General features: G+C 46.3%; 3 protein-coding genes across 5 annotated transcripts in view; 1 reads left to right on the top strand and 2 right to left on the bottom strand.

Annotated features, from left to right (window-relative positions):
- Positions 1-11,343, bottom strand: part of DOK5 (docking protein 5) — a 22,687-nt gene extending 11,344 nt beyond the window's left edge. For 2 of the 3 annotated variants that reach the window (XM_059480804.1, XM_059480807.1), the window contains exon 1: positions 11,201-11,343. In XM_059480804.1, coding sequence (XP_059336787.1) covers positions 11,201-11,266 — 66 coding nt within the window. In that variant the 5' untranslated portion in view covers positions 11,267-11,343. The remainder of the gene's footprint in view (positions 1-11,200) is intronic. The other variant, XM_059480805.1, reaches the window with a different exon arrangement.
- Positions 11,344-40,830: 29,487 nt separating this feature from the next.
- PFDN4 (prefoldin subunit 4) lies at positions 40,831-43,233 on the bottom strand. Its single transcript, XM_059480849.1, has 4 exons — positions 43,090-43,233; positions 42,051-42,158; positions 41,492-41,635; positions 40,831-41,251 (listed from the first exon to the last, which is right to left on the bottom strand). The coding sequence occupies exons 1-4, from the start codon at positions 43,111-43,113 to the stop codon at positions 41,120-41,122; spliced, it is 408 nt and encodes a 135-aa protein (XP_059336832.1). The 5' UTR covers positions 43,114-43,233; the 3' UTR covers positions 40,831-41,119.
- Positions 43,234-49,508: 6,275 nt separating this feature from the next.
- Positions 49,509-61,786, top strand: LOC132078610 (1,25-dihydroxyvitamin D(3) 24-hydroxylase, mitochondrial). Its single transcript, XM_059480858.1, has 12 exons — positions 49,509-49,703; positions 49,815-50,005; positions 50,238-50,331; positions 50,981-51,077; positions 52,137-52,228; positions 53,525-53,636; positions 54,907-55,052; positions 56,658-56,824; positions 57,002-57,080; positions 58,031-58,225; positions 59,256-59,367; positions 60,713-61,786. Exons 1-12 carry the CDS (start codon positions 49,509-49,511, stop codon positions 60,724-60,726), a joined length of 1,494 nt encoding a protein of 497 aa, XP_059336841.1. The 3' UTR covers positions 60,727-61,786.
- The last annotated feature ends 9,403 nt before the right edge of the window (positions 61,787-71,189 follow it).

Raw genomic sequence — 71,189 nt, 5'->3', positions numbered from 1 at the left:
CCAAAAACAGTGGGATTTCGAGAGCAAAACAAAAAAATAACCAGACAGGCCCTCAGCAAGTGGCTCACAGCATAAATTCAGTGATCAGTGATGGCATCCCAGCCATCAAATACCATTTATTTTACTTTTTCAAGTCCAAAAATGCCGTTCTCAACCTATTTAGTCGGTTTACCAGTAAGCAATTAACCAATACCACAAAATATCTCCCCAAATCTCTCACAATTCATTATCAATCCCACTAAAACCCAGAATATCTAAACCAAATTTCTCCCCCTGAAACACCCTATGAACCTCAACATTTAGAAATCCCTAATCCTTATATAAATCCTTAATATGGCTGAATAAAGCAGAAAAAACTCTTCTGCTGCAGGCCATCAGAGAAGAGCCAAGAAGCATTTACAGCAGAAACCCTCCCTTGGCAGGGACAGCTGAGAAAAGGCAGCCAGGCTGGGGCTCAGCATCAGATCTGGCTCCTTGGACATCGGCCGAGCTTTGTGCAGGGCACGGTCACTGCTGGGCATGGGACTGGAGAGAGACCCAGCCTGGGGTGGGACTGGGCAGGAGAAACAGCAAAGGCTTCCCTGGGGCTAAACTGGGCTCTGGGCAGGCAGCTGGTGCTGCCAGCAGCTGGATCTGCAGCTGGACGTGCAGAATTTGCAGCTGGATCTGCAGCTGGACGTGCAGAATTTGCAGCTAGGTCTGCAGCTGGATGTGCAGAATTTGCAGCTAGGTCTGCAGCTGGACGTGCAGAATTTGCAGCTGGATCTGCAGCTGGACGTGCAGAATTTGCAGCTAGGTCTGCAGCTGGATGTGCAGAATTTGCAGCTAGGTCTGCAGCTGGACGTGCAGAATTTGCAGCTGGATCTGCAGCTGGACGTGCAGAATTTGCAGCTAGGTCTGCAGCTGGACGTGCAGAACTTGCAGCTGGATCTGCAGCTGGACGTGCAGAATTTGCAGCAGGATCTGCAGCTGGACGTGCAGAATTTGCAGCTGGATCTGCAGCGTGACGTGCAGAATTTGCAGCTGGATCTGCAGCTGGATCTGCAGCTGGACGTGCAGAATTTGCAGCTGGATCTGCAGCTGGATGTGCTGCCCAGTCGTGGCACAATCCTGGGAACAGCCCGGTGCGGGATCAGGGAGCTGCAGGGTTTGCAGTGATCCCTGTGTGCCAGAGCATCTGGCTCTCCAGCTCCGCAGGCCATGGGGCACTGCTGAGCTCATTAACACTCACAGAGCTCGCTAATTAGGGCATGGGATGCTCTGGGTGACGGCCACCCCAGCCCTGCCAAGGACACTCCAGCCACAGCAGGGCAGCAGGCACGGCTGGGAGCTGCCCCACGCCTGGGATCCTCACAAACTCAGCTTTCCATCCCTCACAGCGCACAAATATCTCTGCAGGAGCTGCACTTGCTGTATTTCAGAGCTGGACTCGTGATTTTAAGATGACACCTAAGAAGACCCCAAAAAAAAGGGGCAGAAGTTGCACAGGAACAAACCCTTTGTGCTAATAAAGCAACTTTTCCAGCCCTGAGCTGCCACATCCAAAGCCAGCCAGGGGAGAAGGGCTGCAGCTGCTCCATCCCTGAGCAGCCCAGCTGTGCCTGAAAACAGAATAAAAACCTACAAACCTGGGGTGATGATGATTGTGAGGAGCTGCCTGCAGAGCCCAGGTGACAAACACCCTGCCAGCATCCCTCAGCAGATGGGATAATGAGAATAATGGGAATAATGGGAATAATGGGAATAATGGGAATAATGGGAATAATGGGAATAATCTCCCACTCCCGGCCTGCTGGCACCCTCTGGCACCAGCCGTGGGCTGCAGGGAGCACCAGAGGGGTTTCTGTGATCAATTTTTCCACAGTTTCTGCCATCCCTGCAGACAGCTCCAGGTGTGCAGCGAGCCCTGGCTCAGCACAGGTGAAGTCACCCCATTGCTCCCCATTTCCCCAAAGCGCTGCAGGCAGAGCTCAGTGCCCGGGAGCAGCTGTGGAACCCCAGGGATGGGCAGGGAAGGGCAGAGGGAGCTGCCAGGGGGTGCCAGCAGGCTGGGCTGCACCAGGGTGGGCCTTGGCAGGGGAGAGAGGGACCCTGGCACATCTGGAGTGGTTCCTGCCCCTCTGCTGGGCACATCTGGAGTGGTCCTGCCCCTCTGGAGTGATCCTGTCCCTCTGTCCAGCACATCTGGAAGGGTCCTGTCCCTCTGCCCAGCCCCATGAGGCACATCTGCAGTGCTGTGTCCAACTGTGGGCTCCTCAGAACACAGAGCACCTTTTTCATTTGTTTTTGGGGGTTTTTTTTGGTTTTGGTTTTTGGTTTTTTGCGGTTGTTGTTGTTGATTTGCTTTGGTTTGGTTTTTTTGGGTTTTTTTTTTTTTTTTTTTTTTTTTTCTTTTGATTTAGATGAATGGAGCAATACTGAGTTAAAGAAGCACTGAATAAAAGGATGGCAGAGCCAGTATTTCCCTGCTAGAATTCCCCCTTCCACCCTCTTCCAGCCCTCCTGCCCTTCTCCAGGTTGCTCCATGCACAAACCCAGCTCGTATGAATTCCTCACGTCTCACCTGGGTAATTAAAGGCTGAGTTCAGGAGTTCATTCACGTTTAGGGAGATCCAAGCTGAAGAAAGCTGCATTAAAAAATGTCCATAAAAGCTCTGCACTCCTGCATTTACCAGGGAATGGCCACTTGTGTTTCAGCACAAGCACCGTGCCAGGAGCTGCCACTCATTCAGAACAGATCAATGCAGAACAGCAGCAAACATCCCCCCTCACCTTCCTGGACACATCACAGCAAATTTTCCTTTGCCAGACAGAGAATTCATTGAGAGCTCCCCAGACAAACATTACTTGGCAAGTAAAGGGACAATTTAACCTCTTACACTGGCATCACTGAGGGGAAATACCACTCTGTTGACCCTATTGATCTCCTGAACCGAAACAAGCGACATTATCAGTAAAACAACAACAACAAAAACCCCACCAATATCCATTCCAGCAGCTTGAACTCTCACTGGCATTTCTGACAGCACTTGATGAAGCCAGACAAAAAGATAATGGAGCAGTCCATCATCTTCCCCAGCGTTCCTGAAGCTACACAAACACCAAATTAAGATGTCAGGCTCAAATTAAGATGTCACTCTCAGGAGCAGCCCTTGCATCTGTTACTTTCTCTCAAGTGTTTCCACGGGCTCTGCAAAATGTCATTTATCCCTGATCTCACTGCAGGGCAATGCCCTGCACAGCAGAGGGAGAATTCCACACTGGGAAAGGAGCTGCTGATGAAAAGGCCCCAGAAGCACCACGAAGGAAATTTCACCTGTTTATAATCAGGATTCCTTTCTCTTCCACTGCCTGGGCAATCATCCCTGACACACCGTGCAGGCTGGGGCTGTCACCTGCAGAAATCACAGATTTTTCTACCAAAAAAGAGGAAATAAGGAAAAGAGCGCCAGGATCCACAACCAGCAGGCCAGGGAAGCGTTTGGGATAAAGGAAAAGGGTCAGATTTGCTTTAAACTTGTTACAATGCAATATATATCTTAAACAAGATGGCAAATGGGTAAGAGGCGCTTGTTTAGGAGTCAATTCAGCCCATGGAAACATTTGGAATTGATTGACTTCACAAGGTAAGCCCAACTTTCAAAGAGCACAGAAGGTGATTTATCTGAAAACAGGCTGGAAAGCATAAAAAAACCATTCCTCCTCCAAAGATGTGCCAACATCAAAGCAAGAGTTCCATATTCCAAATAATGATCTGTATAATCTTTTGGGGAAAATCAGGAATAGTTCTGAGGTTTGTCCTTTTTGGCTTTTGGTGGGGTTCTTTGGGAACAAATTAAGACCCTCATCATTCCGTGCTGTTCCCACGAGTCAAACACCAAAAGAAACAAAATGTGATTCCACCAGGGGAGCTGCAAAACTCCCTTGTACCCCCTCCAGAGGCAGGCTGAGCACCTGATCCCCCAGCACAGGGGTGACCCCATGAGGACACATGTCACTGTGATATTTCATGAAAAATCCCTTCTCCAGGATTTCCTCTCCTGGGGAGCTTCAGCTTCTCCATGTTTTGTTGCTTTGGAATGGGATTTGGAGAATTGTTTACCCAGCATGTGAATTGTTTTAATTTAATGGCCAATCCCAGCCAGCTGTGTTGGACTCTCTGAGTCTGTCATGGGTTTTTATATTCATTCCCTTCCAGCTTTCTGATGTATCCTCTCTCTTTCTTTACTATAGTTTTCAAATATAATATACAATATATATTATATACTATATATTATATACTACATATTATATATTATATACTACATATTATATATTATATATTATATATTATATATTATATGTTATATATTATATATTATATAGTATATAGTATATAGTATATAGTATATATTTAATTGTATTATACATTATATTTGTATATAATATACAAATGTATATAATGTATATATATACATTATATATATTTGTATTATACATGATATTTGTAATATATAATATATAATATATAATATATTATATATTATATATTATATATTATATATTATATATTATATATTATATATAACATATATTGTATATTATATTATATAATATATATTATATATATTATATATTATATAATGTAATATATAACAAATACAATGTAATATGATATTATCTAATATAATATCTAATATATAATAAAATATAATAAATGTAATATAGTAAACGTAATGTAATAAATGTAATGTAATAAATGTAATGTGATGTGATTAATATAATATAATATAATATAATATAATATAATATAATATAAAAGCCTTCTGAGAACCTGGAGTCAAATTCTCGTCTCTCACCTCATCCTGGGCACCCTCCCAACACCCCAACAGACCCAGACCTGGCCTCTGATCCCCCATCTCTGTGCCACACCAAACCCACAGGGTTTTCTGCCCCAGTGCCCAGAGGGAGCTGCTCTGGCCTTCGCTGGGATCCCTCCCCTCATCAGCTCGAGGAAAAGGCTCCAACCTCCCCAGGAATGTTCTGGACGCCATCCCTGCTGCCACTGACAGGCTCCAAGCAATAAGAAATCTTAATATCTGTGAATATATTCTAACACCTTATCTGGCAGCTCGGGAGAACTCTGAATTTCCAGGGAGATTAATATCCTGCAGGTTGCACTTGGTGCCTGAGAAATCTGTTCAGTTTTCCCTCTCTCCAACTTCCAGACTGAAAGGAGCTGCAGAGGTGAGCAGAGTTTTATTAATAAAGCTGCTTCAAACTGAGACACAGGAACTTTTTCCCTTCTCCTTCCCCCAGCCTTACATCATTCTCCTTTCCAGTTTTCACAGCCCAGGCTCTGAAATCCTCATGTTAACTCGCTGGCACAGGTACCCAGGCACCCGATCTCCCGCACCATATGGTTGCAGTCCTGCAGATTGTCTCTCCCCCGCTCTGCCTCTCCTGACAGCGGCTTTCGCAGCCCCCGAGCCGAGCGGAGCCTGGCACAGTGCTGGGCACAGGCATGAGCAGAGCCCGGCACAGTGCTGGGCACAGGCATGAGCAGAGCCCGGCACAGTGCTGGGCACAGGCATGTGCAGAGCGGGGCACAGTGCTGGGCACAGGCATGAGCAGAGCCCGGCACAGTGCTGGGCACAGGCATGTGCAGAGCCTGGCACAGTGCTGGGCACAGGCATGTGCAGAGCCCGGCACAGTGCTGGGCACAGGCATGAGCAGAGCCCGGCACAGTGATGGGCACAGGCATGAGCAGAGCCTGGCACAGTGCTGGGCACAGGCATGAGCAGAGCCCGGCACAGTGCTGGGCACAGGGATGTGCAGCGCCCGGCACAGTGCTGGGCACAGGGATGTGCAGCGCCCGACACAGTGCTGGGCACAGGCATGTGCAGAGCTGGGCACAGTGCAGGGCACAGGCATGTGCAGAGCTGGGCACAGTGCTGGGCACAGGGATGTGCAGAGCTGGGCACAGTGCAGGGCACAGGCATGTGCAGAGCTGGGCACAGTGCTGGGCACAGGGATGTGCAGCGTCCGACACAGTGCTGGGCACAGGCATGAGCAGAGCCCGGCACAGTGCTGGGCACAGGCATGAGCAGAGCCCGGCACAGTGCTGGGCACAGGCATGAGCAGAGCCCGGCACAGTGATGGGCACAGGCATGAGCAGAGCCCAGCACAGTGCTGGGCACAGGCATGAGCAGAGCCCGGCACAGTGATGGGCACAGGGATGTGCAGAGCTGGGCACAGTGCTGGGCACAGGCATGTGCAGAGCCCGGCACAGTGCAGGGCACAGGCATGAGCAGAGCCTGGCACAGTGCTGGGCACAGGCATGTGCAGCGCCAGGCTGCTCAACGGGGCTGCCCCAGCGCTCGCCACAACTCAAACCCAGCACAGCCGACCCTCAGAGCTCCAGCCCTTCCACAATCAAACCTTTCTGCTGGACTGGGCGAGCCCTGAGCTTCGGGCAGGAGTGTCCCTATGGGACACGAAAGAACACAAGCTCACACTGCGGCTCTCAAGGTAAGAAAAAGGGGAGTTTATTTTCTGACTCCAACATTTATAGATTTCCAAAAGTGACAGCGGATTGGAGGGTGACAGTGCCACCTCTCCAATGATGCTGGACAAACCATCAACTCTCTCTACTTCTATAAAGGAATGCAAAACAATGAGTTATTTACAGAAAGTGTGTGAGAAAGTTCACTACAAGAATGTCAACATCAAAAGGCTGAGAAAATCTTAAAAAACCAGGGTGACACAGGAGTTTCTCCAAATTTCTAGGCACAGGCAGAAGTTTTCCCATCTGAAATGAGGGTGTGCAGCCAGCGCTGGCGCTCTGTGGGAACAACCCTGGACAGAATTGCTGGGTGTTCCCAGCTCAGCCTTGGCCACTGTGCACAGGGAACTCCTCACCCACCACTCCAATAAACACAGCAAGGCTCCACACCCTCCTCATTGCAGGTGAAAGTTTAACATTGCCAGGAAACCACTAAGCAAAGCAAAGCAGGCAAGCCAGAAAATGAAGAACTAATTTTTGTGACGGTGTTCACGGGGGTTTTCAGGTGAGGGAAGAGACGAGAGTGTTGACTCCATGTTCAGAAGGCTTATTTATTATTTTATGATATATATTACATTAAAACTATACTAAAAAGAATAGAAGGAAAAGAATTATAACAAAGGCAGCTGCCTCAGACTCTCTGTCCGAGCCAGCTGACTGTGATTGGCCATTAATTACAAAAAACCACACGAGACCAGTCCCAGATGCACCTGTTGCATTCCACAGCAGCAGATAACCATTGCTTGCATTTTGCTCCTGAGACCTCTCAGCTCCTCAGGAGGAAAAAATCCCAAGGAAAGGATTTTCACAAAAAGATGTCTGGGACAATTTTTTTCCGCTGGGTTTTTCAATCAATGCAGCAGCACTCGAGCATTTCCCAGGAGCAAACAGCTGGCTGCAGAGCTGTGGCAGCCCCAGCTCCCTCCTGGCACAGGCTGAGGGCTCACTTACCACAAACCCTGCACGCAGGGCTGCCCACGAGTGCCCCAAGGCCGGAGGACACCCCCGACTCCACATTCCTTCCCCCTGATGTGATGGAGATGCTTTGGGCCAGGCAGGCTCCTCAAGCACAGAAACCTGAGCCCCACAGATCCCATTTCTGTCCTCAAGGAGGGTCACACTAAAGAGGGAACAGCTCCAGCACTCACATCTCCCACCAGGGCTCAGGATACTGAAGGGGAAGCTCGGCCTGGACAGGGAGTGCAAACCCAAAAAGTGAGCCTGGAACCAGCACACTTTTCCCTGGTGCAGCTCCTCATGCTCAGCAGTGCTGCAAACCCCTCCACTTCAAAGATCTGCTCCTGTTCTGATTTTAATTGGGATTTTTAATTGAGCCAGCCCAAGCTGAAGAGAAAGCTCAGGTGTGTTCACATCCCAAAAATGGAAAGCCAAGAACAGGTTTTCCACCAGGGAAACATCTCCACAATGCACTCCCCCCTCAGAAAGGTCACACCTGTACCCACAGAATAAGGCACGATCTGAAAATCATGAGCACAAAAACGACTTTTTAGACAGAGAGAAGCCATAAAGCAGCAGCCCTGCTTCATGCTCAGACATAAATCCATTTATCAGCTGCCAAAGCGCTGAGCGTCCCTCCCCAGACACAGGCACTGGTGGTCCCTGGCAGAACCCCTGCTCCCACAGCAAATCTGATTTTCCCCTGCTTTGGAGCACTCTGGAGGTGCTGCCTCTGCCCTGTCAGCATTTCCCAGCTCACAGCCTCCCGTGTGTCACTGCTAATAATGACACACCAGCCCCACACCACCGGCTCAGGCAATGATCCTCCTCCCTACAAGGGTGGAAAGAGCCAGGAGAAAGCTCACTCTTCCTGAATAAATCTGGCTCTGCAGAAGACACATGCGGCACAAATGTTGCTATGGAAACCATTCTATTAAATAATATTCAATTAAACTCACACGTCTGAGGCACGCAGGAAGGGTTCAGGTGCAGAGCTAATTAGCCTAAATTCAATTTTGGAATTACAGAGCAGGGCCTGGCAGAGCTGTCACGTTCCTTTCAGAGGAGGCTGGGCTTTGAGCAAGCTGCTTCTCTGCTCCCCTCTCATTCCAAAGGTGGCACCTGCACCCCAGGCGCTCAGGAAAGCCATTTCTGAGGCAATCTGTGGCTCCCGGTTCCCTTGGAGATGGAACTGCCACAGAGGCACAGGCAGGGGCTGCATCCAGCCCGGAGAGCAGTGCTGTGCCTGCAGCCGTGCCAGCAGCACGGGGGAGCGGCTGCAGCGACTCCCATCGCATCCTGCCACACAGGAGGGAGCTGAGATCCCCTCAGCCACCACAGCCCTGCAGGGTTTTCCTTCCTGATGGTTCCACGGCCTGGGGAGCTTGTCTGAAAGTTATTCTTCCACACTTGGAAGTATTTTCTTCCCTTTTCTCCCTTCCTTTTCTTCCCTTTCCAGCACCTGGGTGTCCCACAGCCCTCCCCAGCTGTGGGAAACAACCTGTTGGCTGTTTAAACAAAAACAAAATAACAAAAGAATTTGTTTAAAAAAAAACCCAAATAACAAAAAACAAAAGCAACCTGTTGAAATCCATTGCTCACCCTGTGAAGGAGGCAAGCTGACAGCAGCCACTGAGTGAGACTGAATTCAGGCTCAGCCAGCCCCAGGTGTCCCATCACACCTGCAGCAGCAGGAAGGGGCACCAAGGAGCAGGGACAGGCTCCAGCCCTGCCTCCAGAGACCTCAGACTGGTGATAATTCCCCATTGCCGCACATCAGGGCACTGGGCTGGGAGCAGCTCACAGAAAATGCCACAGGGAGAATCTGCAGCCACATCTGCTCTCGAGTCTTGGGCCAACCCTTCCCAAGCTGGAAACTAAGCAGCCCCAAATCATAACCTGTGTATGGTCCATAAAAAAACCCCAACAAGCCAGCATACCTACACTTTGTAGGCTGTAGGTCCATAAAAAAAGAGGAAGAATATTTCAGATAATGCTCTTTTTAATGATACCACATCCAACTCATCAGTTTTGCAGGGAGAGCAGGCTGGAGACCCAAGTCTTGCTTTTAATGCCTTTTAAAAAGGTTGATTTAAGAAGCACCTCCCAGGGTACTCTGAGTAGAGGGGGCAGAGAAATGACATTTTACAGCTGTCACATCTCCTAAGAGGGCATCCAGCCCTTCCTCAGCAGCAGCACCCTCAGAGTGGTCTGGAAATAAAGGAAAGGCACCAGCACTGACAGCATTCACAACTATTGTGTGGTTGGATAAAACCTTACTCACACCTTCACTGAGCTTTGCTGTTACAGCATGGGAAAACGCAGCACAGTTTAATCTTACTCATCCTTTACACCAGAGCAAACTGAACGCTGTAATGAGGCTGAATCAGGACACAATTGTGCCCAATTTACTACAATGGCATTCCCTCAAAATGTCACAGAATCTCGTGGTTTTACAGCATGAGCTGTGCCTGCCAGTGCAGGGCTGAGAAATGCAGCCCGACGGAAGAGTTCTCAATCTCTCCTGTTTCCAAAGCAGCCAGGGAGATGCAAGTTCCCAAAACTGTGGAGAAGTCATTGCCCACAACGGGCACAGCAAGAGAAGGGAGCTGTAACTGCACTGGCTTTCAGAGGACCACAGACACTCCCCCGAAATGAACAAATTCTGGAGTAATACAACAGTGTTTAACACAATAAATCTGTTTCTTTCCGGTCCTGCGAGGCAGATACACCAATTGAAATGTTCAATACACACACACAGCCTTCTTCCAGGTGCATCCCCTGGGCCAGGCTCCCTCAGGGACACGGAGCTCTCCAGTCCATCCCCTGCCGGGATATGGGGGAGCCCTGGGCTGGAGGAGCATCCCTGGAACTCCAGAGCTCACCCCAGAACCGGCATCACGCCACGGCCCCAGAACAGCCTGGAAATAACCCCAATATTACACCAGCACCCAAGGGGGGCTGCGGGAATTTTCATTTGGTGCAACTCAAGCGACTCTAAAAGCCCCGAAAACACCGCAAAGCTTCACCTGCCCCACGCAGGAGCCCAAACCCGGAGTGGCAGCAGGAACAGGAGCACCCGAGCGCTGCAGGGTCCGTGCAGTTATTAGGGCAGATAGTTCCTTCATGCAGTTATTAGGGCAGATAGTTCCTTCATGCAGTTATTAGGGCAGATAGCTTTAGGACTTTGCCTGTATTTAGGGTGACGAAAACGGCTGCGTATAGGTAGAAGTTGAGGAGGGTGAGTTTAGGGCTGTAGATAATAATGATTGCTATTCAGCCTAGGTAGGAGATAGGAAAAAAAAGCTAGGATTTTTCGAATTTGTGTTTGGTTGAGTCCTATTCATCTTCCTAGGGCCTGCCGGAGCTCCCGCACCCCCAGCTCTGCCCGGAGCTCCCGCACCTCAGCCCCGGGCACGGCCCCAGCCCCGGGTCCCTCCCGGAGCCAAGGGCAGGGACGGCGGCGGAGGCAGCGCAGCATCCCCGGCTGCCGACGGGAGAGATTGAGAAAATAAATATATCCATCCACACCTATATACAATGCACATTCAGGTGCCTTCATTGTTCTCTCCTCATCTTTTTGTTTCCTGCGGAAAAACCCACCCGGCTCAGTTTGCATAAAGAGGACAAAGGAGCGGCAGGGGAAAAGAAATAAATAGCAAAATGCCCAGCCCTGGGCAGGTTCCCCCGGGCACTCACCCCCAGCCGGCGGCTCCGGATGCGCACGTAGCCCTGCTTGACGATGTCGTTGAAATTGGAGGCCATCCTCGCCCGGGACAGGCGGCGGCGGCGCCGCTCAGCCCGCCCGCATGGCCGGGCAGCGCCGGCCGCACCCGGGAGAGCAGAGCGGAACAGAACAGAACAGAACGGCACCGCCCCGAGAGAACAGAACAGCACCGCCCCGGCTGGGACAGCACCGCCCCGAGAGAGCAGCACCGCCCCCGGAGCGCCGCCGGGAGCGATCCGCACCGCCCCCGAGTATCCCGCATCTCCCCGCCCCGCTCCACACCGCCCTCTGAGCGATCCGCCCCGCACCGCCCTGTGGAGCGATCCGCAGCACTCCTGGAGCGATCCGCACCGCCCCTGAGTTTCCCGCATATCTCCGCACGACCCCTGAGTGACCCGCATCTCCCTGCACCGCCCCTCTGAACATCCCGCATCGCCTCCGGAGCGATCCGCACCGCATCCGAGTATCCCGCACCGCCCCGCACCGCCCTCTGAACGATCCGCGCCACTCCCGGAGCGAGCCCGCAGCGCTCTGCAAAGCCCCGCACCGCCCCCGGAGCGCTCCGCTCCGTCCCGCCCTTCCCCGCATTTCCCCGGAGCGCTCCGCTCCGTCCCGCTCCTCCCCGCATTCCCCGGAGCGCTCCGCTCCGTCCCGCCCTTCCCCGCATTTCCCGGAGCGCTCCGCTCCGTCCCGCCCTTCCCCGCATTCCCCGGAGCGCTCCGCTCCGTCCCGCCCTTCCCCGCATTCCCCGGAGCGCTCCGCTCCGTCCCGCCCTTCCCCGCATTTCCCCGGAGCGCTCCGCTCCGTCCCGCCCTTCCCCGCATTCCCCGGAGCGCTCCGCTCCGTCCCGCCCTTCCCCGCATTTCCCCGGAGCGCTCCGCTCCGTCCCGCCCTTCCCCGCATTCCCCGGAGCGCTCCGCTCCGTCCCGCCCTTCCCCGCATTTCCCGGAGCGCTCCGCTCCGTCCCGCCCTTCCCCGCATTCCCCGGAGCGCTCCGCTCGTTCCCGCTCCTCCCCGCATTCCCCGGAGCGCTCCGCTCCGTCCCGCTCCTCCCCGCACCGCCCCTGGCCGGGGACAGAGCTGTCCCAGCTCCATCCCGCACTCCCCGTGCGACCCCCGCTGCCCCATGCCCGCACCCCCAGCCCATCCCGCACCGCCCCGCAGCCGCGGCCGGCCCAGCCGAGCCGAGTGCCTGTCCCTGAAAGTCTTTCGGGTGCCTGGAATTCAGGCGGGATTCTCCGGAATCGCCTCGCAAGGACGAGGGACGGTAACCCGAGCTGCTGCCCCGTGTCCCCGCAGCCTGAGCTGGGTTTTTACGGGCGCTGTGTGGCTGCAGTGAGGACAGACCTTGCGTGGGATTGCCCTCTGTGCCTCCAAGTTCTGCTTTTCCAAGAACGTGCAAACAGTGCCAAGCACTCCGGAGATGCAGAGGAGAGGGGCTCTGGTGGCTCCACACGAGTTACCTGGCTATAAATACCGTGGCCTGGAAAAGGGACTGCTCAGCCCTGCATAACTGCTTTTAATAGAGCCACAAATACAGCCCAAGGAGGTCAGCCAGACTCCAGGCCTTACTTTGGGAATTGTCCTGAGGTGGAAATCACAAATAGGACAGCAGAGGTGGCAGAGCAGGGACACAGCACAGAGCACACCAGGGAGAGCAGCCCAGCTGGGCTGAGCTCAGGGCTGTGGGGAAGAGCTGCCCGTATTTATTCGGGTCACAGAATCAAAGAATGATTTAGGTTGGGAAAGGTTATCGAGGGTAAATCACCTCTGATGGAAGTGGTCCTGTCTGGTTTGGATGTGTGGCTCCTTCATTTTGGGCAGCCAGGAGTGATGTGGGGGCAGCGTGGTGCTCACAGCCCTTGCTTTAAGAGGCAATTGTGCTTTGTGAAATATTCATTGATGGAGTGGATTTCAGAGGGCTCTCCAGCTGGAGGACTGATTCACTGGGGATACAGGAGGCGAGTCCGCACTCCTCACTTTGGGATTTTACACTTCCCGCTCCTTTTCACTGAGCTTTTCTTACAGAATGCATAAAATCAAAGAGCTCCAGCCAGAAACAGCAGGACCTTCCACCCCCATGCGCCAAAACACACCAGAAATTAGAGGAATATTCTGAGATGAGTCTGGAACACAACCTTGAGGCCACCAGGTTGATCAGAGGGATGGAGCATCCCTCCTATAAGGAAAGGCTGGGAAAGCTGCCATGGACACAAGATTTGGGGTGAGCTCAGTGTGGCCTCACAGGGTCTGGAGGAGCTGCAGGAGAGGTGGGGAGAGAGTTTGGACAAGGGATAGAGGGACAGCACACAGGGAATGGCTTCAAACTGACAGAGAGGAGGTTTAGGTGGGATACTGGGGAGGAATTCCAGCTGTGGCTGCCCCTGGATCCCTGGCACAGTGGCAGGGATGGAACAGGATGAGCTTTAGGATCCCTCCATCCCAAACCATCCCATGAAATCCCCACGCAGCAGCTGCACGAGGCAAAGCCCAGGCTGCAGAACCACCCCGAAACGCACTTTTGTACAGTACCAATGCTGGAAGCATCAAGTGACTTCTAAACCAGGATTAAAAAATTACAATAATAAACAAGCCCAGAGAGGCTTGGCTGGGTTTCAAAGACATTTGGAGCAGGGAAGAAATGACAGAGCCACTTTAGATGGTTTTTCAACAAGTTTAGACGTTCCTTTAATCCCTGGCAGGACCTGTAAACACTCTCTGCTGGTTTCATCAGTCACTGGCAAATTCCTGCAGGTAAACACATTCCTGAGAGCTCAGCTACGTCAAGGTGGATTTAAGCCTGTGCTTATTCTTTGATGAATGAGGATATTAGAGGCCACTTACATCGTCCCTTTGAACAGCATAAATCCCTCACACACGCCACGGTTCAAAGAGAAAATGCACTTTAATTCCCATGTGGGCAATGCATTCCAAGAATGTGCCAGAAAATCTCATTGTTCAGGTTTTCCACTCGGTGCTATCTCCAGAAAAAAAAAAAAAAAAAAACAAAACAAACAAACAAAAAAACCCAAACTTGTTTCCCACTTTTTAAAATGTAAGTGTGGTTTGACAGGAATCCTTTCCTTTGCCTGGGCTCTGCTGACCATTAGCCCTCACCACAAGGAAATGCAGCACTAAATTCATCTTCATCCACATTCCAAACTGTCAGAAACCTCTTTAATAAGCTGTCACTGAAACTCTTTTCCTTTTAATGCCAATATTTTTGCTATTATTTCTGGGGAAGATAAGAGCCAAGGGTCACTTTGAAGCACCAGCCTGTTGTTAATAATTTAAGTGGATTATTGTTATATCTTAATCTCATCAAAACTCTCATTGTGCTGCCCTACAATGAGCTTGTTGCTTTCAGCCCCCTGTAAACACAGATCACAAATTTTAACTCAGTTTTCCTCAAAATGCCATCCTGACATTTGAAAAGGAAGTTACATTTATCTCATTTATCTGCAGCATGAGACCCTTGGCTCTTCCAAAGAAATAACAGCAATAATATTGGCAATAAAAGGAAAATAATTTCAGGATATTATTTCATTACAGCTGAAGTCTGCCAAACATCTGTGGGACTGTATAAATTAAAGGATAAAAAACCACTTAATTTCAGGAAGCAATATTTACCATGAAGTTATTTCCTAGCACTAGTCAAGCATCTCCCGATTAAAAAAAAAAGAAAAAACAAAGTTTCTCATTTGATCACCCTGAAATGATTTTCTGCAAATCTATAACACACGTCAATATTTTCTTTATGAAATGCTCCCCTGCCATTTTGCCTCCATAAGGTGAAGATTCCAACATTTTTCTGCTTTTGTTTTGATTTTCCAGAGCAGTTTGGAGATGCTCACATCACAGTGAGGTGTGCTGCCTTTCCCCAGGGCTCAGAGGTTACTGGAATGCAATATTTCAACCACAGGATGTCCATGAAAAGCTTTTGGGCATTCCACTGTCTCGTTTTGTTGTGGTGTGAGGTACATTTTTGACATTTCCTCCTGATTTCTGCAGTGGGAATTGTGAATTTGGATGAGTTCTAGCCGTGAGGAAATACAACAGGTAATGAGTGAAATAAGAAACTCTAATTCTTTATAAAATGGATGGGTTCTCTCATGTTACTGCAGACTTATAAATCCCTTATTCTCCTTCTGCAAACTGCTGCCTTCAATCACTTAATTCTGGAGAAAGACATAAAAGAGGAGTTCATCCCAAATTTATTTCTTTCAGAACGCAGAGATTTGATTAATTTTGCCTCATGGCTGTGGCTTGTTCTCCTCTGGTGCAAACTCTGGATCCTCAGCATGAAACTGCTCAGAAATTCCTTCCCCACTTACGTGTCATGGTGCTAATTAATTTTGAGTGAATGAATTCTGCTGCAATGAAGATTTCTCAGGTACTTTTCCCTGCTGTTCCATCTTCTCCTCCTGTACATTTTTCTCTGTACATCATCCACAATCTGTTTCTGAGTGTTCCGTTTCAATGTCCAGCTCTGTCAGGCTGAGGAGCTTGTGCTGGGTCACAGAATTTAGGAAATTTCCATAAAACCGGGCATAAATTTGAGCATTCCCCAGTGGAGTGAGGGCAGGACCTTGGTTAAAACATCTTTATTCACGCTGGGGATTTTTAAATACACCAGGTAGAAATCTGCATTAGTGCAATGCACCCAGAATTACTATGCAGATATCAGTCAGTGCCAAAACATGAAAATTCATGAGGCTGAACATTGAACATTTAACTGATAAAAAATCCCATCCTAGCAGCAGCAAGGCACAGAGCTCGTTGTGCAGCAGCAACCCCTGATAATCAATATTTAATGGCAATAAATAATCAATTAACAGGGCTGCCGTGTCACTGTGCACAGAGCAGGATTCATCCCAAGAATTCTGCAAGGCAAATCCTTTATTTATTTATTTATTTATTGCTACAGGAAATTTGCACTCAGAATTTTTGGGTTTTTTTGATCTTTTTATCGCTGTTAAGCGAGTTTTGAAAAAGGGGATGTTCTAACTATAGTCCTTGCAGATGGCACTTGGAAAAGGCACCCAACAGTGCCAGTTTACCAGGCAGTTTGTTATCTTGTGCTGCCTTAGGAGCAGGAGATTTGGGGGCTGCATTTTGCCATTCCCTTGGGGCAGGGTTAAATTTGCACGAGCATTTGGGCTAAATAAAATAAATCAATCAAAGGGATGAATTGGAAGAGAGAGAGCATTCCCCAGGACTGCAGGGAGGAAAAGCCAAAGATGTCCCAACCCCTGGGGCTTGCGAAGGTGTGAAGGGTGGAATTTGTGTTCCTCCCTTTGCAGGAAACAGAATTTTGCCAGGGTGGGTTTCAATCCTGTGCCAAAAGCACAAAAGCAACGCACAAAAGGGGGATCAGGGGTTCTCCATGCCTTGGAAATCCTCTCTTTGCATCTTTCCTGCAGCTCCTTCAGGCCCTGCAAGGCCACTCTGAGCTCAGCCCTGGTCTCCTGTGCAGGTGAGCAATGCCAGCTCTGCTCCATCCCTCTGCCCACCCTGGGGCTCCTCTGGGCCCTCCCCAGCAGCTCCAGCTCCCCCCAGGGCTGGGTGCAGGACTCCAGCTGGGCTCTCACCACATGAATTCTCCTCCACACTCAGTCTTTCCCTGCAGGAATTTACTCACGCAGGATGGAAAACGTCCCTGCCAAAGGTGGGGACACCAATAATGACATCCAGGCTGCCAGGGCCAGCAGCAGGACTCCTGGATCTGGAGAGATGTCACCCTCTAACCACTGTCCTGGCAGCTTGCTCCCCCTTTTCTGGACATGCTGGATGGAGCAGCACACGAGCCAGCAGTGCAGTGACCCCTGGGTAAAAACAGGGTGGGTTATTACAGCGGCCTGTGTGGGCCGCTGGCTGGTGAGAGAGAGACGGTGAATCTTGTATCTTGATCAGAAGGCTGAATTTATTAATATATGATATAATACATTATAGTTATACTAAATAGAATATAGAGAGAGGTTTGCAGAGCTGCTAGCTAAGCTAAGAAGAGATAGAAAGGACCCACAACAAAGTTGTGGCCAAGGACTCAGTCCCCTGGCTTGCACTGGTGATTGGCTCTTAATTGTAAACATAGAAAATGAGCCAATCAAGGTGAATCCTATTGCATTCCACAGCAGCTGATAATAATTGTTTACCTTCTCTTTGGGGGCCCCTGGCCTCCCGAAGACACAGAAATGTGAAAGAAAGTATTTCTGTGGAGAAATGTCTGCGACAGTGGGTGACACCTCACGGCACACACGGAGCTGTTTGGGGGACACTCTGAGTCCCCATGGCACTGCCAGGCTGCTGTGAGGGGACCAAACAGCTCCTGGGCTAATTGGGATGGTTAATTAATTGGGGAGGGTTAATTGGGAGGGTCAATCTCACCCCAATGGATGCTCCCACCGTTGGATGGCTCAGCCAGGTTCCAGCTCCCAGCCGTGGCTCGGCTCAGGGACGCTCGGATGGAGCCCTGGCCATCAGGCAGGGATGAGGGTTTGTCCCCATGGCACTGGAGCTCTGCTGCCACCTCCTCCCACCCTGGGACACTCCATTTCCCAAACCTGAACAAATGTTATTCCCTTGGACAAATGTTACTCCCTCTGATGAGAACCGGCCCCTTCTGTCAGCCCTCCTTTGGGCAGCTTGGCTAAAAAGCATTTCTGGGGAATATTTAATGCTGCCGGCACATTTTCTGCTTTGTTTCAAACTGTTTGCCACTAAACAAAATGTATAATTGCAAATCTAATTATGCAGATTGTCTTTATAAATGTGCTTAGCAACTCGGTGTTTTAATGAGCCAAACACAAACCTATTATTGCTATTATTCAAGGATTTGTGACATTTCTTACTTTAAAAGCATAAACAATTGGTGATTTGGGTGGATAAAGTTCTTTAGTGGCTTTTCTCCTGAGCTTTTTTTCCTGTGTCCGACTTTAATTAAGGAATTTGACTCCACTGCATTGTGACAAACCCTTGAAACCACTGACAGGAAAGAATAAAATTTATATCCAGGGGAATCTCTAAGTGCATCTTAGACACATCCAGGTGTTGTTGCCACCTCTCAAAGCTGGATTGAAAAGGTGAAAATCTGATTTTTTAAAAGCCCTAGCCCATTTAACATCACCAGTTGATTTTTATTCATTTTATAGATTACATTTCAAGGCATTTTAATTTCAGAATAACAACAGGACCCTGAAGAACAGCTTGGTTTGAAGCATCTCTTAGTTACCAGAAACAGAATATGTGAGGGAGTTTTGATTTAAATCTGCCCATTCCTTCAAGGACATCTCAGCCCAGACCACCTCAGCAACCCCAGAAAACATTTTGCAATGGATTCACTTCCAGTTTTTGCCTGTCCCTTAATTTCTAGAAGAAAGCCAGGAAACCTCTTTTTATATAATTCTGTATATTTTTTTTCTCTCTAATTCTGTTGATTTTCTGACTCTTGCTGTGGTTAATGCTGGCAGCTCAGCAGGATGAAAAGCTGATCTGGGCTCAGTCACTTCCCTGATCTTCAGCAGAAGCACCACAATAAACTCCTCTCACTTCTTGCCCTAAAATTCCCAGCCTAATCCAAAAGGAAGATTATCCTTTCACTCAACAAGTGGCAGAGCAGAAGATAAGCAATCGTGGCAGCAGATTAGAAGGACTCCAAAATCTCCTTGTAAAATAAACTATTAAAGGCTTTGATGTGCCCTTATCTGGCAGGGAGAGATTGCCCAAACATTCCAGACAGAAACAATTGCACTGCAGGACTACAAGGCCAAGCAATAAACTCTGGGTGCACTTTAGGGGCTGAGTCAGTAAAAAACAGCTCAGCCTTTAAGGAAGCACAAACCACACATTAAACAGAAAAAAATAAAATCAATATTAAATAAAATATACCTTGCACATATGGGAACTAAATAGCTCCTTGTAGCTTAATGCAAAGGATTAATATTTTTATTGATAAATACTGATAAATAGAAAGGGGAAAAATACCTCCTAACAGCTCAATAATATAATTTAACATACACAAATATATATATATATATATATATATAAAAAATATATATTATATATTATATATAAAGTTATATAATATATATTATATATTATATATAAAATATATATGTTTGCATATAAATATATATTTTATATAATATATAAAAATATGTATATAAAGTTTTATATATAACATATATATAAAGTTATATAATATATAATATATATTATATATAAATATATATTTTTATATATAAAGCTATGTATATATAAATAATATCATTTATACCAAAAGTATACATGAAATCAGCCTATGTGAACTTTGCATTATTTTCAAGGATTTTTGGGCAAAAAGGTTGCTCAAAACTCATGTACCAGAAGCCAAGATTCATTGTGATAAAGGTAAAAGGCAGGCCCCGAAAATATAGAAAAGATCAAAAGGTTTGTTTTAAAATCTGCTAAATTGAAAGTGAGTGACTGCAAACGGCCACGCTGGCAGAGCATTTCATCCAGAGAAGGTTTCAGATGGTTAATGGTAATTATAAAATATGTGACAAATTAACTCAAAGCAAATGAAGACATACATGACAGATAAAAGCAAATATTACAGCTCTGCTGACAGCTCCTCAGTCTTTCAGTGACAAGAATTTCAGAATGGGTCAGAAAGTGCTTGAAAAGAGAAAAAAAGGCAGATAAAAGCAGTCATTTGGAAGATGAAGCCACTGCAAAGGAACCATCCAGTTTGATGTCCCCAGGCATCGAGGGGCTGATCAAACAGAAAGCTCCAGGAAGCATTAGGAATAAATAGGTGCCGTGTTGAGCTGCCACTCAAGATACCAGTAAAAGAATGGCTGTGTTGAGCAACTTCTACCAAAATCAGCCTTTAAATATAGGGCTTAAAACTTAGGGAGTTTTGGAGCTTGTAAGAAAACCACAGGCATCAGAGAATCGCTCATTCTTCTTTTAAACCAAGTCAGAAATTCTGAACTTCTCTGTCTGTCTCTGCACAGAAGCACAAGCACTGTTGTGTTACAGCAGAAGGAGGTGGCCCTACCACATGCATGAAAGTGAAGGGGTAGAGTAAAATCCAGCTGAAAAGGCAAGAACTATAGAAAAAAAAAAAATGTGGATAAAAGTTTGGGTGGAAGATTTCCTAAAGCCTTTCCTTGAGCATATGCATGGCCATGGGTGAGCACAGGGGCGCAGCCACCCTTGGTGACCTGCCAGCAGCACTTAGTGTCCAGCCCTGTTCCTGAGAAGGGCAGGGAAACAGCTCAGAGGGTCCTGAAGGGTTCTGGGGGGCTCTGCTGGGACAGAGCTCAGCCACCAGCCTCAGAAGAGCCCCGTTGTCCATGGGCATCCCGATCCTCCTCCAGTCGTGCAGAAGCGCAGAACTGATCCCAGGCAAAGCAGCAATGAATGGGAATCCTTCCGTGAGGAAGTAAGGAAGGTCAACAGCAGAGATGGTGGCCAGGGATGGAGAAATGCATCTGTGCTGTCCAGGAAAACAGCAGCTGTAAAATAATACAACGGCAGCTGTAAAATAATGCTCTGGCTTCTGCGGCTCCCGCAAAGGAGGTTCTTGCATGAGGTTTGTGGGATGGAGAAATGCATCTGTGCTGTCCAGGAAAACAGCAGCTGTAAAATAATGCTCTGGCTTCTGCGGCTCCCACAAAGGAGGTTCTTGCATGAGGTTTGTGGGCAGCTCAAAACAGACAAGTCCAAACCCGGGTGTCCAGGTCCTGGAGATGAGGAGCTCTGGGTGAATGGAGCAACCGCAATATCTTGTCCAAAACTTTGTTCCACAGAATGAGATTTTAGGGGTATTTTCAGCAGGGTAGGGAGGAAAAGGAAAGAGAGAGAGAAAATTCTTGTGAATCACAACATAACACAACACAAAGGACTGTGTTTTTTTTCTAAATGTGGGGATTTTTGCAATATTATCAGGCAATTTTTGGTATCCCCCATGCTCTGACACCCACGGAGGTGTTTTCAGCCACAGCAGCATTCTTGAAGAAATGAAATGGGAAAAAGCTGCCAGGGGAGGAGAACCAGTGGGATGATGGGGATGAGCCCATGGAGCAGTGACAGGGGGGCTGTCTGGGCACAGTGTGGCACCAGAGATTTGGGACATGTGCAGCAAAACAAAAAACACAAAATACAAACAAAAACCCCAAAACAACAACAACAAAAACAAAAAACAAACACAAACACAAAAACAAAACAAAAAAAAGACCCCAAAAAAACCAACCAACCAAAACCAAAACCAAACCAAACCAAAACCAAAAAAAACAGAAAAAATAAAGTTGGCATGTCAGCTCAGGACACATCTTGTTGGGATGTATTTCCAATAAATGCAAACTAATAAATAATGTATAATAAATACATTATTTATTTATAAGAATATATATATCTTATAAGAAATATATTTATTATAATATATTATCTATTATAATAAATAATATATATTTATTAAATATATTATATTGAATATTTATGTATTACTATAATTATTTATTCTATTATATATTTATATTTTATTATACATTATTAGTAATGAATATAAATATACATTACTAATATATACATATATTATATACTATATATAATTATATGCATATGTATACACATTATATATGTATACACATGTATACATATATAATGTATATGCACATATATACATTATATACATATATACACATTATATGCATATATGTACTATATATACATATATAATATAAATATACACATATATATGTATATAAATACACATATATATATATATAAATACACATATATATACATTATATGCATATATATATTATATGCATCTATATACTATATATACATATATAATAGAAATGTAAAAATACATTACTAATAAATAATGTATTTCTAATAAATGCAAATTAATAAATGCAAACCCAAAATGCCACTCAGTCAATAAAAGTCACCAGTGACCAAAGTTGTGGGGGGGAGAGCATTTGCTGTCATCCTGTTTGAAAGGATTGTCAGTGCTGTGCATTTGGAGCTGCAAAAGAGAGTTATCAAAATAGGAGCTAAAATCAGAAAGCGTGTTCAGGCACTGAGCTGTGCCATGGCAATGCGTGCTGCAATTACAGTTTGTTAAAAATACATCATTGCCTGTGGCTGAGCCATCTGCAGGGATTCACTCACCTTTGTGCACAGGCCAGGATGCCATCGACCTAAAAACCAGAGAAATTGCATCAAAAAACTGTGTGGGCAGCGGGAGCAGGGCAGGGATTGTCCCTCTGTCCCTCTGGGCTGGGCACTGGGAGGTGACAGTGTCCAGTGTCCAGTGTCCAGTGTCCAGTTACAGGAGGCAGGGAAAGGAGCTGGGAAGGGAATGGAGAATCCCTGAGGAGCTGGAAGGGAATGGAGAATTCCTGAGGGAGCTGAGAAGGGAATGGAGAATCCCTGAGGAGTGGGAAGGGAATGGAGAATTCCTGAGGAGCTGGGAAGGGAATGGAGAATTCCTGAGGAGCTGGGAAGGGAATGGAGAATTCCTGAGGAGTGGGAAGGGAATGGAGAATTCCTGAGGGGCTGGGAAGGGAATGGAGAATTCCTGAGGAGCTGGGAAGGGAATGGAGAATTCCTGAGGAGCTGGGAAGGGAATGGAGAATTCCTGAGGGAGCTGGAAGGGAATGGAGAATTCCTGAGGAGTGGGAAGGGGCTCACCTGGAGCACAGGAGGATCCCCAGGGATCTTTTCCCTCTCTGCAATTCCCTGCCAGGAGGGGACAGGGACAGGGACAGGGACAGGGACAGGGACAGGGACAGGAGCAGAGGGAATGGCCTCAGGGCAGCTCAGGGTGGGCACAGCAGGAATTTCCCCATGGAAAGGGGGTCAGACAATGGAAATGCCCAGGGAGGGTTCAGTGCCCATCCTGGAGGTGTCTCAGGAACTCCTGGAGGTGGCATTCAGGGCTGGGGACAAGGTGGGGATCAAGAAAAAGTCACAAGATTTTGTGATTTACAGAGGGAAGAAACCTCCAATCCCAAACTCAATCTAAAGAAACCAAACTATTCTTTTCCCACTCCCACTGTTATTGTAAAAGAACAATTATCGTGGCAAATAGATTTAACTGGAGTGCCTGCAATGAGCAATATTTGGTAAACACGTCTGTATTTCATGGGTTTGCCCTGCAAACAGCAGAGAACTCTGCAAGCCACACAACAATCAATCTTCTGCAGCATCACTTTGATTTTGGAGTGATCTGAAGTGAGGGTCTAAGAGCCAATAAAGCATTTCAGATCATCTGGGATCCCTTGCTGGAATTTTAAGTGTGCTCCTCAAAGAGGAGAGTGGTGCTCGTGAGCCTGGAGTTCAATTGGCTTTAGTGGTTTAAATGCAAAGGAAAGTTAATTAGTCATTTAAAAAAATGCTCCATGATAAACATGGCAGCCCAATTTGTATTCAAATATGACTTTTCTGGTCTAAAATAGAAAGCAAAGCAATTAGCCAGCAAAGGCATTAAGTGCTGGGGTTATTCAGTGGATAATGAGCAAATGCAGCCACTTCCCTCTGCAGTGCTGTTTGTCACTGCCTTTATGCATTCCCAGCATTAGGGTTTGTTTACCATGATGGTGATTAACAACAGGATCACACCCCGCTCTCAGCTGCCCTGCAAGACCAGGAAATTCATGGCAGGAGCAGCACTTGGCCCTCTGCAACCCCTGAATTTCCAGCACAGCTCGGTTTGAGCACTGAAAAGCCTCCTCAAAGTGCGCAGGAAGCGCTGTGAGCTTGACTTGGCGCCTTTTAAAATGTAAATAAGAAAATTATCAGAGATCCTGAGCTCAGGGAATGCGTGGAAATCACCCGGTGTGTTCATGAGGGAAATGCAGCAGTGATGGAAACAGCAGAGGGTGGCCCAGGAGAGAAGCACAGGGCAGAGCTGGGCAAGACAAGGACACCCAAATAACCCCTGAAGCCGCTCCCGGAGGGACAGACAGACAGACAGACAGACAGACAGAGTTCCACTGCAGCTGGACATGCCACGTGCACAGTGACACCCTCAGGAGGCACCTGAGGGCTCCAGAGGGAGCGATCCCAAATCTTCAGGGATTTAACCTCATTTGAATTGCATTGCTTTTCTTCTCCCTCTCGGAATATTAATTGGGATTTTTTGACAGATCAGTTTGCTGTCAGGGAGATGAAAGATATGCCTGTCAGGCAGTGTTTACAAGGCAGTCTTCAAGCTGGGAGAGAAAATTAAAACCATTACCATGCCACCAGTCTGAAGCCAAACTTGGTTTCACACTGAATATTTTGCAATTAATCTGAATTAGAAGAAATGAAGAGAAGAATCCTTCACCTTGGCTGGAGCTGGAGTTTTTACCTCAGCACATTGTCCAGTCACACTTAAATCACAGATTTGAGGAGAGGGAAAGTGAGCTCACCAAAACACTCGGTGTTGTAAAATCATGTTTTCAGTGTTCTTAATCCAAACCCTCCAGAAGTTCTGCTGGGATCAGCTGGAGAGGGAGCAGGGAGTGGAATCCTCATCCTCTGGAGATTCTGGATTGCTCCACTCAATAACCCCAGCAGTTAGTTTTGCAGGTTAATTGCTTTGCTTTCTATTTGAGACCATTCCAGGATTATCTGGAGCCACCCTTCCTGGTTTATTTTATTTGGAGCCACCTTTCCTGGTTTATTTGGAGCCACCATTCTTGGTTTATTTTATTTTAAGCCACCTTTCCTGGTTTATTTTATTTGGAGCCACCTTTCCTGGTTTATCTGGAGCCACCATTCCTGGTTTATTTTATTTGGAGCCACCATTCCTGGTTTATTTTATTTGCAGCCACCATTCCTGGTTTATCTGGAGCCACCATTCCTGGTTTATCTGGAGCCACCATTCCTGGTTTATTTGGAGCCACCATTCCAGGTTTATTTTATTTGGAACCACCACTCCTGGTTTATTTGGAGCCACCATTCCTGGTTTATTTTATTTGCAGCCACCATTCCAGGTTTATCTGGAGCCACCATTCCTGGTTTATTTGGAGCCACCACTCCTGGTTTATTTGGAGCCACCATTCCTGGTTTATTTGCAGCCACCATTCCAGGTTTATCTGGAGCCACCATTCCTGGTTTATTTGGAGCCACCATTCCAGGTTTATTTGGAGCCACCCTTCCTGGTTTATTTTATTTGGAGCCACCACTCCTGGTTTATTTGGAGCCACCATTCCAGGTTTATCTGGAGCCACCATTCCTGGTTTATTTGGAGCCACCACTCCTGGTTTATTTGGAGCCACCATTCCAGGTTTATCTGGAGCCACCATTCCTGGTTTATTTGGAGCCACCATTCCTGGTGCTGGGCAGTAACTGGATGAGACAGGAGGAGCCCCAGGCCCATGTGAAGCACTGAGGCAGACTAAAGGGGATTTTCAGGCCTGGTTTGTGTCTGCAGCAGTGCCCCTGGTTTGTCAGCAGTGAGTCAGGGCTCCTGACAGGCACAAAGGTCGATTTTCCCCTCCCTGAGCAGAGGAAACTGAGGCTGCTGACTCAAAATCACATTTCCAGTCACTGCCTTGGCTGATTCATCATCAGTTTTATCCCAGCTCGAGCATGAAAAGCTGGAGGTGTTGGGAAGAGTGAACTGGGGTTTCAAATGCTCTCAAAAATGAATATTTGGTGTCTGTTTGAGAGCATTCAGAGTAAATGGGAAGGGCAGGTAGGGAAGGACAACACCGAGGGAAGAAGGAGTGGGAAGAGAAATCTGGTGGGGTTTTAGCTCAGAAAAACTCCTGAAATCACAGAATAGTTTGGGTTGGAAGGGACCCCAAAGACCATCCAGTCCAACCCCTGCCATGGGCCTTCCACCAGCACATTTTGTATTTTTGGTTATTGGTTGGAATTGCATTCCAGTTTAACCAGCCCCAGCTCCTTTTTCTCCCACAGCCTCGCTAACATTTCCTGGGCTGTGTTGCCACAGATTTCAGCAGATTCACAGTTTGATTGCCACGAGACTTCCCAAAGTGAAAAACAAAGATAAAATCCCTCTTATGAGAGCTCCAGGCATTTAAAGTCTGCGTTGCAGCACTGAATACTGATAGAAAAATCCTCTGGAACACCTTGGAAATATGGGAGCAGAAAACAGAGTCAGTATCTTCTTACCTCAATTCTGGCAATTTTGTGACAAGAGCAGGGGGACGTTTTATGGGTTTTTAAGAGCTTAATTTAAAAAGGATTAGCTACCACTACCCAAAATATTGATTTAGAGGGAGGAATTCAGGGGTTTGAGTGCCTTCATGCCCCTCATTCTGGAGCTTCAGACCCAAATCAGACCCAAAGTGAGCTGACAAAGTGATTTTTGCTCTTGCTCATTCTGTGGCCTGAACAGAGCAGGTGAGTTCAGTTTGGCACAGAGCAGGATTCTGCTCACCCCTTGCAACCTGCTGGGATTTCAAACGGCAATATTTTATACAATATATATTTTATAGAATATGTATCTTATACAACCTGCTGGGATTTCAAATGGCAATATTTTATACAATATATATTTTATAAAGCATATATTTTATACAACCTGATCTTATTACATTCAGTAATATTTTAACAATATATAGTTTATAAAATATGTATTTTATACAACCTGCTCTTATTACATACAATATTTTATACAATATATATTTTATACAACCTGATCTTATTACATACAGAAATATTTTATACAATATATATTTTGTACAATATATATATTATACAATCTGCTGGGATTTAATACAACAATATTTTGCACAATATATATTTTATAAAATATGTATGTTATACAACCTGATCTTATTACATACAGCAATATTTTATACAATATATACTTTATACAATTTGCTTGTATTACATACAACAATATTTTACACAATATATATTTTATTAAATATGTATTTTATACAACCTGTTCTTATTACATACAGCAATATTTTATACAATATATGTTTTATAGAATGTATATTTTACACAATATGCTTGTATTACATACAACAATATTTTACACAATATATATTTTATACAATATATATTTTATACAACATCCTTGTATTACACACAACAATATTTTATACAATACATATTTTTACACAATATATATATTTTATACAACCTGCCGGGATTTAATACCACAATATTTTACACAATAAATATTTTATACAATATATATTTCCTGCACCCTGCTCAGATTTGCACACCCAAGGCAGCACATTCCTGCTCTTTGGGTGCCTCAGGAGCTCACAAGCCAGGCCAGACAATGCCAGTGCTGTAACAGGTGGTGATTTTCCTCTCCAACCTGTTCATTTTGAGCTCTTCCAGCCCGGATGTTTGCTGTGGGCATGCAGGGGGAAAAAGGGACAATCCAAGCTCCTTGTGCCAGGGGCTCATGCATTTTCAGCAGCCAGCAGAGGAATGAGTCCATTTGGAATTGAAATTAGCTCATTATAATTTCCTTTATTACTGGCTCCTGACCAAGCAAGAAATGCTTTCTAATATTCAGAACATGCTGTACAGTTCACTGCTTTACAAACAATTGGAGAAAAAAACAATATTGTGATCAGAAAATGAAACTCTGGTTTGGGTTCAGTTACATTAGGAACAGGAGCTGGAAAGCATAGAGAAAGTCACAGATTTTGGTGAAATTATTCCATGAGGTTTGTGCTCCCCGTGCTACCTGCAATATTTCAGTAGTAATTAATGCAGCAGTGCTTTATGAACCTCCTTGCTTTCCTCTCATTAACTACACTGGCATTGCCTGCAAAGAAGAAAAAAAAAAAAAAAAAAAAGAAAGAAAAAGAAAAGAGAGAGAAAAACTTTTCTGAGCATTTAAAAAACTCCAGAAAAAATAATTTCCACTGCAACATGGCCCAGGTGAGATTCTGACTGAAGAAAACAAAATTTGAATTTCTGGGGGGAATTTCAATGAAAAAATGGCCAAACCAGCCACCAAGGTGCTGGGCACTGCAGGGAGAGGATGGGAATAATGTCCTGTTTGTCCCAGGTGCATTCCCTGCCTCCCAATAAACCAACACCTGGAGATGTGGATGTGCTCAAACCAAAATCTTCCCATTTTTCTGCAGACTCAGAAATTCCTGATGTTCTGGAAACCCTGGCCCAGCTTGTGCCAGAACTGGGATTCTCCAGAGCTGTTTTATTGCCCCCAGAGGTTAAAAAACCCAAAATTCCTCCTGGCTGGAGCATCCCAGCGCTGAGATTAGGAGCTGAATTCTTCTGGGGGGCAGCTGAAAGGACACGTAATTAGATAAAAACAAATTAGGATTCTATTGAATTTTTTTAATGACACACTCATTTCAGCAGCCGGGAGTGTGCATTGAGGTGTCAGAAATGTAAATGGCTGAAAGCACAATGGGGCATTTGGGAAAAATGCACATTATCCTGGAGTTACATCATCCTGGTGTTCCATCATCCTGGCGAAGTGCAAACAACTCAAAGGGGAAAACAGATCCTTTCACAAAATTTACATTGGAAGTGTCAGAATTAAGAAGATCTCTGAAGGATAATGTACAATATCACCATTTTCTTAGTCAATATTTGACAAAAAGTCTTTTCCCCCCAGTTTCTCAGTGAAGTCAGACTCCTCCTTTCCCTGCTCTGTTGTGTGCTGTGGGAATTTGATGAATGGATGATAAATGGATGATAAACGGATGATAAATGGATAATAAACGGATGATAAATGGATGATAAATGGATGATAAACGGATGATAAATGGATGATAAACGGATGATAAATGCCCAGCCCTCCCTGCCTTTATTGGGATCTCACCTTGTGCATGTTTGATTATTGTCACAAAACCAGGCAAAGCCCACCCCACCTCACACAATAAATCTGTTTCCTCTCCATTTCTGATCCCCCCACTGCAGAAATGAATGTTCTCCTTCAGCACCTGCAGGGCTGGGATTTCTCAGCATCTCTGGCAGGGGCCACATGAGCAATCCTAGCCTGCTGAAATTAAAATCTGCCTCTTGCTCCCAAGGACCACAAGCAGTGAGAAAGAGCCTGGAATAAGAATTTAGCTGACAATCCAATGCATGAGCCTTTTTTCTGCCCCCAACAGCTCCTTTTGGATCCCAGCTGTGTTTACAGAAAGCATTCTTTGCCTTGTAAGCTGATTAAGTTTGACCCAGAAGTTAGAGAAAAATGAATGTAGCATTCTGTTAATCCAATTTATTTTTTGCTAACCATCCAGCATCTCATACACAGCAAGCTGGAGAAGTGGGAGCAGCTTAATAAAATATTACAGCTTGCATTTAGTCTGTGCCAAATTAGAGGAATGCCGTCAGAACTGCTGGTACACAGAGATCAAACCCAGAGCAGAGCAGAGCTGCCTCCCTGGATTTACAGACAGCACCAAAGGGAAACAGACTGAGGTGACAAATGACCTGTCTGGGGATGGAAGTGCCCCTGACCCTCACAAACAGGCATTTCCCCACTCCTTTATTGGGGTATTTCAGTGGGAAGGGCTGGGCTGTGCTCTGCCCTCTGGGGATGGGCAGGGTTTAGCTCTGCCTTGCCCGGCGGGGCTGGTTTTAAACAAAAAACAGTGATTTTAAACAAAAACCAGTGTTTTTAAACAAAACTCGGGAGCATCTGTGGGGCTGCAGAGGAGTTTTCAAACCAAGGGAGGCACTCAGGCTGGAAATTGCATTTTTGACAGCAACACCTGTAGTGACCCCTCTGCATCTGGAGGGATGGAGAAAGGCAGGTGTCCTGTATTAATTAATAATGTTAGTTATAACTAACAACTGGATTGTCAATGCACAAGGAAATGGGAAGCAGGGATTGATTAATAATCTGTTTAACAAACAACTGGATTGTCAATGCACGAGGAAATGGGAAGCAGGGATTGATTAATAATCTGTTTAACAAACAACTGGATTGTCAATGCACGAGGAAATGGGAAGCAGGGATTGATTAATAATCTGTTTAACTAACAACTGGATTGTCAATGCACGAGGAAATGGGAAGCAGGGATTGATTAATAATCTGTTTAACAAACAACTGGATTGTCAATGCACGAGGAAATGGGAAGCAGGGATTGATTAATAATCTGTTTAACTAACAACTGGATTGTCAATGCACGAGGAAATGGGAAGCAGGGATTGATTAATAATCTGTTTAACAAACAACTGGATTGTCAATGCACGAGGAAATGGGAAGCAGGGATTGATTAATAATCTGTTTAACTAACAACTGGATTGTCAATGCACAAGGCAATGGGAAGCAGGGAACTGCAGGCTCCATCCAGGGTGTTGTTCTGGGAGTCCATCTGAGCCTCAAGGTCTCACAACAAAACCAAGTTCCCAACACCCAAACTCTGTCTTTTCATTGCTTCCTTCGCCTGTTTTGAAGACCAAACCTCACAATATCCATCACTTGAGGCTGTGAGCACTCCAGCCTCAGGAAGCTGGAGGAAAAATCCCCTTTTTGAGGCTGGAATTCCTGCATGCCCTGAAGCCCTGAGGGATGCTGAAGGTGTCTAACACCTATTCCAATCCCCACCTCTGATTTTGCATTTATTGGCTCAGAGAATGAAACCAGCTGTTCTTTGGGAAATGAGGGCTGCTAAAAAGTCCTTTACCTTGGCAGTAAATTCATCCAGACTGCAGCTTGTCCTTCCTTTTTCTCCTCAACTCCAATATTCCACGTGCCAAAGCCATTCCTGATGGCTTTTAGAAGAGAGGGATAGCTCAGATCCAGATTGTGAGCCAGCTGAGTAATTCCTGTGCTGGCTTCTCAAGGGTCTGACAGTGTCAGACAAGCAGGAGGCAGAGAGGTTCATTAGTGTAATTATGTAATTTTGAGGATAAATGCAGGAAAATGGGAAATAGAAGGGTAGAACATGGAACAGAGCAATCCTCAGCATCACCTGTGCTTTATGTTCAGCGCTGAACATTAACCTCAGTCCCTCTGGAATTACTCAGTGCTTTAAATCAGTGTCATTGTCCTGTGCAAGTCACAGGGAATTTGCAAACTGTCACTGGTTCTTTGCCTGTCAGGGCTGTAGAGAACTTTTACCTGCTTCTGATTTTAAATACCTGGAGAATTTTACTTGCTTCTGATTTTAAATACTTCAACTGCACACCTGATTTCCAAGAGCCCAGCAGAGATATAAAGCTGGAAAATCACTTACAGGACCTGGTTCACTGCCTGTTTATCCCATTTGGTTGGAGTAGCTGAAATACTGTCAGGATAATTTAAAAATATCCCATATAAAAATACTTAAGATGATGATTAACTGTTAGAAATGAGATTGATAACACTTGATTGCTGTGTAACTTCAGATATTTAAAATTCCCCAGATTTGTGCATGCAAATGCTCAGCCCTGTAGCTCTATTAGGAGCAAACAGGATTTATTATGTGAGCTGTCAGCTCCTTTGATCTGTGCATTCACTCAAATGCTCTTTGCAGGCAAGTGCAATTACACATGCAAAGTGCAGAGGAAAATGGATTAAACAGGTTTGGAACCTCTCAGGAAAAAAAAATTACCCCCTGTACATTTTAAGCCACTCTTTTCACAGCAGCTGAAATAAATTCTATTTCTTTTAGAAGTGTAAAATTCTATTTCTTTTAGAAGTGAATTACAGTTGCCAAAATCCACTCCAAAATGATCAGGGGCAGGGATTATGATACACTGGTTTATATGTGATTTTGGGAGCTGAGGCATCTCTGAGTTCAAGGACAACACAACCAGGATCAGCCTCTAGAAAAAATAAATGAATAAAGGAGCAACTCCTTTATGAAAAATTAAATTTTTAGTGCTTAATTCTTTTTGCAAGGCCCTGCAAAGATGTCCTGTCCAGCTGCAGCAAAGTTAACGGAAAGTCAGGCCGGAGAATTGCAATGAAAGGCAATGTGCAGCAGCGCAGGGGTGAAGGCAGAGAGGGCTCAGCCCCTGACCCAGCACTGAATTGTTCATGGAAAGGATTTGAGCCTTTTCCCAGCCCAAAGAGCCCAAATCCATCAGTGGAGAGAGGCCGGGGATGGCTGAGCAGGGTGGTTGTGCAGGTAATGACCCGGAGATTGGGGGTAATTAAAGCTTCACTCGGCTCTTCAGGAACTCTGATCCACTCCCTGTCCCTTCAGTGATGCTCTGCTCATTAAACAGCACCGTCATTAGCTCATTAACAGCGCAGAATGCAAATGAGGGCAACCAGAGGCAAGTTAATGTCCCTGTGGCTGTGGGGAGTGCTCGGAGCTGGGCCGGTAATTTTTTACAACTGCTGTTATTAGAGTGGTTCTGTCAATGAAAGCAGCTGCAAAAAATGAAAATGAAAGCTAACAAGAATTAATATTGCCCTGTTAAATAGTTAACAAATTGCTGTTCTGAAAGGTACAGCTCACAGTGCTGGTGGCTCTAATTTCCTGAACCAAAAGGTGCCCCTTTTTTTCTGTTTTAATACAGAAATAAACTCCAGTGTCTCTCCCCCAAGGCTGTACCACTCTGAAACACATGGACAGAGCCTGGGCAGAAAAACCTGGGGAAAACCTGGAATGATTCTCAATAATGAAAGAAAAATTAATTACACAAATCAAAGCAGTTCCACACAAGGATGCGTGTCAGGGCATTTGTCCCCAGCTCTGCAGCCTGCTTGGGCCAGAAGGAGCAGGAAAGAGGAATCCTGATGGTGTCAATCTCATTTCTAACAGTTCATCATCATCTAAGTATTTTATATGGGGAGTGATGGGATATTTTTGAATTATCCTGACCGTATTTCAGCTATTTCAACCAAAGGGAATAAACCAGGTCCTGTAAGTGATTTTCCAGTTTTATTTCTCTGCTGGGCTCTTGGAAATCAGGTGTGCAATTGAAGTGAAGTATTTAAAACCAGAAGCAGGTAAAATTCTCCCCACACCCCCAGATCTGGGCAGTGCCCTTTTCCAGGCAGTTCAGCTACCTCTAAAAAATGGCTCCACTTTCACGAGTACCAGAGCAAAGGAGTTAATTAACAGGGCACTTAATCACATCTCCTGGCACCCATACATCAGCTACAGGTGTCATTTCCATTAACATCCTCAAATATTTATATTTTTCAGGGCTCTGTGAAAGTGCTGCTAATGGAGTTGAGAAGAAGAGAGAATTTTCTTGCTGCAGTGAGTCTGTGTGATTAAGTGCTCAGGCCCTGGTAACAAATGAATGCAACAACCTTTAAATCCTTTCCAAACGGACAAATTAATGCATTTCTCATAATAATATTGCTGGGAATGCAGACAGGCCAGTGCATCTTTGTGACTTTCTCTGCATGAGTCACATTTACACCGCTGCACTGGGGAGGAAAAATAAGAAAAGGGCTGGGATGACAAGTGGATAAACACGTTAAAATAACACCACTTGCACTGTGCCATTTGTGTGCTGTCAGCACACACATAATTCCAGAAATTACTGAGGATAAATCCATTCCAGGGCTCCTGGTGCTGCCTCCCCATTTGGTTTTTTTTGGAATTTTCATGGCAGAGCCACCCAGAGCAAAGTGGCAGTGCTGCCCCAGCCCTGCTGCTATCCCAGTTTGATGCCAGTGTTACAGTCCCATTGCCAAATCCCCCCTGCTAACAGTGCTTGAGCCTTAATTGCACATTTAATCATCAGCATTACAGCGTGGCTGGGGAAGCTGGATGGGAAATGCAGTGGGACAAGGCAGCAGAGCAAATCCAACAGCACAGGGAGGGAAAAGAAGGCATTTTCTGGTTTGCAGAAATGTTGAATGTGTTTTTCAGCCAATGGTGGAATGAGATCCCTGGAAATATCAGCTTTGTGCTGCTGGATGCTCTGTGCTTACTGGAACTAATTATCTACAAATTTATCTGTTTACCTACAATCTAAAGGGCACACGGCCATCCACTAAACTCGAGCACTAAAAATGAAAAAAATTGAGCTCTGGACTCGGATTTTTGTGTAGCTGGCTGAGTTCTTTTAAAGCTCTGCGTAGCAAATCTCTACCTCACACAAGAAACGTTCTGTGTTTGAAGAAGACAGATTTTTAACTTGATAATTACAACACTTGACTGCTAACAGCAAATCCATCCTATCCGCAGGCTCTCTGAAGCCAGCATTTCAAGAGTCTCAAAGAAGTTACTAAATCAGTCACCAAGGAAATGAAGGTGACACAGTTGGAGAAATAATGAACTGAAGCTGGGAGCTGGGATGTTGGTGCTGAGATGTCAGAACTGCAATTCCTGTCTCAGTGCCTGATCTCCTGCAGCACAATTATTTTGAGGAAAGTCAAAATCAGGTTTGAAAACAGTCCACAGACAATGGAATGATTCTCACTACGGGTTTGTTACTGACACTTCCTCCTCCAGTCTTTTGGTGGCCGTGTAACTTCTGAGAAATGAAACTCTGCCTTCATAACTGAGCTGCCAGCTCCAATCACTCGGTTAGACCTGGGTAAAAATACATCTCTCTTCTTCAGAAAAAGCTGTCTTTTTCTCTCTGGAAAGCAAATTGTTCAGCAAAACTCTAAAAGCTTTTTCTAAATAATCCAAAGGTACGAAGCCGGTCTGGAGGCTGCCCAAAGAGAGGATGAAGGACAGAATCCAACCTGTGTCTGACACTGGGAATGGGTTTGCTTTTGTACCCAGCTAAATTCTGCTCTCTACCCCCAGAAAATCAATTCCTGCTCTGGTTTAGCTGCCACCCAGCCCAAATTGATACTGCAGGGGAAACTGGAGTGATAAATGGAGGTGGGTTTGACCTTTTCTCTTGAAGCCCCAAAACGGATAGCCTTCAAGAAATAATGAGTTAAAACATAGAATGTGAAGCATTTGAAGAAGGTATAGTATTAGGAAACACATAGAGCAATTAATTAGCTAAAGCATGGAACAAAATGACAGGAAAGAGATAGGGATAAAAGAAGCGATGGGCTAAGCATGATCAGAGCCAACAATGTCAAACTGACCCTAAGAACTTTGCCAAGCCATAGAGACCAAGCCAAGTACACCGGGAATTGACCAAATTAGGGAAGAGGTTCAAAAGTTTAAAGAGGAAGACTCATCAGGAGACCCCCAGCCCATGATGAAGGCAACCAGAACGACCACCAAGATGATCCTCAAAAGAAATGCCCACGCCCACGCTCCACCTACACCACGCCCCGTATGAATATTCATGCAAAAGATATGATTACGTATATGATCTGATGTAATCCTATATCCAAAACTGTATAAAAGAGCTTGCTTTTGTTACGGGAAACTCGGAAATCCACTTTGTGATTTCCCCGACGCGTCGCAATAAAATACCTCCTGCTTATTAGACTTAAGCTGAGTCTCTTAGGCAGTTATTCTCGCCTTTTGGGGCAAAATTCAGCATCACTCTGCAATCTGGCATTTACAGAGATGAGCACCTCTGGATCACCCACAGGGCTGGCTGTGCTGCGTCCCCGAGCCCAGGTGGGAGCAGCACCCCTGCTTTTCCTGGGAGCCCTGGAACCTCCGTCCTGTGGGCTCTCGGAGCTTGGCTTTGCTGTCAGCCACAGCAAGCCAGCAGAAATTCCTGCTGGGAATTCCCAGCCCCGCTGACACCACCCTGCCTGAGGCTGTGCTTCTTTCTCCCTTCCCTTGAGGGTTTTCCTGCCTGACATTTCCCTCTTCCAGTTCACCAAATGCCATCAGATTTGGCAATCTGGACTTGTCCCACACCCAGCAGCCCAGGCAAGTGCTGGAATGCTCCTGGTGGCTCCAGCTCCCCGCAATCCTGATGTGCCTCACAATGGTTGAAAGGAAAGCTCCTTCCTCTCCAATGCACTGGGTGATGAGCAGATGTAATCCCTCCTGAGCCCTGTGAATTATCAGGAGCAAATCTGTGCCTTCTTGATAAATCACATAAAGCATCTATTTGCAACGTTTAATTTAATCTGCAGACTGATACCATATTGCTCCAAGCTTTATATCTTAAAAAAGCCCCATGGAAGATGGACAGGCTGTGCTAATGACATTTGACAGCTCTTTGTCCTCCAATAATGCATTTCCACAGAGCAGAGATTTCCTGGCTAACATTTGCTGGGGGTTCAGATGATTAATGACAGGCTGGGTTACAGAACGGCAGGGATAAAGGTCTCCTGTCCCAGGTTTATCAGCAGCCCAAGCCTCTCAAATCGAGCTCAGCAGCAGCTTTGTGGTTTATTGTGTGTGTATGTTCTTGTTTTGGTGGGGCACTTATCAGCAAATCAATGGAACAGACTGGCAGAGAGGAGGTTTGGATGGGATATTGGGAAGAAATTCCTCCCTCCCAGGGTGAGGAGGTTGTCCAGAGGAGCCTGTGGTGGTTTTTATTTCATTTACAGATATTTTATAGCTTTAACTGTTTGCTTGGCTTGGATTAGGGATGGAGCAGGTTGGATCTGGGTGTGTGAGCTGCTCAGAGCTGCCTCCAGAGCCTGATCCAGCCCAGCCCTTTTCTCTCACCCTATTGACATTTCCTCAATCAATGTGGGCTCAGAGCAGGAGATCGCTCAGGCAGCCAGGGCTCCTGTGCATTCCTGCTCACACAGCCCTGGTGGGAGAGAAAAACCCAGACAAAAACACAAAAACATGGCCTGAGCTCCCACACCCTGTGTGTCATCTCTGGGCCTTCCAGTCAGTACATGGAAATGCAAATTTGCATTTACTTAGAAATATATCTGAAACTGTACATCTGTCAAATTAACCAATAAATTGAGCAGTAAAATAAATTCTGCAGTCGATTTTCCTACTTGTGTAAAACCAAGTATTGTGACTACAATAAATGTGTCATTGGGACCAAAATTCTTCTACAATGAAGTCCATTTTGTTATTTTAGATAAAAATAGCCATTTTTAATATTTAGGTTTTAAGATAGTAATTTTTAATATTTAGATTTAACTGCACAAGTGTTGCAGCAGCATTTTCTGCAAAGGAAAAGTCAACTCTTATAAAAGCCGTCCTGACCATCTCCAGCTGTGATTCCACTCCAAAATGTGATTCCACAACTCCTCAGGAGCTGAAATGAGCGCAGTGATTTGTTTTAGGCAGCACACACACCACAACAAACACCTGAACACAAAACAGACCCCTACAAACAGAGACAAGCTTTAGGTTTAAACCTTTCCCAGGGGCTGTTTGATCCCTGATATGTTCAACATTGGAGCTGGGAGACATTTTTGGAAGCAAACCAAAGCTCTTCTGGCTGAACTTTTAACAGCAGGATTAAAAACTGGAGGGGAATGTGCTTTCACAGCAGCAATGGAACTGAATGTTTTATTATTTTCCCCCCAGTGTTAATAAAAAGCAATATTGGAGTTACCAGCAGGCCTTGGCCGTGTGTGCTGGGATTAATGATTTTCCTCTGAGTTGATTGTACCCAAAGGCAGCCAGTTTTATCTTATAAATAAATATATTTTGTGTACTGCAGGTTGTTGGTCAGAGGCCAGGCCTTACACAAGAGCTTGGTTAAATTCAGACAAACCCCAGATAGCCAAGAGACAGCAGAAATTTAAACAGAATTTTAAAATCCCCAAAGCAGTGTGGTGTAAGTCTGGTGTGCACAACCCTGTTTGTTACAGGAAAGGCAGGAAAAGCACCCAAGTTTGATGATTTGATGGAATTCTGGACTGTGCTCGAAGGGTAAAACTTGTCAGACACTAAAACTCCACTGAATGAGGTTTTTCCTCCCTTTGCTGGGTTGAGAAATCCACCAGGAATTTTTCCTTAAGGAATGGCTGGGAGCAGTCCTGGCCCAGCCTGGAGTCCAACACTGAGCACATCCTGATGTTCTCCTCATGTTTATAATTTTTTATTCCATTTTTTATTCCACCTTTTATCAGCTGGATGGAAGTCCCCTTAATGCAGACCTGCTGGGGGAATCCTCCTGGCTGTGTTCAGTGTTCTGTGCAGCCCCACCAGCAGCCAGAGCTTAATTAGAAAATAATTTGGTTTTCTGCATGACTCACACCATCTAAATAAAGACAAAGTTGGTTGTAAATAATTTCTGTCAGGCCTTATTATGCCTATATATATTCATATTTTTTTCTCTCTCATGAATCAGGCTATTAGAATAACATTAGAGAAATTATCTGAACCACTGACTCATGCAAACCAAACTGCTCAGTTCTGTTGTTCCTACAGAAATGTAGCTTCAGTATTCAGAATTCAGTCTCTTCTTGCCCTTGGATGTGATTTTATTACCACAAAATTATCAGTGCTTCAGATCCACACCATTTCCTGCAATTACTGAATAATTATCTACCACATTTGTATGGTGGAGTGTAAAGGGAGCTCAGGTCTGCTCTAAAAATGGGGATTAATAAAGGTTCCACTGGGGATCATCCTGTGGGAAACATTTCTGTATCAGAGGTACAGAATCACAAACCAGCCTTGCAAATCCCTGAAGTGCAGGAATTGATCCCATGGTGTTTGACAGAGGTTTTACCCAGCTCTAAAAATCTGGGAGCTCCTTGACAGCAGGCACCAAAAAGAGCAGAATTTCACCTGTATTTACTGCTTTAACTGCTGCAGCCAAGTGAAAACCAGCCGTGGGTGACTGTGGGACTTGCAAAACAAAGCCTGCATTGAAATTTTATTTTCAGATAAAATAAAGCTGAAAAGGTGATTCCATGAGTGAGGGATCCTCAGCCCAGTGCTCTGAGACGGAAGAACAGCACTTTGTGACACATTTCATCCCCAGGTGCCTACAAATGTCCCTCCCCTGGCAGCACAGGGAAGGACAATAAACTGTTGGCATTCTGACCAGGATATTTACACATTGATCCTGCCAAGTGCGCCTGGATGGTTCATCAGGGGTGAACAGAGCACCAGGGCTTGGCTCATGGGCTTCTATCACAGCTCTCTTGTTCAGGTAAAGGAAACATTATTAGAGATAACAGATTCTAATCCGCCAAAAATAAAAAGTCCTTAGAACAGAATGCTGAACAGAATAAGTGCCAACTCAGAAACAATTACAGATCTTCATGCCAGAAAGGTTATTAAAAAGCAAAACCAGGATGCTGTCAAATAATTCCAAGCAGCAGATGCACCATCTGCAAAGCCACTTGCACAATGACAACTCCAGAATAAAAAAAGTGTTTCCTGCATGTTCTGCTTTACATGTATAAAAATACCAAATGATAGCTTGGCACAGGAGCTCTGCAAATGACAAAAATTCAGAGGCTGAGCTGAAAAATGAGATGTAATGACTTGCAAAGACAATTGGCCGGAGCACAGGAGGAAATTGGACACCCCAGGTGCAAAAAAGCCCTCCTCTGATTTCTGTAGCAAGGACTAAGCCAACAGGAAAAATGTATCACACCCATAAAACCCTAAAAGGAGAGAAAATAAAGGGAAAATCAGATCTGTGGCACTGAACAATCTTCCCTGAACATCAGCGCTGTGTTTGTAGCCAATCCCAATTTCAGGACCAAAGAGCAGCAAGCTCTCCACACCCTGCCATGGCAGGAGGGTTGGAAATAAAATATCCTAAAATCATCTTTACGGTCCTTTCCAACCCAAATCCTTTTTTCCCCACAACGAAGCCACATCACGCTGTGGCCTGGCTGGAGGTGGCAACGATCTGAAATCCCCACAGAGCTGTGAAATGCCCAGCACAGCAGTGACCCTGGAACTGTCACCACCCAATTCAAGCTCCTTCACTGCCAGCAGCAGTGGCACTGCCAGCCTGGCACGGGCTGGGCATTGCCAGGTCTCTGATGCCATCTGCTGGGGGCTCCTCGTGTTGGGCCACACTGCAGCAGCTCCACCGGGGAAGAACACCCACCCCTGTCACGGACAAAAATGATTTTCACAGGATTTTCCTCCTGAGAAGCTGAGAGGCCTCAGAAATGAAATGTAAATAATTACCTGCTGCTGTGGAATGCAATAGATGAATCTGTGATTGGTCTTCTGTGGTTATTTGTAATTAATGGCCATTCACAGTCCACCTGTCTGGACTCTCTGGTCACTCACAAGATTTTATTATGATTCCTTTCCTTTCTTTGCTAGCTCTCTGATGAAATCCTCTTTCTTTAGTGTAGTTTTAATGTATCATTTTCTTTTAATATAATATATATCATAAAATAATAAATCAGCTTTCTGAAACACGGAGTCAAGATTCTCATCTCTTCCCTCAACCACCTACCCCTCTTTTGTGTTTTCTTTGGATATAAAGACAAATTCAGCCAATTAAGACATTTAAAAATTACATTCAGCTCCTACTAGTGATGGAGACACAGATTAGGGATTGATGCAACAAAACCTATGAACAATTGTGACATCAACTTGCTACATAAATATGGATTTAGGAACTGTTCAGGAAAATTAGAAATTAAGACTCAGAATTGTGACTTGCAGCAGTTTTTGGGATTCCCAAATACAAAGCAGTAAATGAGTGAATATGGGGGCCCCAAAAGCTTTTCCTCACTGCTAAAGTGAGCTTTAAAGTAAATTAGAGTAAGTTCCTGACCCCTGAGCTGAGGGTGAAACAGAGGATGAATTTAGGAGCTCCAGGAGGCCTCTTAAAACACCTGCACAGCATCACTCCCTCATCATATCCTCTGTATCACACAGCTTTTATCCAACAGCCACTCCCAAATTCCCTCTTTCCATTTGTTTTAAGCCTTTTCATGAGTGGAAAACAAAACCCAGGAAAGTCCAATACATGCCTGGCTTTATTGCCTTAATAAACAATGCAGATATTCCAATCTTGATGCTTTACCAGCAATGTGAAGTCAGTGTTTTCCTGAATAAATAAATAACTGCAATAACCAAAATAAGAAAGTTCTTATTAAATATACAGAACTTTACAGGAAGTAAAAAAAAAAAAAAAACAAACCAACAAAAAGAAAGGGATGGATTTTCTGTTCTCAAATGTAATTACAGCAATGTTATCAAAACATTTAATAACCTAAGGAAAGGTTGGGTGTTGTGTTTAGAAAAGCTTTAACTGTCCTCAGCCTCCAGGTTTATGTTATTCCCAAACTTTGCATAGAGCTGGACTTTGAGGTCAGACAGCACGCTCTGGATGGACTCCACTCGGGATTCCAGTGCTTCAATTTCCTCCTGCAAACTCCTCTGAAAAAGAAAAATAAACAAAAATCAGTTCTGTACAACAAACCGAGCCAGGTTTGTCAGCACACAGAACCAACAAAGAGCTGCCTCTCTTCCAACTCATCCCAGGTCTGGCTGCAGGATTTATTGCTGGGGTGACCAAATCCTAAATCCAACACGGATTCAGCCTGTGAAAGCTGCAGAGGATGCACAGATGCCACCCCAGTGCCCAGCACACAGCACAGCCCAGCAGCTCACACAAACCTTGGCCTCCTCCAGCATCTCCTGAGTCTCCTCCAGGGAGTGACTGATGAAGACATCCCCGATCTGGTAGGGAATCAGGTGGGAGTCAGCATCATCCAGCAACATGATGTCATCACAGGCATCCTCCAGGTTCTGCAGCTGCTTCTGTTTGCCAGGACACAGAAAGAAAATCCCTGTGTAAAACCTTTCAGTGGACACTGCACAGCTGGGTAAGGAACCCAGACAGGCTGGATTTTGGGAACAAATCCCACCCACAACCAGGACATCCAGGAGATCAATGTCAGAGCTGGAATTCAGCAATTCAACCCAGCAGACACTCCTAGTCAGCCCTCATTATCTGTCATTAACAGAATAATTAACTGTCTGGGCAACAGCAATATAGCAGATTTAAATGTCACTAATATCTGATATACTTTTACCATTCTCTATTTCCAAAGTATCAGAAACCTCCTATCAGAACCCAAGCATTACTTAAACTCACAGTAACTCACTGCTGCTAATTTTCTATGTTCCAGCTGAAAACCCAATGAAGAGTTCACGAGATCTGAAGCAAATATACCTTTTTCACTTCTATTTCTTCTTTCAGCTCTGTGATCCTGCTGGTGTTTCTTGCAAACTTGTTTATTTTCTGTTGATCTTCAAAGGTGACATTGACATCTTCTGCAGCCTGCGAGGACGAGAGGTCAAAATCATTATTTCAGTTCTTACATTAACTTGAGTCTCCCTGCAAGGATACTCCTACAAAGTGATAGAAAACAATGTGAGAGCCACCACATTCTGCTTATGCTCAAAGTGCCTCTTCAAGGACACCACAAATACCCTCATTTAGCTGGGTACATCCAATTAAAACATTGGCCAGCCACGGCATCCTAAAGGAAAGGTTTCTTTGATGCTGATGGCTGAACTGGACACCCTGCTCTGAGTTTTCTCTGCAGAGGCACCATGAGCAGGAGCAGTTAGTGACATGCAGAGCAGAATGGCTTCACACTGACAGGGAGGAGGATGAATTGGGATACTGGGCAGGAATTGTGCCCTGGGAGGGTGGGGAGAGGTGCCCAGGGCCAGGCTGGACACTGGGGCTGGGAGCAGCCGGGGACAGTGAGGTGTCCCTGCCACGGCAGGGATGGCATGATGGAACGAGACGAATTTTAAGCTTCTTTCCAACCCAAGCCATGATGATGACTCCATGATTAACAACTCTCTCACAGAATACATTTCTCCTCACATCCACCCTGATCCTGTCCTTGTTTACAACGAGCCGCACCAGCACGGGCTCCGCAAGGCCACCGACCCCGGGGGACAAGCGCTGGGCCAGGGCCCGATCCCACAGCCCGATCCCGATATTGGGATATCCCGATATCCCAATTCCCGTTATCCCACCATCCCACTCCAAGGATCTTATCCCATCCCAGGGCCCTCAGCTCCCGAGCGGCGGCCGCGCCGTTCCGGGCAGAGCTTGACCCGGCCGCCTCCGGGGCACAGCGGCCCAGGGAGCAGCGGAGGAGCCGAAAGCTCCTCGGGAGGGATGGAACCCCGCCGGGAAGGGACCAAACCCTGCTCCAAAGGACCGAATCGCCCCGGGCCCGCTCCCTGCTCACCGCCTTCTTCATGGTGGCGGCCATGTTGGCGCTGCACCATCCATGAGGGGCTGAACCATCCGCCCGCCGCGCAGAGGAGGGGCACGGGTTTGGGAAAAGGGAGAAAAACGTGGAAAAACTCCAGAAAACGGCCAAGACTCTGTGAAAATCGGGGATTATCGCTATCTGAAGTGCGGCAGGATGCCTCGAGCGGCCTCGGGGCACGGAGTAATGTGAAGGCGCCTCCGCGGTGCTTGGTACGGCCCGGTGGGAGGGGCGGGGGCGGTTTCGGGGCGCTGGTCCGCCAGGGGGCGCCATGAGACGGGAATGGCGGGACCCGTGGGGTAACGGGATATCGGGATATTTATTGGGATATTTATTTACTGGGATATTTATTGGGATATTTACTGGGATATTTATTGGGATATTTATTTACTGGGATATTTGTTGGGATATAGGGATACTGGGATATTTATTGGGATATCGGGATAGTGGGATATTTATTGGGATATTTATTGGGATATCGGGATAGTGGGATATTTATTGGGATAGTGGGATAATGGGATATCGGGATGTTGGGATCTATGGGGTGGGATGGTGGGATAACAGGATATTGGGCTATTTATTGGGATAATGTATAATGGGATATTGGGATACTGAGATCCATGGGATGGGATATTGGGATAATGGGATATTGGGATAATGGGATAATTGGATGGGATTTTGGGATGGGATATTGGGATGGGATCCATGGGGTGGGATGGGATCCATGGGGTGGGATGGGATGGGATGGGATGGGATAACAGGATGGGATGGGATAATTGGATGGGATTTTGGGATGAGATTTTGGGATGGGATATTGGGATGGGATACATGGGGTGGGATGGGATGGGATAACGGGATAGGATGGGATATTAGGATGAGATATTTGAATACATGGGATGGGATAGTGGCATAATGGGATGGGATCAGATAATGGGATGGGATAATGGGATGGAATAGTAGGCTGGGATAACGGGATATAATAACAGGATGGAAGGGGATAAAGGGATGGGATGGGATATTCATTTCTATAATATTGCCTGAAATAAATTTATTTTTGGGTTTGGGGATTTTTTTTTCCAGTTCCAAATAGCTGCTCATTTCAAAACTCCTGTTCCAAAGCAGTAGGAAAGACAGAATAATAAAAGATATTTTGAGTAGCCCTCAGGCTGATGTTACATTTTATTTTGGTGCATCATCATCCTCACAGTGCCTTGTTTCCCACTGAGGGAAGAAGTTCATCACCAAATTTCTCCCCAGAGAACCGCATTATTATTAACTTCTATAAAAACATAATCCCAGCTCTAAACCTCTCTTTTCCTCAGAAAAGAAACTCTCATCCCCCTGGCCATCCTCGTGCTCCTCCCGAAGGATCCTGCTAGGAAAGGGCACAGCCTGAGCCGTGGTTATTTCCCTGGCTGCACTAACTGCACAGTACCCAGAGCCAGGGCGATTTCCCTCAAGAGAAAAGGAGCGGATTTCACAAGAATTCGATGACTCCAAGGCTTTGAAAAGCAATCCTTTTTTCCCCCACATGCTCGGGCAAGCTGTGTGGGGTGAGCCCTGCCAAGAGTAACTCACTGCAGCGCTCTCTTATGTAAATAAAAGTGAAAACAGCTCAGGAGAGCAGGCAGCACGGAGCAGAGGAACCCGCTGAACCCAGCGCCCTCGCTCCTCTCCCGCTCGCACAAAGGACTTGCTCCTTCTTGCTCTGCTCCCCGGGCTCCTGCTTGGCTTCCCTTGCTGGGATCCCTTCCACGCCCTGCCCTCGTCTCACGGCTCCTCTGGGGCTCTTGGCAATTTTCTCCTTCCCTGCTGGAGCCTTCTGCAGCCCAGCTCAGTGGGGAAGAGCATTGCCATGCTTTGCTGCCTTGGGGAGACCTCTGGATTCCCAAACTCTTCTCCCCTTTCCCTAGAGGTCCACAGGTTTTTGGATTCCCAAACTCTTCTCCCCTTTCCCTAGAGTTCCACAGGTTTTTGGATTCCCAAACTCTTCTCCCCTTTCCCTAGAGTTCCACAGGTTTTTGGATTCCCAAACTCTTCTCCCCTTTCCCTAGAGTTCCACAGGCTTTTGGATTCCCAAACTCTTCTCCCCTTTCCCTAGAGGTCCACAGGTTTTTGGATTCCCAAACTCTTCTCCCCTTTCCCTGGATCCCCAAACTCTGGATTCCCAAACTCTTCTCCCCTTTCCATGAAGCTCCACAGATCTCTGGATTCCCAAACTCTTCCCTCCCCCTGAAGATCCACAGACCTTTGGATTCCCAAACTCTTCTCCCCTTTCCCTGGATCCCCACAGACCTTTGGAATCTCAAACTCTTCTCCCATTTCCCTGGATCCCCACAGACCTCTGGATCCCCAAACTCTGGATTCCCAAACTCTTCTCCCCTCTCCCTGGATCCCCAAACTCTGGATTCCCAAACTCTTCTCCCGTTCCCCTGGAGCTCCACAGATCTCTGGAGTTCCCAAACTCTTCTCCCTTTTCCCTGGATCCCCCCAGACCTTTGGATTCCCAAACTCCTCTCCCCTTTCCATGAAGCCCCACAGACCTTTGGAGTTCCCAAACTCTTCTGTCTTTGAGTTTTCTGTCATCTAATCATCCAGAAGGCGAAATAAGAGGAGTTTGGTGTTAAAAGCCAGTATTTGAGTGAAAATAGAATAAAGGCTGCTTTTGCTTTCATTTCACGGTGAACGTGGATAACTTGGAGATCTCAGTTTTCAAAGCCATATCAGTTTCTCTTCTGGAGAATGGGAATTACTGTACTTTCCTGTCAATATTTACAAAGCTCAAAGATGCTCCGCTGGAAAGAGAATTAAAAGAATTATCAGGGAATTAAAAGTGTATAAACAAACACAAACGAACGCTGCAATAATAACCAGAGCTTGCAAGTTGCAATGCATTTGCCTTCCCCACATTGTGAAATACCTTCCTGTGACACTCTCCCTGTTAACCTCCTCCTGTGGCACTTCAGCTCTTTGTATTAATTTAGAAAACTCAGAGATTTCACAAAAATTTTAAGGCAAATTTACCAAAAAGCTTTTCCCACCCAGGAGAAAGAGCAGAGGCCAGGAGACAGGAATTGTGTAATATGTCACAGAGCAAACCCCCTGGAAATACAGGCATTAAGAGTGAAAATCCACTCCCAGCATAAAACTCTTCCCACTGAGGAGTTATTTTTGTGATATTTGATGTGTTTGAAGGGAACTACAGGAAAATCACTCAGGTTATTTTCCATGAGCTCCAAGGGTTTGATCTGGGAGTTCAGGAGTTGTTTTTAATGAGCTTCCCAAGCACACCTCAGCCCCTTAAATCCAGGGCAGGAGCTCTGAGTTTGATGGGATTTCCAACATTTATTCAAATATGTTACAATTATTTCCCAAAAACTATGACCAGAAATTGACTCAGCTCAGAAAGCACCTCTAAAACTTGGACTAATTAAATATTTAGTGGTGAAAAAATCTGAGCCAGCTGTGTGTACCTGCTCAGCAGATCTCCCACAGAAGCATCCCACTGGCACATGGTTTTTCAAGGAATATTCTCTCCTGACATGCAAGGGAGCAGAAATCAAACCAGGAGCAAAAGAGAAGCACAGAAAAATCAGCTCTTTAGTTCTGATATTCTGCTGTTTCTTGGTCCTTGAGACTTTGAACCAAAAATCCTCCTTGCCATAGTGGAGAAGTGAAGAGAGATTTCATTTGCTGCTGTCATCTGCTGCTATATTGGAAAATATTGGGAAGTCTTGTGGATGGACACCTGTGGGATGGTGGTGACACCTTCACCGTTCAGGTGCCTCAGTGGAAGGATACACCCAAAATTCAGCTCAAGAGCACTGAGCTGGTCCAGCTTTTCTCCAGGAGCTGATGCCTTGAGAGGCTGAGCTGGAACTGAGACTGGATGGAGCTACAGAATAAAGCAGGGATTTATTCACAGGATCCCCTCCATGGACCCACCTTGGGCAGCACCAGAGCCCAGCCAGGGCTGCACCCAAGATGAACCAAAAAACCCCAAAATGCACAGCCGGGCACGGGCTCTGTCCCTGGGATCAGCTCTGCTCCATTTGCACTTTGCAGTTCATTGTCCCATTCCAGCTTTAGCCCAGGCAGTCCCATCCTTGTTTTTCTCTCTCCAGCCCACGGGGTTTGTGCTCCTGGGCTGAGATTTGGCTCATTTGTCCTTGGTGCCCAGCTGGAGCAGGAATTGTTTTGTCTCCCTGCTCTGTGCACACAGCTCAGCAATGCTGAATGTGAAGCTCAGAACAGAATCTGAAAAATATAAAAGCTGAAACCTGAGGCATCAATATAACCCCTGATGTGTTCTAAATGTCACAACTGAAAATTAAAGCTTGGGTTTGAGTCTTAAAAATGAGGGAAGAAGGGGAACTGCAAACAGCCCTGGACTGGCACTTGAGCAGGAACTGAGGAATTATTTTCTGTCCCAGCTCCAGCACACCAATTCCCCTGCCAAGGACTTACAGAGCCACGGGAGTGAGACACAACCCTTTCCATTCTGTCATTCAAAAACAGCTTCAGAGAGAGACGATTTCACATTAACAGGGTGGTTTCCTCCCCGTAGCTGTGAAGAACATGGAAAAATTGACCTGTGCCCAGTTTAGTCTTGACTTGCCTGTTTCAGACTCTTCAAAGGCATCGTTTCACAGGCACGAAGCTGTGACCCTTCAAATGAGTTCATTCTCATTCCTTAAATAGGCAGAGGGCACAAATTGTCCCTTCTCGTCTGGTTTCTCAGAACTCATCATGAATGGAGCCTGAGCTGCCTCCAAGGACAGGGAGATGTGTTTCAGGAGCACTGCTTCAAAGCAAACAAATCACAGAATGTGATTGTGGTGTCTCCCCCAAAAATTACAAACCTTTGAACCAACTTTAACTTTAAAGCCTGCCTGGGAAGTGCTCTGACCCCGTGGCCCACAGAGGATGATCCCATTGCAGAAAACCACTTGGGAAGGATGTGCAGAACTCCCAGAAAGATTCTGCAGTGTATTTCCTTTCCTTTTGTACATTTTCTCTCTGCTGATCTCTGCTGCCTTGGTCTTTGCATTGTTATTAATTTGACTTTGAGACGTGTTTATTTATGTGTCAAATCCATCTCCTGATCATGCTCTGTCCAACACACCCAGGGTGTCTGCACACTCTGCTTCTGCCAAACCCTCACATGAAGGGGATCAGAGCTGAGTCACAAAAGGCATTGGGAAAGAAGGGAAAGGTAGCGTGGGGTGCAAGAAAATCAAATCCCCATTGCAGCCAAGCTGTCTTTCCTGGAAATCCTCTGGATTGCAGGTAGCTCTGTCTTGCAGCAGGATCCAACTCTTCTCTTCTCTTCTCTTCTCTTCTCTTCTCTTCTCTTCTCTTCTCTTCTCTTCTCTTCTCTTCTCTTCTCTTCTCTTCTCTTCTCTTCTCTTCTCGCTCCTCTCAGCCTCAAATTTTTCGAGCTTTTCTGTGCAGTTTCTGATTAAAAGACTGGGATTCACTCATTTTTGTCAGGATTTAATGGCTAACAACGCCCACAGTGAAGGGAATTTTGCCTTCCCCAGTGATGCCCGCATGACCTTTTCTGGTTACTCAACCAGAGAGGCGTAAGGGCAGTTCACACCCCACAACTTCTCGTTCCTCAGTTCCCTGCACTTTCTTATGCCGTCTCTTTAAAGTGAAAATGCTGTGGGAAAACCGAACTGCTCTGCGCTCTGCAGGATGAACAGCACAGCCCTTTGCGCTCACGCGGGTGCTCGGACAAAAATACTAATTAATATTAAAAAAAAAAAAAAAAAAAAAAAAAAAAAACGAAAAAATAAAGGAAAAAGAGAGAGAGAGCGCTACGACACCGCTCACACGAACGCCAGGCGAGGAGCGGAGCCGCTGCCAGCGGCTGCGTCCCCTCCTGCGGGGACCGACCCGCGCACCCCCGCGCTCCAAGCCGGTCCCATCCGCTCATCCCCGCATCCCGGCGGTTCCGACCCGCGCATCCCTGGATCCAAGCCGGTCCCATCCGCTCATCCCCGCATCTCGGCGGGACAGACCCGCGCATCCCTGGATCCAAGCCGGTCCCATCCGCTCATCCCCGCATCCCGGCGGGTCCGATCCGCGCATAACCCCCGATCCCAGTGGGTCCGACCCGCTCATCCCCGGATTCCTGTGGGTCCCACCCGCGCATCCCCGGATCGCAGCAGGTCCGACCCCGCGCTGCCAGCGGGCGGAGGCGCTGGCGCGGTGCCCTCCCTGCCTCCCTGAACCCTTTCATGACCCGCCTGCCCCGAGGGCTCCGCGGGCAGGGCCGGGCAGCCGCCCCACCTCACCCCACCCTTGGCTCCCATTGGCGCGGATGAAAGTCCAGCACCTCGGGCTGCTATAAATGCACCTATGCGCGCCCGGGGGCCGGCACCGCGGCCATGGGCGGCTGCAGCATCCTCCTCCTCCTCCTGGCCCGCCGGCCGCTCCGTGCCCGCACCTGCGGCCGCGCCGCGTCCTCGCTGAGCGCGCTGCGGCCGGCGGAGACGCTGCCCGGGCCGCCCAGCTGGCCCCTGATGGGCAGCCTGCCCGACGTGCTCTGGAAAGGGGGGCTCAAGAGGCAGCACGAGACCCTGGTGAGGCTGGGGATGGCAGGAAGATAAGGATGGTGATGAGATGAGGATGAGGATGGCGATGGGGATGGGATGAAGATGCCGCACTCAGCGCGGGTTTCTGGCTCTCCCCAGGCTCAGTACCACCGGCGCTTCGGGAAGATTTTCCGCATGAAGCTGGGCGCCTTCGACTCGGTGCACATCGCGGCGCCGTGCCTGCTGGAGGCTCTGTACCGCCGCGAGAGCGCCTGCCCGCAGCGCCTCGAGATCAAGCCCTGGAAAGCCTATCGCGACTATCGCGGCGAAGCCTACGGGCTGCTCATCCTGTGAGTGCTGCCCGGAGCGGCTGCGGGGCTGCCGGGGACCGGGGGATGCTCGGAGCGGGTCCGGGGGTCCCGGGCTGCTCCCCGAGAGTGGCCGGGGCTCATCCCGACCCCGAGCATCCCCCGGTTGTGCCGTCGGGGCGGTGGAGCATCAGCAGTGCGGGTTTGGGGTTTTCCGTTTTCATTCTTTTCATCTCTTTTCCCTCTCCAACTCGCTGTTTTTGTTTCGATGCAGGGAGGGAAAGGACTGGCAGAGGGTCAGAAGCGCCTTTCAGAAGAAGCTGATGAAGCCCCGGGAGGTTGTGAAGCTGGACACGGCGATCAATGAGGTACCTGCTCTGAGAAATCCCTTCTCTCTCTGCTCCCCTGCAAGCCTGGGGAGCTGGAGCAGATCTGGTTTATCCGGGCAGCTTTATTTACCCCACAGTGATAAACCACGAGCTCAGACCCAGAACATTCAGGGAATAATGAGTACAAACTGATTGCCAGGGTCTGAGACCACATAGAAACCTGGAGCTGGGGGTGAACCCACAGAAAACCAGGATTATTCCATAAGGATCCAGGCTCCAGCAAAGAGCTTTTCCCTGCTTCTCCTGCATGCTGTAATTTTTGCCTTTACCCCTTCATTCCTCTGCTCCTCCCCTCAGGAACACCTCTGTCCTTAACCTCTGTGCTCCTGGGGAGGCTGAGGAGCATCAGTGACAAACACCTTAATCCCAGTTGTGAAACCCCAGCTGGTGAGGATTGCATCCCTGCGAGGGCAGCACGGTTCATGGGAGCACCGGAGCCTGACAAATCCAAACACTTGTTCACACAGGGGGAAGTTGAATCTTGTTCAAAGAACAGGGAACAAAAGGATTCCTCTCATGCAAGATTGTTATCTGCTCAAAAGGCAGCTGAAATGCTGAATTACACCGGATTTTTATTAGTTGATGTCATTTTATTCCCTTCTTTTCTCTCTCTTCTCTCACCATTTAGGTCCTGGAGGATTTTATGTACAGAATAGATGAAATTTGTGACCACAATGGCCAGATGGAAGATATCTATTCAGAATTCAACAAATGGTCTTTTGAAAGTGAGTGTGGTGCACCTGCCAGGGCATTGCAGTACAAATATGATCAAGGATGAATATGTTGGCTGATTATTTCTAAACTTTCAGCTATAATATCATGCAAAGAGAGTTGCAGAACAGCCAGGGACTGTCAGTGCAAAATTCATCAGCACAAGTATAAATTTCTGCCTAGCTGCCTGCATGGCTTCCAAAAATTCAAACATTCCAATGATTTATAAATCAAAAATTGGGGAGGTTATGGTTCGTTTATCTAGAGTGGGATCAGATAACATTTTTTGTTATTTTTTGCCCACGTGATATTTGTTAGCTATCAGCAGGATCAGTGATATATTCCAATAACAGAGTGCTGGCTGTAGGCAAAGTCTGCAAAATCCCAGTTCCAGTGTTTACACTGGGATTGAGAAGGGCTGGAATGAGTTACCAAGGCAGAGCCTCATCCTCAGGAGCCCTTCAGAGCTCACCGAGGAATGTGCCAGGGATGACACAGGGCACAGAGTGGCTCAGGGAGGGTTGGGTGCAGTGACTGACCCAGCCCTGCCAGACCCAGCTGCCCTTGGCTGCCTCCTCGGGGCTGAGCTCCTCAAAGTGGAGCTTTGTTTCCACTGTCAGTGGTGATGGCTGCTTTGGGAAAGGGAGAAATAGGAAGTGACAGTTTGAAAAGAAGTGGGGAAAAAGGACAAGTGGAAAAGGTGCAGAGTGGGATGCTGCCAGTCCTTGCAAGGAGGGGGAATGCTGTGGGAGATGCTCCTCGAGCCCTGCTCTCCTGCCACTCAGTTTTCTTCAGTAAATTCACCAAATATGAGCCAAAACTGCAGCTCTGCTCTCATGAGGGGATCAGTGGCACTCCTCATTGTGCAGAAATGCTGCTGCCAGGGCCCCAAGCTGGAAACCCTCACTGGGGCCAGGGCAAACAAGCAGGAGGTGTTTTCCAAGTGCTGCTCTGCCAGGTCTGCACCAAGGAACACCTTCAGAAGGCTCACCCAAGCCATTCCTTGATGATAAATTATGCATCCCACACGGCCTTTTGTTTATTAATTTAATTATAATATTGCCTAACAACAGGTATCTGCCTGGTGCTGTATGGAAAGCGGTTTGGCCTCCTGCAGCAGGACGTGGAAGAAGAAAGTCTGAACTTCATCAAGGCTGTAAAAACGGTATGGGAGGGTCTCTCCTGGGGCTGGGGTGGTTTTTTACCGCTGCTGTTAATGAGAGGCAGCAATTTAAAGGAGTCAGCTGGGAAAAGCAGCTCAGGCTTCTGTACCCAACTGGTGCCCAGCTAATCCTGAACTTCTGCCTCCTTTATGCAATGCCTCAGTCTGTTGTAATAAAGCAGGCAGGACTCAGGTTCTCCATGCAGGAAAAACCCCTTTTTATTCCCATTTTTGTACAGTTTTCACAGACCTTGTGTACAACTTCAATTGGTTAGTAGCTTTCTTGCCAATTACTGTATTGGCTAGTAAAAGGTATTTTGCTTGTCCATCAAGTCTCTCTATTCTTGAGAGCCTGTATCCTTATGGAATATATATATTATATTATATTATATGTGACATATTATATGTGACATATTATATGTGACATATTATATGTGACATATTATATATATGACATATTATATATATGACATATTATATATATGACATATTATATATATGACATATTATATATATTTTATATGTTATATATATAGTATATATATAATATATATATTATATATTATATATATTATATCTGTGAAGAATATATTTTCTTCACTGATTCTCATGAGAGAGATCCCTGGTTATCACAGGTGAACTTTTTCTCCCCAAAATTGTTAATTTTTGTGTTAATGAGCTCTCCTTTTTCAAGCTGTTTTCACATAGGTACTTGGAAGCTGTTGTTAGCTGAGGTAGCTAAGCTAATCCATATTTTATAAGATATTTTTATGACAATTTTTACCATTAGTGGGACAGGGGAAATGCTGAGTGGGCATCAGGGCAGCCCTGGAGGGAATTGTCAGCTCGGCTGGTGACTCTGCTCCTCTCTGGGGACCCTGCAGGCTGGGACTGTGCCTGCCTGTGGGGTTTGCTGTGGGGTTTGGGGTCAGAGCTGCCTTTGTGCTCTGGGGTCCAAACCTGCCCCACTTCAGCCACCACACACAGGCAGCCAGCCCTGCCTGGGATTTCAGCTCATCCTTTGTCAAGGGAGAGGGAGGCACTGCCAAAAATGCCTTGTCCCACTCCCAACAGGGGCCAAAAATCAATAGGGTGCATTCCTTACTGAGGAGGCTCCTGGCTGCCCCTGATTTTTACCTGGACATGCCCTCAGTAGACTCAGACCCATCCTCTCTGTCCAGGATGGAAAATCCACCAGAATTTTGCCTTCCTGGCAATCTCCCTCTGCTCCCCAGCCCGTGCTGTTCAGGGGCTGCAGGCAGAGGGTGGAAAGGGGTTAAAGGGAGATTTCCCCCACAGATGATGGCCACGTTCGGGATGATGATGGTGACCCCTGTGGAGCTGCACAAGGGGCTCAACACCAAGGTCTGGCAAGCTCACACCAAAGCATGGGATGATATATTCAAAACAGGTCATTATTTAACCCAAATTTATCTCCTTTCCCTCTATCTCTGTCCTCTCCTTGCTGGGATTGATTTTTCCATGCTTGCTGCTGTTAATCCCTGCCTTCAGCACGGATTAAAGCACATTTGCTGTACCCAAACAGGGATTATTCAATGTGGGAGCAGTTTTTAGTGACTAACACCCAGGCTGTGGGGCAATACCCAATTCCCAGGGAAATCCCAGGATTCTGGGAGCCAGCAGTGTCATGGCACCATTTTAATTGTCCTAAAAGGAAATTAAAAATTATAATCTCTATAAAGGCAAGGGTATAAATGAAAAGGGACTTCCCTCAATGACTTGTTTTATTGGGAAACAAGAATTGTGCACCTGTTTGCTAAAAAAAAAAAAAAAGAAATTATATCTTTTCTGGACAACCTGTAGCATAGTTGTAAATATTAAACCCAGAAGTAATTTAAATAATAAAGTTCAGTTTGGCTTTTTGACTATTTAAAGTGATTTTGCCTTCCAAATTTAAAAATTACTCAAACTCCAGATATGAAATTAAGTTTTTATTTTTAATATTTTAAAATTTCATTGATTTAAACAATGAGAGACATAACTAAAGGCTGAGAAAGCTTTTGGAAGGTTGTAACACTGAGATATTTCCCTTGGGTATTTGAGTCCCAAGGCTTTTTATCCTGCCAGCCACACACTCTCTTATTTTATTGCTTCTTGGTTTATGGGCTTTAGGAAAGACACTTTAAACCAGTTTTGCTCAGAAAAACCAGTCTGACACCTTCACTTAAAGTGAATAATTCTTCACAGGAGCTGGTTTTAACAGCTGGGATACTCCTGAGCAAAACCTGTTTCTTTTTATTTAAAAAAACCCCCAGCATGTCAAAATTTGGCATCTCTTTGTGCCTTCCCCTGGTAAATCCCAGGTTTACATTTCCCCTCGGGGGTTCTGGGTGCTAAATCCCTTTGATTTTCTAACACCTTGATCCCCTTTGAAAACCCCAGGTAATAAATTTTACACACTCCTGTTTCTGTTTGCTGAGTATTTCCCTCAATGTGCCACTGATTTCCTCCCCTAATTTAAGAGAGCAGAATTCCTAAGAGCTGAAAAGCGATTTTTGGGACTGAGTTGGTTTGAGAAGTGACAACACCATTCTTTATTCACTCTGAATACCCTCATTACTGACCCAGAGCTTGCAAGCAGAGCCCAGCTTGGCGCTGCTGTGGGTTTGCAGGGGTTCTATGGGGCTGTGGGTGATTTTCCCTCTCGCTGCCCTCCCCAGCCAAGCACTCCATCGACAGCCGGCTGCAGAAGCACTCTGCCGACCCGCAGGGGGATTTTCTGTGTGACATCTACTCGGGGGGACAGCTGTCCAGGAAGGAGCTGTACGCTGCCATCGCTGAGCTGCAGATCGCCGGCGTCGAGACGGTAACCGCAGGGTGAACAGGGTTTAATTCCCCCAGTTCCCTTCTTAGAGTTTAAACCCTCCCAATTACCTCCTTAGGGTTTAAATTCCCCCGGTTCCCTCATCAGGGTTTACATCCCCCCAGTTCCCTCCTTAGCTGCAGATCGCCGGCGTCGAGACAGTAACCGCGGGGTGAACAGGGTTTAATTCCCCCAGTTCCCTTCTTAGAGTTTAAACCCTCCCGATTACCTCCTTAGGGTTTAAATTCCCCCAGTTCCCTTCTTAGAGTTTAAACCCTCCCAATTACCTCCTTAGGGTTTAATTCCCCCAGTTCCCTTCTTAGAGTTTAAACCCTCCCGATTACCTCCTTAGGGTTTAAATTCCCCCAGTTCCCACATCAGGGTTCACATCCCCCCAGTTCCCTCCTTAGCTGCAGATCAACAGTGTGGAGATGGTAACTGGGATGTGTCCAGAGTCTAAATCCCCCCAGTTCCATCCTTGGGGCTCAATTCACCCCAATTCCCTCTTTAGCTGCAGATCGCCGGTGTTGAGATGGTAACCACGATGTGAACAGGGTTTATATCCTCCCAGTTCCCTCCTTGGGGTTCAATTCACCCCAATTCCCTCCTTAGCTGCAGACCCCCAGCACGGTGATGGTACCTGGGATGTGCCAAGGGTTTAAATCCCCCCAGTTCCCTTCTTGGAGTTTAAATCCTCCCAGTTCCCTCCTTAGGGCTCAAATTACCCCAACTCCCTCCTTAGCTGCAGATCCCCAGCACGGAGATGGTACCCATGATGTGCCCAGGGTTTGAATTCCCTCCAATTCTCTCCTTGGGGCTCAAATCCTCCCAGTTTTCTCCCTGGGGTCCAAATCCTTCTGCTTCCCTCCTTAGAGTCCAAATTCCTCCCAGTTCCCTCCTTGGGGTTTAAATTCCCTCCAGTTCCCTCCTTAGCTGCAGATCCCAAGCATGGAGACAGTGCCCAGGATGTGCTCAGGGTTTAAATCCTCCCAGTTTCCCTCCTTAGGGTTTAAATTCCCTCCTTAGGGTTCAAAACCCCTCCAATTCCCTCCCTGGGGTCCAAATTTCCCCCTGTTCCCTCCTTAGGGCTCAGATTACCCCAATTCCCTCTTTAGCTGCAGATTGCTGGCATGGAAATGGTACCAGGGATGTGCCCAGGGTTTAAATTCCCGCCAGTTCCCTCCTTAGGGTTCAAATCCCCCCAGTTCCCTCCTTAGGCTTTAAATTCCTCCAATTCCCTCCTTAGGTGCAGGTCCTCCAGCATGGAGATGGTAAAGCTGATTTTCCAAGGGTTCAAATCATCCCTGTTCCCCCCTTCCTTCCCCTACCTGAGCACCAGCACACCTGGGAGTGAGCTCATCCTGAAGCTGCCTCAGTGGCCCAAGTGCAGATGGATTTTTACATTAAATCCCTGGATTTTGACCTGAAATCCCCAGATTTTTTAATTCTGGGATTAATTCACGACAACTGGGACGGCTCATAACCCCTCAGGCTGTCATAACTCCATAAAGCTGTGCCCAGCCAGAAACGTTGCTTTGAATTTTGGGCAAATTCTTCCTTCTATGCCTACAAAAGGACAGCTTCACCTTTCCTTCTGCTCTGTTCCAGACAGCCAACAGTTTGCTGTGGGCTCTGTACAACCTCTCCCGCAATCCTCACGTCCAGCAGAAGCTTTTCCAGGAAATCCAGAGAGTTTTGGGTGCCCAGCAGAGCCCGAGTGCTGAGAGCCTGAGGAACATGCCCTACCTGAAAGCCTGTCTGAAAGAGTCCATGAGGTAAAATCCCCAAATCCTTCAAAACCATCCCCAAGTGTTTCACCAGCTTCTTTGTACAAGGGAGAAATTAATTTTCAGCACACAGAATTTTGTTCATCTTGCTGTTTGAGGGAAAATATGAGAGATAGAAGAAGGGAAATTTCTGGGAATTTAACCCATGGTTCTCTTTCCCTGCAGATTAACCCCATCAGTGCCTTTCACCACCCGCACCATCGACACAGAAATGGTTCTGGGAAATTACATGCTGCCCAAAGGGGTAAGGCAATTAATTCTGTTTATTTGGATATTTTTAATTGCCCTTTAAACCACAGAAGTTGCTCATATATCAGTTTCAAACTGGCTCTGCCAAAGTACCAGCCCCAGGACAAGGAATGAGGGATTCACCCCAAGGATTCCCATAAACACAAACCCACACCTGCCTCCACTGCAGCTGGACTTAGACAGAAATATTTGCCTGAAGTAATTTTGATGAGCTATTCCAATTGATTTTTTGGGAATTCCTTGACCTCTCCTGAGGAAGCTGCTGTGCTGTGAAAAATGCATTCACTTTCTTGTGAAAATTTAAAAAGTTTATTAAAGGACAATAGGAGACAAGGACTATAAAGTAAAGGTTATTATGGTTGGGTGTATCTTGGTACTTAGCTAAGAGTACACTTGTTTTAGAAACACTTTTTATGTACTATTTCTCTTACATTAGTTTGTTGCATATTCATAAACAATCATGCATAGGAAACTTTTTCTTTAAACTAGTTTACATATTTTAAGAACTTTTTGGTACAGCTTTTGTTTGGTTTTACTTTTTCAGAGCACAAGTATTTTTTGCTTGTGGGTTTTAGCCTATTTTTATTACTTTTATTTTATTACTTTTAATTTTTGGGCTTTGGTCTACACTGTTTTTAGCTGTGAGAGTTAATAGTTGGTATATGTGTAGCAGGGTCTTCTTCATATGTTCATTGGATGTTATCTTATTTAAGTAGGTATTTTAACCAAGCATAACTATTTCACTACTATGCCCAACCTTAATTAACAGCAGAAATAAAAACTATATCTTTATAACAAAGTCACTTTAGCCTCACACATATAGAACCCACTTTAATATTCGCCAGAAGCCAATACCATGACACGTATCTGACGCACGCCATGATTCTCCATCCTCGGGATCCGGGGGTGTCTCTGTGACCTGTTCCCTGTCCTGCCTTGCTGCAGACGGTGCTGATGATCAACAGCCACGCCCTGGGCTGCAGCGAGGACTGTTTCAGGGGCTGGGCAGAGTTCAGGCCCGAGCGCTGGCTGCTCAGGGGCTCCATCCACCCCTTCTCCCACGTGCCCTTCGGCATCGGCAGGAGGATGTGCGTGGGGCGCCGCCTGGCCGAGCTGCAGCTGCACCTGGCCCTCTGCTGGGTAAGCGCCCCAAAAAGGCAACTGGGCGGGTTTGTCCTCCAGTGAGCACGGGCACAGCCCAGCATGCTCATTGTGGGCACAGCAGGCACAGCCTTCCCAAGGGATTTTCCTGGGGAAGCAGTGAGAAAGCTCAGAGAAGAGAAAACGATTCTTATCTCTATTTGTGCTCCTGTTTGGCGCATGTGGAACGTGTTATGGGGTATTTACTGTTCCTGTTTTTTGGCACATGGGGAATATGTTATAGGGTATTCAGTGCCCCTGTTGTTTGGCACATGGGGAATGTGTTATGGAGTATTTGCTGTTCCTGTTGTTTGGCACATATGGAGATTGTTTATTGTGGGGTGTGGAGGTTCAGGGACATCACACCATGACCAGTATGATCCAGTGAAGCCAAGTTTATTATCTCCCTAAAAAGACTATATTTATTATAAATTTCTACTGTCAACGTGTCTCTAGCTAATACATGATTGGTTAATCCTAGCTGTTCATGCCTCTAAAATAGAATGCTGATTGGATAATCTAATTTTTCATGCATCTTGCTGTGGTTGTCTGGCCATGACTTCTCTTTTTCCTTACTTTCCCAAGCTCACTGACAAACCTGCTGAGTCCTGATGACTCTTCTTCTTGTATCTCTTTCAAGGATATACCGGCCCCATTTCTGAATATGTCCATTATCCATTGTTTGTGCACGTGTCCATTGTCCCAAGCAGGCTGGATTGTGCATCGGCTGACTATGGCCATTGTCCTGCAAAAACTCCTTAACCTGCAAAAAACTCTCAACAGTTTATGAGAGTGATTTCTTAATTGGGCACTGCTGATGGTTGGATTGATTGGCCAGTTGGGTCAAAGCTGTGTTGTGACTGTCTGAAAGGGTCACAGGTTTTTCTTTGGTGTGATATAGTATAGTTTGGGTATATTGTAATATGGCTGAAAGAGGCAATTGCTCAGCCCTCTGATGATGCAGTCGGAGCAGGTTATTGCCCAGCTGGGGATGCTGCCCTGACAGCTGGTGGGTGCTGTGTCCCTGCAGCTGATCCGCAGGTACCGTGTGCTGGCCACGGACCAGGAGCCGCTGGAGACGCTGCACTCGGGGATCCTCATCCCCGGCAGGGCCCTGCCCATCGCCCTCCAGCCACGAGCAGGTACGGGCAAACACACCTGGGTGCTCTGCTTGGGCATAAAACACACACCTGTGCTCCGCTTGGGCACAAACACACACCTGGGTGCTGCTTGGGCTCACAAACACACACCTGTGCTCTGCTTGGGCACAAACACACACCTGGGTGCTGCTTGGGCTCACAAACACACACCTGTGTTCTCTGTAGGCACACAAACACACACCTGGGTGCTGCTTGGGCTCACAAACACACACCTGTGTTCTCTGTGGGCACACACACACACACACCTGTGCTTTGCTTGGGCTCACAAACACACACCTGTGCTCCGCTTGGGCACAAACACACACCTGGATGCTGCTTGGGCTCACAAACACACACCTGTGTTCTCTGTGGGCACACACACACACACCTGTGCTTTGCTTGGGCTCACAAACACACACCTGTGTCCTGCTTGTGCACAACCACACACCGGAGTTCTGTGTTCCTGCACACTGCGGGCTCTGCTGTACCTGCACCGGGATTTCTGTGCCAATGGGAGGGTAAACAGCTGATATCTGTCTGCTCTTCATCCTCAGAGGGCCTGAGCCATCCTGGGTCTTTATTTTAACAAATGAATGCTGTCCCAGTTCGGTGTTTTATTAGGAACTGTCCTGTATTTCTCATAGCTCATGGCTCTGGACTCAATTTTATATCCACATTTCTGTTCCTGATGCAGCCCAAAAAGGGGGGAATCAGCATATACCCAGTGCTGCAGAAAATAACAGCCAGGGGTTGTTAGAACTTCACTGCAGTCCCAAAGATATTTCCTGGAAAAGAGCATTTGATCTTGGGCATCAGTTTGCAAATTAAAAAGAAGATGCCTTAGTGAAGGAACTGCTCACTGCAGAGTTTAGATAACAAAACTTCATTTGAGGCAGAAGGACAGAGAAAAATCTATTTGTAAATAGTTGTGCAGTGTTGCAACTTAAATATTTGAACCTAGGATTTTCTTTCTCACAAGTTTATACGAACGAGCTAACAAAATAACATATTTGTGCAACAACCTAACTTGAGAAAACAAGTCTCTGATCCAGAATGAAATCCTCCAATAGAAATCCAGGACATTTCAATGCTGGGGAAGATATTTTTTACCAGCCAACATCACAGGAAAAAAATACATCCCAGTATAATCTGAATATTCACTCCTTTAACTGAAGTTTGTTCAGTGTGGTTTGCTTTGACATGTAATGTAATATATAATATATAATATATAATATATAATATATATTATATAATATATAATATATAATATATAATATATAATATATAATATATAATATATAATATATAATATATAATATAATATAATAATTTTTTTTGCTCAATACAGGTGGCAAGAAATAAAGGACAGCCCTGCTGCTGCCTTTTCCTGAGAGAGAGACATGAGCTGTGGGAGCCAGAGCTCTGGAGGCTGCAGGGAAGAGCTGCACCACATCCCCTGAGCCACTGCTGGGCCAGGAACAGCACCAGGAAAAGCTCCCAGACTGTTTTATTGGGGAAAATGTGCCTAAAAGGAGAGGGAAACGCCGGGTGCTGTCATTGGGCTGTGGGAATCCAGGGGTTTAGTGCAGGACCAAGGGCCTGGGGGTGCTGAGCTGCCCAGTTTGGGGAGAGTTCCTCCAGTTTGGGACCAGGCAGGGCTGGGGTGGCCCTGGGAGCGCAGAGTGGGAGAGGAAACTGCCCCAGTCCTGCTCAAATCGCCAGAGAAGGGAGCTGGGAGCCTGGAAAAGGCTAAAACAGGCATGGGAAATTGGGATAATGAAAGAAAGACATTTCCTTGGCGTCCTGGGTTGGAGGGAAATGGGGAGAAATGCACCTGGCAAGATTTATTGCTTTGCTTTGGGCTTGTGCCTGACACACCCTCTGCTCTTCCCATGGATTTCCATCCCTCCAGCTCCTGCACCACCCATTTTATCCCACTCTTATTGTAAAAGCTTTGTGGTCTTTCATTGCATGGATGGAAATGGAGCCACTGGAATCCTATGGGTTCTGCCTCTGCAGATTGATGGTGACGATCCTGACAGGATAGGTGCATGAGATGAAGAACAGAAAATTATGCTTCCAAGGACAATTCTGCAGGAAATGAGGACCCCAAACATTTCCAGGGGGTCTATTTCTCGTGGAAACTGCAATATCTAAAAGTTCAAATTGTCACTGCCCTCCAAGCAATACTGGATTCTGGCTGTTATGGTTGCTGGTTTTACACTTTTGCAGTTTCAACTACAGCTTTATCTCTATATATAATCCTGAATTTATTTTTTTACATGTTGAAATGCTGCAAGTTCTTACTACTTGTTGGTCTGTCCCTTGTTTTCATTTGTTCTCCTCTGACATGCTCAGACATGTAAATGTACCCCCCAAAACAATGTATAAAACAATTTTTGTGCATTATCTGAATATTTCTAGGCAGTTTTGTAAGAAAATAAAGAGTTCTATTTTTTCTCTAGAATTAGTCTTTCATTATTTATTTTAAAAGTCTTTGCAGCTTTGCAGAAGAGGCTTCTGCCCCCTTGGGACAGTCTGAACTCGTTTCTGCCTGGCATGGAATGGTCCAGGGAGGGGAATGGGACAAGATAAAATCCATGGAAAGTTCTGAGGAAAGGTGAAAACAGCTGGAATTTTTGCAGAATCAGTAGAAATTATGTATATTTTTAAAATGCCATCCCTCAGCAGCATTCCTGGCAGGGTGAGGTGACACTGGGAGCAGAGGATGGGAAATCCATCCCCAGGGAGCTCATGCTGGGGTGAAGGTCCATGTGGAGATCTACCCAAAACCCGGGACAAAAACCCCACAAAGCCTCTTCTTACAGCATCATAATTTATTGGTAGTAATATTAATTTAATATTAGAGCCAATGGAGTTATGCCAGTATGGAAGAAATGCTAAGGGAAACAGTTTGTTGGATTCCGGGCATCTCTTGCTGCTCCCAAACCTTCTGATGGTTTAACCCTCAGAGAGAAGTGCTGATATCTCGATTCCAGGCATCTCTTGCTGCTCCCAAACCTTCTGATGGCTTAACCCTCAGAGAGAAGTGCTGATACCTCGATTCCAGGCATCTCTCAGTGCTCACAAACGTTCTGATGGTTTAACCTCAGATAGAAGTGCTGATATCTCGCTGAACTGACCTTGACAGCCTCGTTAGCGGCTGTTTCGAAACCCTGATTGCCCCTGGGCAGGAAATCCCAGGTGGATATTTAGCGAACCGCTCGGGGTTTTTGCCATTTCAATGCAGCGGACCCAGGGGTGCTGCTGTCAGGGAGTTTGGGTGGGTTCTGCACCAGCTCAGGCACAAATCTGCGCTCTCTGCTGGGTCACCAGCCACCAGTGACCTGGAAAAGGCAGTTCCGGAATCTTTGGAGTTTCTCAGGTTCCTGAAGTTTTCAGAGAACTTCATTAATCTCCTACCTCCGAGTGAATGTCCAAAGCCATTGACTCAGGAAATAGGTAATTATCAAACTGCACAGACAATGAGTGACCAGGGCAGGCTCCCACTTCAGGCACCAGCTCAGAGCTTTCCTGTCCCTCTGTTTCTGGATAAATATAACTATAAATATAGCTAGAAATGTAACTACAAATATAACTATAACTATACATATAACTATACATATAACTATAACTAACTATAACTATAACTAACTGTAACTATAACTAACTATAACTAACTATAACTATAGCTAACTATAACTAACTATAACTATATAACTCTAACTAACTATAGCTATAGCTATAACGAAATAGAAATAGAAATAGAAATATCTGGAACCCTTTAGCCCAGCAGGATAAATCAGAGCAGCCCTGTGCTGCTTTGGAACGAGGCCCTCATTCAGAATTTCCATTTCAACAACACCTCCCTGGGATCATTTCCTCCTCAGAGGAAGGCAGCAGGATCACAGCTTTAATGGGATTAATTCACCTCCACATTCCCTGTCCCTACAGGGAAGGGAGTGAGGATTACCTGTCCAAAAGGAAGTGAATTCTGTTCAGGCTTTGGAAATTAATTCTGTTCAGGCTTTGGGCGTGTTGGAGTTGAAAAGGCAAAGCTGGAGCCAATAATCCATGGTTTTTTATGGATAAGAATGTCATTCTTCAGGCCTGGCAATCTGGAATTTCTGTTCCTGCCAAGCTGATGTGCCACAGCTCTGCGTCAGTCCCTGCAGAGGGATTTAGGGACCTTTCCCTGCTCCCATTTTGTCAGTTTTGCTCAGGTTTGTCCCCTCCAGCCTGGGAAGGACCTTTGTGCTCAACAACCAGGGGCAGAATTCACATCTCTACAATACTTCAATAAATGGTGCAAAATAACCCAAAATCTAAAAAATAAATTCTGTGAGTTGCTCCCAGCTGAAGTTCATTTCAGGACAAATTCATCCCATGGCTCATTTTACAGATGTGAAACTTCATTTTTACTTCGATGGCACTGCCCGTGGGTGGGTGGGTTTTTAATGCATTATGGCCTCTCAGAAAAGGAGAAAGTTGGACAATTTTCAGTCCTTTGGGGCACATCTCTTGAAAATTCATGGAAGAGTTGTAGCTTTAGCAGAAAAAGCTGGTTTTGGCTTCAGATAGTTGAAACAAGAGGTTTGTTGGGATTGAAGCAGCTCATTGATCCCTTGTGTGAATGAGTGAATTCCCCTGAGAACCTGGGCATTGACAGCTCAAGGCGTGGGTGGCTGCATTCAAATTTTGTTTTAACGTCTCCTTTCAGGCAAGGCTTGGAGAAAAGTGTGAAAATTGAGCATTGTGCTTATTCATTTCTATTTATTCTGGGGTATTTTTGAGTATCAGAGTTGAAGAGAGTGAAAACCAGAGCTTTTATTGTCTGTTCACCCAGAACTTCATTAATGCTTCATCCAAGCCCTGTATGGATTCTATCTCCTATATTCCCACACTCTTTGCTATGGGAATGTCAGAGGACAGACTACATCGAATTTCAATTCCTGTCCACAGTTTTTATCTCAGTTGTGTGATATTTGAGGCTTTGGAACAACCCAACAAGTCAAGCCTCAGCTGTAGGACTCGGGTCCAGAAGGAATTTTAAAGAACTTTACATTGTAGGCTTTGGATGGAGCTGAACACTTCTGGAGCAATAATCCCTGACAGGAAAAGCAACAACGAGGCCTCTCCATAAAAGAAAATATTTTTCTCCGAGGGACAATGTCAAAACAAGTGTGGAATGGAATGCATTTAATAACCAGGGAAAATGATCCTCTGCTTTCCTGGGCATGTTCCTCTCAACAAGTTCAAACTGTTTGCCTCTAATTCTCCAAGGGTTGGGTGAACTCCAGGCAGTGGGAAGGGAGAAGGGAAGGGAAGGCACTGCACCCAGCAGGGCAATAAAGGGGAGCCAGGAGTGCAAAAATCACCCCAAATTGGAACCTGCACGTCCATGGCTCTTTACCCTCCACTATCAGCTCCGGAATGGAAATCAGAGTCTCATCTGATTCATTGTGAGGTGAACTGTGCTCCACAGAAAAACAGGAGATAGAGGAGCAGGGAATGCTCCAGGTGTGCTCGCAGGTGGAACTCCAGCAGCATGGGGCTGGCTCGAGGTGAAGAAGGGAAAACGGCTCTCCAGATTTAATGGAAATAATGGAAAGGAAATGTTTGAGAAGCCTCAGGCAGAATGGGTTCACTTATCCAGCCTTCCAAGCTGCCTCAAAAATCCCCTCTTGCCCTGCAGGTGAGGGCAATGCCCGGGCCAGGCTCTGTCCCATTTTTCTGCAGGACAAAGGTCCCAGATATCTGCTCAGGGGTCAGCCAGGAGCCAGCTCAGCCACGGGCAAAGGCCAGCCCTGCCTGGGTGGCCTGGCAGGGACACCCCAGCTCAGCTGCACACTCCAGACCCCCTCCTCACACTGCAGGGCCGGGCGTCTGTGCCACCACGGAACACAGGAGAAACCCAGCCGGGCCCAGACCTTGGTCATTGTCAGTGGGAGAAGGAGGAGAACAAGGAGGAGTTTGGGAGCAAGATTCTGGGCAGAAAAACAGGGTAACTGGGATTATCCCCACCTGCTCTGCTCAGCTTTTGGTGCTCTGTCTTCCCTCTGGCTGTAGTTGGAGGAACAGGAAAAAAAAAGCTTTAATGCTCCTTGTAACATTCAGGATTTCAACACAAGTGAAAAGCTTCAAAGCACACTCCAGTAAAATGAAATAAACACAGAGAAAAACCAGGAGATATTTTATATCATATAGGCAATGATATAAAGTTCTCAAGTAGCTGAACACCCTGGACATTCTTATTGAAGGCTTCCACTGCCACTGGGGGAGGCACTCAGTGCTCTGGTTTAGGTGACGAGGAGGAGACTGGGCAGAGGTTGGATTCTCGGAGATCTTTTCCAATCTAAATTAACTTGTGATTCTGTGATTCAAGACACACAAAGGGAAGCTGGCTCCATAAGAGATCAGGCATTAGGCTTTCCTACAAAAATTCAATATTTCAAAGTTCACCCCAAAGTGTTCCTGGAAGGGGTGATAAGAAGTGCAGGCTGAGGGAAACATTTGCAGGGCAGTGAAATACCATTTTATCAGATTTATTAGCTCCAGAATGAGTGGTGCATCCCACCTGTCTGTTAAATACCTATTTGTGTGCAGATCAAAAAGGATTTTTGGGGACAGAAAGAGCCATAGAGTTACAAGAAGAATTCAAACCCATGATTGTAAGGATGATTTATTTATGGATCTATTTCTGGATGATGTTTTCATTTAAACACCAGTTAATGGGAGTCACTGGGAGTGAAATTCTCCTGAAATGCAGAGAGCTGGTCCCTGCTGGGAGCTGCTCACACCCACCCCAAAGGAGAAGGGAGCTGGGGGAATTTTTCAGGTGTGGTTTGCTCACCTGCAATAAAAGCCCTGTGCAGATTGCAGCTCCCCAGGGAAGGTGCTCCTCCACAAAAGGAACTTTGTGGTTTGCAGGCTGATTATGTGCCCTTGTCCTTCACCCCCTTTTGTGACAGGGATCCTGGGACTTTGACCCTGACCAAAACCTTTTTGTGCAGACTCGGTTTTAGCAGGGTCACAGGGCTGCTCTGACTCAGCTCTTGGCTGCAGAACTGCTGCAGTCAACAGCAGCAAGGTGGCACCAATTTGTGTCTGGGGATGGGAAGGGCAACACCAACCCCATGTGCAGCCAAAGAAACAAGCAAGGTCCCAAAGGTCTCTGTTAAGAGAACTTCAGGTGCTGAATAATTTATTTTGGGATGCAATCCCTCCGGTTCTTAAATATTAAAGTGAAATTAATATTTCACTTTAAACCAAAACCAGCAGGACTTTAGTTTTTTTGTTCTAAACGCTAAAATTTCACTTTGGATACACGAGAACTTCTCAGGAACTTCCCTTCTGGCTGGAAGGAGAAAAGAACAAATTCCAAAAGGTGTTTTTGTTGCCGAACAGTGGCAAAAAAACTTCCCAGCACAGGGCCAGGCTCTGAGGGAAGCTGGCAGGGAGCACAGGGGAAGGTGTGCCCCAAGACACGTTCCAGACAGGACAGGAGCTCCAAATGCAGGTGATTCATAACCCTGCAAACTCCTCTTGCCCAAAGGCAGAACTGAAAGGGAAACTCATCGCCCAAAGAACCCCTGTCAGCTGTGAGGCAACAGATACCCACGGCACCGGGGGAAGTTTTATTTGTGTGTGGAGCCAGGTGAATGGGAGAAAGGTTTAAAAATAGCTCATTGTGGTGCCTGCAGCAGGAGCTGGGCAGGGAGGGACGGGCTGGTGCCAGGTGTTGATCTGTGCTCTGATCCAGCAGCAGGTGCCCTCAGACACAGAGCACGGAGGGATTCCTGCATGTTCAACATCCCCTGGGGAGGCTGCTGCTTCCCCCGAGCCTCTCTTGGCACTCAGAGCGGTGCCAGGCTGGAAAATATTTATTTTTGTCAAAAAGGATTTGTGGCATGGAAAGAGGAGTGTGTTATTTATAGAAGTGGGTAGCACCCAGGGGAAAACCCTGGAATTTCTGGGGAAATCAAAGCCCCTGGGCAAAGAGAGATGTGGAAATAACGTTGTGGGGGTCACTCAGTGTCAGGGCTGTGCTGTGGAGCCACGTGCCCACACTGGCCCTGCTGAAGGACAATGGGTTTGCTATTTTTGCTATTTTCCTAAATGATCCTGAAATTTAAAGTTCTTCTGTGCTTGAAAACCAGATTGAAGTGAAGGTGGTTTTTAGCAAAAGTTTTGGAGAGAGAAAACACAACAGCTGGATGCAAATCTTATGGGAAGGAATCTTCTGGAGAACTTGGAGTCGATATTAGTATTAGCAGGGCTGATATAAAATTTCCTCCAGGACAAAGTTTTTTATTCCAGTCAAGCTCCCAATCCGCAGTTCTGAACATCATTATGTCAACAACTCTTCATTTTCATTTTGAAAGGGCATTTCATGAAACCACCTCAGTCCCATGGCATGATTTGATTTTTAGAAAGCAGCTCCTCCCAAACACCTCCAGGCGCAGCACAGCAGCCCCAAGCCAGCACCTCTAAATGGTGTGAAAACCTTGGACAATAAATGAGCAGGAAAACTTCACTTCTGCCAGAAGCTGAACCCTTTTGGTGCAAGGATAGCGCTGAAATTTTCAGAGATATGCAGCCATTTCTACCTTGCTGCTCTTGTTGTAAATATTAAAAAATATAGTAAATATAATGTAAATATAAAAAGATATATTGTAAATATAATGTAAATATAAAAAGATATATAGTAAATATAATGTAAATATAAATATATATTGTAAATATAATGTAAATATTAAAATTAATAAATATAAACAAATGATGGGATTTTAAACACATTTATTCCACAGCTTGTGAGGAAGCCTCATTTCACTTTATTGGCTGAAAAGCAGGAAAAGAAATGTATTAATTTAGAATAACAGCCAAAAGAGGTATTGTAAATATAAAAATATATATTGTAAATATAATGTAAATATTAAAAATGAATACATATAAACAGATTATGGGGTTTTTAATACATTTATTCCACAGCTTGTGAGGAAGCTTCATGTCACTTTATTAGCTGAAAAGCAGGAAAAGAAAATACATGCATTAATTCAGAAATACAGCCAAAAGAGGTATTGCAAATATAAAGAATATATTGTAAATATTAAAATCAATACATATAAACAGATGATAGGTTTTAAACACATTTATCCCGCAGCTTGTGAGGAATCCGGAGGTGAGTGTCAGGGATCAGTTGGTTAGTATAGTATGTGGGGTTTTTCACTGAGGACAGTTAAAGTTCCATCAGGGTTGGACTTTTGTGAGCCTATTTTTGGCATGCCTGGGTAGCAGAATGCACTGGCTGAACCTGCACTCCCTCCCTGCGCTCTGCTATTAATAGCAGGGGTTTAATGAGCAACCAGGGCCAGGCCAGGGGCTGAGGGGGAAACCTTCAGCCGGAGACATTTCCAACCAGACACCCCAAAATCCAGCCCAGGGTGGGGCAGGAGGGAAAGGTTCCTCCTGCAAGGGGAGTGTCCCAGCCTGGGTGCCACAGCTGGGACACTGGGAACCCCCAGCTCTGAGGGAACATTGGGGTTGTTCAGCCTGGAGAAGCTTTGGGGTGACCTCAGTGCGGCCTGGAGGAGCTGCAGGGAAGATGGAGAGAGAATTGATAGAGAATTTATATTGATGTATATTTATACATGTATATGCAGGGACAGAATGCAGGGAATGGCTTCAAATGACAGAGAGGAGGGTTAGGTGGGATATTGGGATGGATATTGGGGTATTGGGAGGGTGGGGATGTCCTGGCACAGCTGTGGCTGCCCCTGGATCCCTGGAAGTTCCCAATTCCAGGTTGGACAGGGCTTGGAGCACCTGGGACAGTGGAAGGTGTCCCTGCCATGGCAGGGATGGGATGGGATGGGATGGATGGGATGGGATGGGATGGGATGGGGTGGGGTGGGATGGGATGGGATGGGATGGGATGGGATGGGATGGGATGGGATGGGATGGGATGGGGTGGGGTGGGATGGGATGGGATGGGGTGGGATGGGATGGATGGGATGGATGGGATGGGATGGGATGGGATGGGATGGGATGGGATGGGATGGGATGGGATGGGGTGGGATGGGATGGGATGGATGGGATGGGATGGGATGGGATGGGATGGGATGGGATGGGATGGGATGGGATGGGATGGGATGGGGTGGGATGGGATGGGATGGGATGGGGTGGGATGGAATCAGCTTTAAGGCTCCTTCAACCCAAACCATTCCGGGCTGAACTGTGGCCAAACTGCCCCAGATTGCTCCCTGCAGGCTCCAGGGACGGAGGGAAGGGCAGCCCTCAGGATAGGGATGCAGGCTCAGCTGGGATGCAGAATTCCCAATAATTTCCCCAGAATTCCCACATATTACCATGCTAGGAACTGCTCTGAGTCTGAAAAGCAGGGCAGAATGATGGTGCCAGGAGAAATAAAGGATGCAGGTAATTTTAAGATACTTTGTAAAGATAATGAGGGTCAGGATGTGACCCCAAAATGCAGCAAGAGGGAATCAGAGTGGGGGCAAGCAGCACATTGCAGCTGTGGGACCTCAGGATGGAGCAGGAAAAGAGCAGGAAAAGCAGAGCAGGAACAGCAGAGCAGGGTGAGACAGCCCATGAGCAATGGGGCCTTTCCTTGAGAGGTTAAGTCACAAACAGAATGGAATGGTCATGGCTCTGTGCCAAGGATAATATTTGAACTAATGCAGCAGCTTTGATCATCCCATTCCACATCGTGTTTACTGGTGAGAAATGCCAGCTTTTCTCTAAGCTCATGTGGATTTCCCCTCTTTTTGATCCCACAGCACCCTCAGCTTTCCTGGAAGGTGGGAAGGACTAATCCATATTTATGATAACTTGAGAAATAAAGTGTTCTTTGTTTTCACATTTACCAGACTGGACAGGATTGAGACAAATAATAAAACAGAATGACTGGTTGCTCTTTCCTGCTCTCACAAGTTCAATATTCTTTGTCACAGGCACACTCAGAGCAAGATTTCCAGAGCATAATATTTCTTGGTTTGGCAGTGATGGTAAAAAAGGTAACACAATGGCTGGCTGTGCTGGAAATGACCATTTCCATTTTCCAGAGAGATCATTAAAGCTCCATTAAAGCCTTTACCTCGAGGAGTTTGTTCTAGCAGAGAAGCTAGAATTAATTAATGCTGTGTGTTATTTGCTGTTTTTTCAGCCAGAACTGTCAATAAGGAAAATTGTGGACATTTTGTCCAGCAGGGTTTGAGTCAAGACCACTTTGTTTGCACTGAAAATATTCAGAGATGTAAAAATCTTTGTAGCCACTGTTTTTCCTTTGCCATGAACATCTTTAGAGAAATTACCTCCCAAACCCATTTTTCTACAATTTCACTGGGAATTTTCAGCGGGAACTGCTTCTGTGTTGAGTTTCTTTCTCTTTTACTCTCCCTCCCTGTCTCACCCAAAGCAGAATCACCCAAATCCCACACCCTAAACCCCGAGTTTGCTTTGGCATTTTCAGTTATTCCCCCACCCACCCATCCCACCTCCACATTGCACAAACTTTCACGCCCGGGTTTGTTGCTGCCAGCAAAAACACTGGGGAGTCAGTGGTGTGAAAAAGTCTCCCTGAATTTTCTTCAATATTCTTGGGCAACCTGGCAGGAAAAAGCCAGTAGCAAAGGAGGATTGGCTGGGAGGAACATATTGCAAAAGGCTGTTCCTCCTTCTTACAGCAATGAACTGAGTGATCTGGGCTGGAATAAATTCCTCTTGGAGGATGGATGAGTGAGTTTGTGGGATTATCAGGCTTGCCCATGAGTAAGAGCACTGCCCTGGCTTTCAGCAACTGCTGA

This window comes from Ammospiza nelsoni, chromosome 12, assembly GCF_027579445.1.
Source record: "Ammospiza nelsoni isolate bAmmNel1 chromosome 12, bAmmNel1.pri, whole genome shotgun sequence".
Classification (NCBI taxonomy): Eukaryota; Metazoa; Chordata; class Aves; order Passeriformes; family Passerellidae; genus Ammospiza; species Ammospiza nelsoni.
Note: the sequence above shows the minus strand (reverse complement) of the source record. Positions and strands in the feature narration are given on the sequence as shown.

What these genes read in the sequence shown, in the direction of transcription:
- PFDN4 (XM_059480849.1), bottom strand. Translation starts at nt 43,113, where the DNA reads ATGGCCGCCACCATGAAGAAGGCG. An exon ending in CCGCCACCATGAAGAAGGCG is followed by an intron (nt 42,159 to 43,089) that starts GTGAGCAGGGAG and finishes TCGTCCTCGCAG; the next exon opens with GCTGCAGAAGATGTCAATGT. An exon ending in AGATGCTGGAGGAGGCCAAG is followed by an intron (nt 41,252 to 41,491) that starts GTTTGTGTGAGC and finishes TTTCTTTTTCAG; the next exon opens with AGGAGTTTGCAGGAGGAAAT.
- LOC132078610 (XM_059480858.1), top strand. Translation starts at nt 49,509, where the DNA reads ATGGGCGGCTGCAGCATCCTCCTCCTCCTCCTGGCCCGCCGGCCGCTC. An exon ending in GGATGATATATTCAAAACAG is followed by an intron (nt 53,637 to 54,906) that starts GTCATTATTTAA and finishes TGCCCTCCCCAG; the next exon opens with CCAAGCACTCCATCGACAGC. An exon ending in TGTCTGAAAGAGTCCATGAG is followed by an intron (nt 56,825 to 57,001) that starts GTAAAATCCCCA and finishes CTTTCCCTGCAG; the next exon opens with ATTAACCCCATCAGTGCCTT.